We start from the raw sequence: 60,759 nt of genomic DNA on the forward strand, positions 1-60,759 counted from the left end.
CTTCAGGAGTTGTTTAGGAGTTTTGTACAAGTGCGAACAAAGCTATGCATAAAGAATGGACAAAAAGTGTTTAGTAACCTGACTTTTAATAACTTTTAGAAGTAAACATTTATATGTCAAAATTAGGCATTGATGCATGTATTACTAAATAAAACAGGAGATCTAAATCTGATTATTACGCTTCACTGATGCCTCTGGTGCCAACGGGTTTCACATATATTAGGATGCAAGACACATGATGTCTCCCCTCCATAAACATACAAACTACTTCCAATAAAGTCCACACTGGTGGACATCATAACATACTTTTATAGCATGCTGTGTCTCCTGACCTCATTCGCTCAGACAAACACACACACACACACACACACACACACACACACACACACACACACACACACACACACACACACACACACACACACACACACACACACACACACACACACACACACACACACACACACACACACACACCTGTAATAAAACTATCAGACACATTAATCCTCCCTTGCCCTAGGTTGTTGTCTCTGTTTGTTTCAGACTCCTCCTGCTGTGAATGCTGGGAGATGTAATGAGGGCTTTGGTGACATCACCTCCTCCAACTGTGCCTTAGCCTCTTCGGAGGAGGAAAATCCTGTTGCCATGGCGACCGTGTCACTCCATGGTTCTAAAAGCCTCTTTTTCTTAATTCATCAGGTGGAGATAGGAGGCAAAGTTACATTAGATTAATAGAGAGAGGGGAGAATGGTGCTGATAAAGTTAAATAAAGCAGACCCCTTAAAAATAAAAATAAAACATCTCAGCTAAATTAGAAAGAGCTGAGTAATGTGTTGATTAATATGTCGCTGTAATTTAATTTGGCCAAGGCTTAGATTATTGTGTAAAATATTACTTTCAGCACTTTTTTATCACTACAACCACTAAGAATGCAGACATGCACTCCCAACAATTTCCGAACAGGCTGCAATCTGAAATTTTCCCATATTGCTTCACACTCAAACAGTGTGAAGTTAACCCCGTTGGAAGGGAGGAGGTGCACAATGGGCGGGGGTCTCAGTAAACAAGACATGGCATACAAAAGGAATTTGGAAATCCAAGACTGTGGACAAAGTGACAGAATTTAAAACTATAATGACATTGTTTGAATTTATATTCATGTTTTGTATAATTTTATATAATTCCATATTCAACAAGCAAGTGAAAAGAGTATGAAGCTACTTCAGAGCAATGGCATCAGTTTCTCACTTGTTGTGTGTTTTATTAATGTCATCATCCTGACCTACTCACTCGCAGTGAATTTTCCTGAATATATTTTGTGCTGATTTCACACATCGACTCACCTTGACTTCACAAGGAAATGGGGCTGGCTCAAATAATTCCAGGGTGAAAAATTTGCATACACCTATGAAGCTCACCCTGAAAAATGTGTAGTGTGTTAAATGTGTTAAATCCCCACAGGACTACTGAAACTCTGAAATCTAAAATGTGCTGAAGAATTCCAGGACCACTTTCAAGAAGCAGGGGTTTCTCAAAGATCCCTTGAGTACTTCTGAAATGATTGTGGAAAAAAGTCAAAACCAAAAAAAGTAAACAAGAACCTATAAAAGCCTTTAGACCCTGGAAAAGCATCAAGGGGTTCATGAGGGAACCAAAAAAAACCTAATGTAACCTTTAAAACCTTCAGAAATATCCCCCCTCCCATTTCATGTTATTGTGAATCTTTAAAGTGTCTGGAGACCTTTGTTTATTCAGACTCTTTACAGTGAAACAACCCGCTGCTGTAGAGGAGGAGGCTGGTAAGGAGCAGTCTGACCTCTTGTGGTGAAAAAGCGAAACTGCAGCATATCTTAAAGAAGAACACAAGAGGCAAAAGTCAAAACTCTACACATTTCTTCATTTTACAGCAGAATCACAGCCAAGAAGGGAGGACCCAATTGGAATTCAAAGAGATATTGTTCTTATTATGGCAGTATTGGCAAATTTTGGAGGAGCTCAAAAACTCACAAAACTTGGCAAACACATTAAAAGCGGCCAAAGTCTTATATTTCATGGGCCTTGTGAACAACTCTGGAAAAATGGCTCCAAAGCACTCCTACATATTTTAAAAAAATGTGGTCTAAAGGTCAGTTTCAGTTACATCATGTGTGACATTGAGCGTGCACATCAACCATGTCAACACCCACGTAAACATCGTTTTTTTTTCTGGATTGTTTTTGCATTTGATCGATTTTTAAACAGCCACATGGTCAACTCAGGTGGGTCAGTAGGATTACAGAAAAGATCATAGGAAAGGTGTTTCATAAATAATTCAGCCGTGCAGGAGAAAGGCTTCCCTAACCCCCTCAGGGTCTGTCCCGGCCTCTCACCTTGCATGTTGCAGAAAAGTCGAATTCCTTGCCTGTTGGCTGAACACATTTGCTGTCAGATGCACAAAGCCTTGTTGTCCTTGCATGCTCTCCAAACATCTACTGTCTCTCGTCTGTTTGGATTTTCCATTAGACAAAATAAATCTTGAATTTCAGAGGATGAGACTTTTCGGGATTTTGCATAGTAGCTGAAAAGGGAGCTGTAGGAATGTTTGACGTCCACACACACACACATACATACACAGCGATGCTCTTCATTGGGAAGCCACAGACATTCAAGCGACTATCATTTCTGTGGTTTCCTCGAGCCAAAAGACGCACTTAGATGCTTTTCAATGTAGCGTGATTGTCAAATGTAGTAATTTATATGCACAATCATACATGATACTCTGTTTTTATTGTGTAATGCAATACAAGTATGATTGGAGAAATGAGTAATGATTGAGCTTCAGGGGAAATGAAACAAAAAAAGAAAAGAAATGTTGCTGTCTGCTACTGAGGGACTTTCCGCCCTTTATATGTGAAGGGAAAAGAAAACGTACTTGGAGGTATATTTTAAACCTTTTCAGAAGGTCAAGCTGACAGACCACCGTGCTTTTTATAGACCCACCCTGCTTCAAACTCACACAGCTCCACATTTCACAGTTGGAGTTGCCCACTACAATCTGAGAGAAATATCAGCGCCTCAAGGAGAAGCAGATTTTAAATAGAAAAGCAACACGGTTTTGGCTGCAGTAGCTTGAGGTTAGAGGATCACATGCAACAACAGAACCGGCCCTGATGAGGCTCTGATGAAGGCTTGTTTGGCAAAGGGTACAAGTTTCAGACATAAAACGGGAAACTGCTCAGAGAGTTGGTTCTTCTTTGGCTTTTTGCAGAGCCTGTTTTCCTGGTTCATATCCAAAGTGTCCACCTCAATATAGTCATTTAAATCTTGCAATATGTTTAATGCTAACTGTATGCAGAAGGCCACTTTAACCATTTTCAAGTCAAACTCTTCAAGTCAGGTCCTTAAACCAGCTTCTCATACATTAGATACATGACATTAGAATTTCAGATACAAATCCTCCTCAACATTAAACATCCAGACAAACAAAACGATTCTTTCTCTTGTATTTAGAGTCGTAAAGTGCTTTGATCATGACTGGCAGAGCACCACCTGATAACAGAGGTATGAATGATTTCATTCAGGCTCAGTTGGCAATAAACATTCTCACAGCTCAACGTGTCCAAGCAGGAAAAGTGCAGGTGTAATTGATAAGGTTAAAATAGCTTCATTCCTTTCAGCTGAGATAGTCTCCGGTTCCTGTGGTGTTGTGCACGTGAGCTCGCTGTCATGGCTCACCGCAACACTGATGCAACATAACCATCGCTAATGAAATCTGTTCCCCCTGAGCTTCACCTGCTGCATCTGATTTGAGTTTTTTTATCATCATGTTTTTTTTTTTTTTGTGTGTTTTCAGCTTGTGTGTGCCAACCAGTGTAAATGTGTTTCCTTGTTTTTGAAATGGCATATTTGCACATTCAAGTCAAATGCCTTTTGCATGCAAAACGTAAAAAAATAAAGTATTCCTGACATATCCTCAGTGACCTCAGTGATCAAGTTCAAAATGTTCCTCCAAAATTGTAGTCACATTTTAAACCAATAATAACCTAAGGAACAGGGATTTGATTTTTTTTAACTTTCCATACATTTCTAGAAGTTCTCTATCTAGAATATAACAACGTGTGTATAGTTGTTCAGAGTATTGAGGCCGTATTTACAAAGCCTCCTAAATAAGAGTTGTTCCTAGTGACAGAATTCTTTGTGACATTTTGTATTAACACTTTAAGTTTAGACTGGATCCTTGTAAAAATTAAAGTTATTCACAAAGCATTGAGTTTCTCTTCATGTGGTTTCCTCCACAGGTGCATCCAATCACTAATGAAGGCTCTTCATGTTGATATAACTTATGCTGCATTCAAGTGCTCTTCAGGAGGTCCCAGTTTCCCAATTTGGAAGTTTCAACTTCAGTGTGTTCACGTGATTTCAGTTTGGAAAGTCGGAATGCTGTAACAACGACAACAAATATCCTGGATGCTATGAAGAAGAAGAAGATGTGTAAATGCTTCTGTTACGAGTTATGTTTCAGCAAAAAGTTGATGTGCAATACGTGAAGTAATAAAAAGAATCTTAACATTGACAAAACATATTTTGTCCCCCATGTGATGATTATTATGACATCAAGTCAGCAGGTCGGCCTTTTCTTACCTTCTGTTTACTCTAAAATCTCACACTAAGACGACTCAGATTCAGGCGCTTCAATTATTTAGATAAACATTTAAAGTGAAATAAAAGAGGCCAGAGTAATTGAAAGCTCCAGCAAAAGTTCAGTCAGGTTTTGAATAGCTGATTCTGTGTTCACTCCTGACTCATAGATTTAAGTGTCGGAGGGCGTCGATTGAGAAATCGGTTTTTCTCATCAGCTGTCAGTCTGTCCAATAGAAATGCAACACAGCCTCGATGTTAGCCCATCAGGTTACTGCTGTCACAACTTTCCTGCCTGCTAGTTCTCTCTCAGTTAATCATGATGTACACCTCCACCTCCCCATTGGTCCATTATCTGAGGGAACCTACTCAGAGACTACTCCCTATCATAAGACAAATCCAACGCAACTGTTGTGAAGAGCTTTTTCTCTCGTTCAGCTTCAAGTACTATCTCTCAGCCAGGAATTTTATAAACTTCAAATGGATTACAGATTTATGGGGGTGGTGGGAAGGTTTTGGAAGTTTGATTAATCCTGACGTTTGCATAAATCCACTTTTGTACATGTATGTGTGAGCTCTAGGAGCGGGCGGGGAATGTGTAATATATGATGTTTACATATTTCTTATCTCAACATAATGTTTGAGGCCGCGTCCTGTTGGAGCGGGTGGTGTTGAAGTTCTGGTCAAAGCCCTGTTTGGACCTAAAAGTCTTTATCATGATCCTCCACCAGCAGGATCTGAATCCTTTCCTCTTGTGTTTATTCATTCTGGAGACGTCACAATATGGACATTTCACTTCACATGTCCTTCATTACTGAGTGTTTAAAACCTGCTGTATGGAGCTCCTTGTTCTTTTTTGGCGTTTACTTTCTCCTTCTAGTCGTAGTTTGGCGAAATGCATGCCAAGCACAACATGAAGAATGCTGGGAAATATCTCGCAGATTCAACAAGGGACAGAGTGGTCGTCCAACATCTCTTAACCATGAGAGACTCTCTGAGGAAGTGCGAGGGACTTTCTGTGGCCTGCATGCACATGTGGACGCTGACTGGAAATCTCAGTTCCATTTGTCCCCATGTTAGTTTGTACGTATTTCATGCTACGGCCTCTTTCTGCAAGAACTCCCACTGTGTCAGGCAGAATGAAAACATAATATTAGCTCTAGAATCACATGATAGACTGAGCATGCTGAAAACCACTGTCTGCAGACCAGTCCGCCCTCCTTTTCCTGCCACTTCTCTCTTTTTTTTTTTTGCAGCAGCAGCAGCAGCAGAAGCACAAAAAAAAAAACTCTCAGCTGTGCGGCCAACACATTTTGATGACACCACCCTGAATGCTGCTGCAGATAAAGGATGTGAAAATGCGGGGGTCTTTTGTTGGTTAATGGCTCTGGTTACTTAGCCTGCAGCAAAGTTGGCAAGGTCTCTCAAGGCTACACCAACAGGAAATTGCATTAATCCCGAGCTGGGCTGAAGTAATTGACTCCCTTCTTATTTAAGGCGCTGCCAAAGTTTCAGCGGACCACCTCGGCCGTCCTGGTTAGAGAGGAACAGGAGTTGGGAGGCCTCGGGGCTCTGACTGAAGCCTCCCCTCCATGTGCTCCCTAATTGGTTTAATGACCATAATTATCTGCTGGGGTGCATGTTGTGCTCGGGACGATTAATGGCCTCCAAAACATATGCAGACAGGCGGAAACTGAGCAAGGGGGCAGGGGTGTGCTGATACAAAGAATAGCTCTGCTGAAAAAAAAAGAGTCATAAAGTCGCAAAAAGAGACACATCCTGCTGGGTTAGAGAGATAGAATAATGACACAGCGCTTTGGTGCTGTTTTTTTCTTCTTTATGGGTATTTTGTGTTGTTAAAATGTTGCATTAACTTTTGTGGCTTGTTTCTTCTTTTGATGGAATGAAATATTTAATGAGATGTAATCTAAGGTACACATATGGACCTATAGAGGACGTGCCACCCATGTAGTTCAACATGTAAAGGGAACTTTACAATGCTGCAGAAAACCTCCATAAAGAAGCAGATTCCACAGACGCTGAAGGATGAATGATTTAAGCTGTAGTTACACTAATGTCCTCTAGGGGCCTGGCTCCACAAGCTCTCTGACTGTATAACATAACATCTGCCTTTTCTGTCCAAGTTAGGTTCTAGTTGGGAATTTCTCTGTAAATCTGCAACTATTTACTTCAAACAATATTCAACTATTCTACTACTTGTTATTTAATGTAAATACATCATCACATGTTCCATAAAATGTTGGAAAATTATAAAGAATGTCCAACACTGTCTCCTAAAGACCATGGAACTGTTGCCTAATTCAGTGGTTCTGGCACTCTCATATTGGGGGTCGCAAGCTGAAAAGTTTGAGAACCACTGGAACTGTTGGTCTTTGTTCAACCTACATTCAAAAAGTCAGAGTTTTTAAGTTAAGTGAGGTGGGTTTTAAGTCTCTTGATGAACCGTTACATCACACTCACCTGTCCATCATGTCAGCTACACGCCTAACTATGGATAACACGTATCGTTCTCAAAATCAAAATGTTTTAAAACAATTCACCCCCTGTACAGTGTGTGCCAACGAGGAAAATTACTAATCAGGCTTAAAAGAGAGACAACAGGAGCACTTCTGGTATCCCCCAAACCACCGGTGCTTATGGAAGGGAAAACTTTTTTTTTTAAAAGGGGGGAGAAGGACAAAACATTGGTATAAATAATCCAGGTCCAGGCACTCAGGATGGTTGAAAAATATAAAAGGCCTTTAATTCAATGGGCCAACTAATCAGGCCTATTAAGTTTTTTTGTACACATTTATTTATTCTGTAAAAACTGCTTTTTTACCTGTTGCGACTTCCTATGCTTCTGCAGCCAGCCTCTAGTGGACACTCGATGAACTGCAGGATTTTGAACTCCCTCATCAGTTTCATTCTTCAAGACTGGAGGTTGACGCTTGGTACATGTATAAGCACTATTTTGGACATGACATTTCTTTAACATTTAGAAGTAGTTTGAGTCTCCTGGTGAAGATTTGAGAATCAAAGGTACACTGATCTAGAGGTACACTGAGGTAGGTTGGGTTGTACACTCTGTTCATTAATAAATGCATCTACAGACACCTCTGTGGGTAGATCATTGTATGCATATTTATTTTCACCCTATCCCTGCACTGTTTGTATAGCACAGTGTCAGACTACGTGTTTATACAATATACAGTACCAGCTGATCTGTATTTAGTGTATAACATGGAGGAACATAATGCTTGTTTATCTTTGTTTAACATTGTTTCTGTATTTAGCGTCATCACTTATCTGTAACTTTCTGTGTATTTGTTTAAAGTTATAAACAGAGTATATTTATGTCACCATATTTAGCCAGAGGTTGACTCTGATTTTAGCAGTTTTGTCCAATCACAGATGTGTCACCGTGTCAGACTGCTCGCCTCATGTTCACTGCTCTTTAATCAGATGTGGACTTTTGGCTCTGGTAGTTTACAACAATAGCAGTGAGCAGTCAACTCAGACCAAGACTTAAAACATCTCTCTTCACAAACCTATGGTTGAGATCACATACATAACAGATGTGAGTTTGTAAAGTATACATCATTATTCATTTACTGCATCATCAGCTTCTCGACCTTCTACCTTCCCTTCTTTTTCTCTGTTGTAATCATTCTTTCATGTTGGCTGCTCACAAGTTATTTTTGATATTTCTCTTTTGATACACTGAAATTGAAATACACATTCACGCTCTTCATCAGATTCAGATATATTCAGTGACTTGCACCAGAATGTCCTGACTTCTAGTTTGATTACAATATGTTACTTTGTCAAGTTGACACTAAATAACTTTGGGTATTTACATGTAAAACTTAAACTTACATTCTGAATGAATATTTCCATTTGGTTGAACTTGATAATTCTCCTCCACTACATGTCAGATCCAAATATTCATTGCACCTTGTCTGCAAGCTTCCTTTACCTGTTTCTGTACAGTTTCCTTTCCCTTCTGTCCAGTCAAAACCAAGAGAGTCAAATGCACTGATTTAGGATTTTTTTTATCAACCTGAAGGATGACGTTTTTCTCTGTGGATTTAGAAATGTCTCCTTTTTCTTAAACCAAACTAAGCTATCTAAAACCTCTTTGCATTACATGAAAAAATGCCTCATCATGAAGCTCAAAAGTGTATTTTAGAGCTCATGAAATGCTTATTTATGAGATAAATGTTTCTCATGGGACAAAAGTGAAAGATGATGTTATCATGCACTGCTGTACTGTGCAGATTATCTTAAGTAAGAGAGGAGCTTGACCTTAAAGCAACTTACACTTCAGCGCATGCATTCAATAATATGAATCCATCATATTGGATTGTCATAACCTGTTCGGACCATTTCTTCTCTGCAGCACTTAAAGTTTTAATTCCTTTTGCATGAACTTTTATTTGAGTAACGTTTTGAATCCAGGATTTTTAATGATATTATTTTCTCAGTCCATTGTATTTTGTGTTGTCTTGTTCTTTTCTTTGTCAGTCATGTTTAAATACCTCAGCGTTACAAGAAATCCTTTTTTAAACCACAACTTGAACCAATCATGTGTTTATCTCGAAATCATCTGAGACGTTTGTGTTTTTTTAAAGATAAAGGAGAAGACACAGACAGATCGAGAAGAAGACCAAAAGGAAGAATAAAGTTACTGCTGTGTAACTCTTGACTGTTATTACTGCAAAGGGTAACATGATCGTTGAAAAGAGAACCGACCATTTCTAACCAACTGCTGAAATAATAAATAAATGCATCAATTTAAATTTAATGTGCTGTTAAAACAAGCTCTAAGCGATTTGCAGGCCTCAATGGATCATTATCTTTTTCCTCAAAACAAAAGTGAAATCTGAACAGCATGATGTCATGCTGTAGCTCTCACTGCTGTCCAACAGTTTAAGGAGGATTTTAGGTCTGGTTTTATTTTGTGTGTGTATAACTTGTCTCCACTGATCCAGTTTGACGAGTCTCTCCTGAACTAAACTTTCTTGTAAACGGCAGCAGGCACAAAAGCACTCAGAGATGTTTATGAGTTCCTTTAAAGATGGACATGTGAGAATTTTAATGTGTTGAGTGACATCAGGGGTGTCATTAGCTGAAGTATGGATTGAGTTAGGCCGGGGTTTCCAAATATACAGAGAGTCTGCAGACGGACGAGGCTTATGTCAACAGGGGCTTGTGTTTCTGCCCTCCACTCCCCCTCATGTCGCCTTGTGCTGACATCAAACAGATCCGAGCAGCACCGTTTGGGAAATGCAAGATGCTGGTAATAATTATTGCCTCCCTCGGTATCTCTAAACAAGTTATTTACAGCATTTAGTTCCAGCAGCTTAGATTGTTTTTACATGGATTAAACCTCGAGAGGAGCTTTGGCAGCTTTCAGAGTGTAATCTTGGATAAGAACGGAGAAATCTTTTAGACGGGAATGCAGTGAAAATAGGAAAATTGAGGGGAGATTAAGGGAGCAGAATAATCTGAAAGAGCCCTGGAGCGCTGGTGAGAGAAACAGCAGCGGAAAGACGCAGGAAGACCGATATAGACAGAAATTGGAGGATGTGTTTTCTGGTCAGGAACCCGTCCCTAAAATTAGCAGGGATGTAAATTCCTCAGCGTTGCCGCTTAAAAAAAATAAAAATCCATGCATGACAAAGAGAGAGGCCTGTCAGGAGAACATAAAGCAAAATACAGAAATGGAAGAGCCGCAGTGTAGGGAGGGGTCATACATGAACAGAGCCACGGTAATGTTTTCCTTCTTCCTTACTTCTTTTCAAATTGACCTTCGCCCCGAGAACAAAGACATCTAACGAGCCACAAGAAAGAGGGAAAAAAATCTCTGTAAGCGAAAGCCGCGGCCCCCACATACAACAGTCCACAGGGGGAGGCTCGCTCCCTGGACGCCAAGCCCTTCAACACAATCACCACACATGCTATTGTGGCCTGCAGTAAAGCCCTGGTATGGCTCAAATCTCCAGCTAACCCCCCCCTCGGCCCCCACCCTGCTGTTTCTCTGTCTCCCCATGCATCCCTGTCATTTACAGTCCTAATGACAAGACACAAACTTCCACACATTCAGCCCCCGCAGAGCGAGGATAATCACATTACAGCTGACGACAGGGACATAAACCAAACTCCTCCTGCACTCACTTAGGACGCACTCAGACGTGGATTTGCATAAATCCAAACAGTACAGTCAGCAGCTACAGTGTGTGGCTCTGCTTCTCTTTTTCCATCATGGACGAGAGTGAAAAAATAAAGACTCCACAATGTGAAGCACAGAGGGAACGGATGGAAAATTGTGGATGACTGTCGGTTCACAGTGGCCACACAAAGCCAGGACTATTTCTAGGCATCCCAACAGTTTAAAGAAAGTCACTTCCAGCCAGCTGCAAGTCAAGGACAAAGACTCATAAAGGAACTCGTGTCATATCCAACTTTCCATGATTCTTCTGTGCGGTGCTTTCTTTCGCTACTGATTAATTCAAGCCCTCAATATTGGCATTCCTCTTTGTAGTGTATGGCTGTTATCTTGAGAATGCATGCTAGGCTTTGTCGCTTACATCAATCAACCGAAGCTGATAATATTTAAATTCAAGGCGCCGGGGACGCCGGGGACTTTCCTGCAACTACAAGGTCACAGTGAGTGAGATAAGGCAAAGTGGATCCGTCAAGGTGAGGCACTAACCGAGTACGGGGCATGTTCGGACTTGCTGAATTCCCTGGCATGAACATTTTTTATTTCATAGTGTTCTATTTGCATTTTTGTCTTTAGCAGGTGCGAGTGTTACGATCCAATGAGCCAGCTGATGACGCTGACAGCTGCAATCTGTCCAGCCTGTCCACTGAAAGAATTTCTTAAATCAGACACTAAAAGTTCCTAAATACAGCGCTAAACTCTGCTTCAGTGTTAGGAAATAAATACACCAAATATGTACTAAAAGAGAATGCTGCATTACCGGTGAGTCTGTTTACAGCTTTTTTGTGAGTTTTGTAGCTTTAGCTTTTCTGCTAAAGTCCAGTGGAAATCCTTCAGATTAAAAGAATAATTCCAGTTTATTACAACTTGGATTTGATTTGTGTGGTTTCTACCATCACTCACATTTGTTACGATAACACTGTCAGCACTAGTGTAGCCTACTTGATGGGAGAATGTGCTGCAGGACCTCGGCACCAACTACCGACATAAACTCGTTATCGCGGAAAAACAAGAGTGCAGACGGCCTCACAATAAATGCTGCTTCGAGCCACTTTGGCTGGGTAGCCCTGTACAGGATCGACAAATACACAAGAGGTGCAATAAAACTAAAGCAGCTGAATATGACATTTAATCATGCAAAGATGTTGTGACCTATTCACTCTTTATTTTGCCTGCACTGTTGAATGTTATATGGAGGAGGCATTTCAAGAGAACGTCTCGATGGTTACTGTTATTGAAATAAAAAAACAACCCTTGAAATATTTCTGTTAGGAATTTATTGAGAACTGTTTTTCCATTTGATGTGTCAAAATACTTTGCAGCCTAGTTTGGATTTGATTTCAAGTAAACAGAAGAATGACTCTGACGTCCTCTCAAAGCATTTCATTTATCAGGAAATGGAGCGTCATTTTCAATTTCAAATGTGCTCAAGGTTTCTCAAACTGGATCACACAAACCCACAAAGAACTTCCTGTAAAAAGTTTAAAGTAAAGAGTTTACATTCTGGATCTTACAAATGTCCCAGCTGAGGTAGTCCAACGACTTTGTTTCAAGTAACTATGGAAGTATGGAACCAACATTCAGACAGCATGAATCTCCGTGTTCAGTCTTCAGGTCACAGGTGTGGAGAGTGATGTCATCTCTCTTGTTGATAAAAAAGTCTCATCAGACTCTCGTAGCTGAGGAAAGTGACGGCGTTGACCGGGAAGGCCCTGAGGCTGTTTAGAAGGAGCCCTTTGAAAAAGACCCTTAGTCCCTCTTCTCTGACGCTGACTCTCATGCAGTGGAGTACCCCCCTGTACTCACGACCTCCGGCCCCTGACAGCTGGAGCCTGGCTTTCACCACGTCCATGGGGTTGGCGAAGGCCCAGGTCACCACACCCGCAATTCCACCTGCCATCAATATTGCAAACGTACCTATGGAGAGAACAATGTCACGTTAATGCAAAAATAATCTACATAAACCTCCTACCAGATTTTCTTTACATACGTTATTAAACCTCAACAGGAGATTCTGGTTTTACCCTCCTTTGAGAAACATGCTTCACACACATAGGACCAGATCACACACATGTACAAACAGGACCTGTGGACATGCATTAGTGGAGAGGTGTCAGGGTGGGCTGCTGCACAGGGAGTGCAACATAAACTCCTCAAAACTAATTGGTGTTGTATTTTATATCGTTGGAAAGCCTGATTAGTCACCTTTACAACGAGGTATAACATGTAAGGATCATGCATTTGTTGAATGTGCAACACAGCTAAACGTGTGAGTAGAGCCCCAAAAAAATGTGCCAAAATCCCCTGAAATCGTCTTCTGTTGGTATTCACTCCTGTTTTGAGCTTCAAGTCCTGCCAGGTGTGTGCCAGTTACAGGTGTATGACTGGCACCTGATTGGCACCTTATTGACAGCACTTGTGGGATCATCTTGGGTTGGTTGACCTTCAACAACTCCTGGTTGAATAATGGGATGCCATCCCACAGCAGAATGTGACCAGGCTGGTGACCAGCATGAGGAGGAGGGGCCAAGCTGTTGTGGCTGTGTATGGATCTTCCACACTCTACTGAGGTCCCAGACAGTGTAAAATGATTAGTGTAAAAATGGCCAATATGTGTTGTTTTTTTCCTTATTACTGTGGGAGAGTGCAGTCATCAATTCCATCAAGCAACTCAAAACAGGAGTGAATACCAACAGACGAAGATTGCAGGCGATTTTGGCAAAAAAAAATTGACATTTTTTTTCCCACGATCCTTACAAGTTATACCTCGTTGTAAAGGTGACTAATCAGGCTTTCCAACAATATAAAATACAACACCAATTAGTATTATTAAAGGGGCGAAATAAGTGACCGAAATAACGTTTCCAAACTTTTTTTGAGGAGTATAGTTGGGGGTTTGGTGCCTTGCTCAAGGGCCCCCCAGTACTCGTTAAGTGACCTGGCATCTCCAGCAACCAAACCAACTTCTACACTTTGGTTCAAACCAGCATTTGAAAACAGGGTCCAAAGACCCTACAGACTGAGATACTAGCGCCCTAACATAATAACACTACAACAAAACCTCTCGTTAAAAAAAAGCAGGTAAGAATCTGTGCAGGAAAGGCTACACTCATTGATGTTAAAAAAGCACAAAGTCATAACAAAGATGATCTAAATCGTAAAGTACTGTTTTTACTTTTTTGTCTCAGTGTGTCGCTAAGACCACAAACAAACATCACACCAACGACACGCGCTGCTGTGATGTTTCTAGCCAGATGAATTAAAGGCCAATCATATTTTTCAAACCATCCTGAGTGCCTGGACCATTTATAACAATGTTTTTTGGTATTAAGTTTTCCCCCACCTTTTTTTTTTTTAAATTGTTTTTACTTTTTGTCTTCCAAACCGACCTGGCTGTTTTCCGTCCTCAGTCAGAGCCTTTCGAATAACTTCATAAGGCAGAAAATAGAGTCCATAGCAGGGTACGTCTCTCAGAGCGAGGGCCAGCGCTCCTCTGAACAGACCGCGGGGACCCTCCTCCTTCAGAATGACGGCAACACAGTGAAAGGGTCCACGGTATCGCACAACTGTTGCTTGACTCTGTAGACGCACCTTCACCAGGTCGATGGGTGCACAGACCAACACCTGAAAGAAGAAGTTCACATTTTGTAAAAAAAAATAATAATAATTTAAACTGCAGAAGAAAATCCATGAGTACACAAAGAATAAAACACACCTAACCTAAGAAACACTAACTATCAGGGTTGTCACGATACCAGAATGTAAAATGTAGATAACATGCTGGTATAAATCAAACAATATCATTAAGCCTACCTGTTTCAATACCACCACAACAAAAGTAGAAGTCCTGAACCCAATGTTGGGAAATCATTTCCTAATAAAGAAAACTCTGTCACAACATCTAAACTGCACAAATAGGTTTGCAATGTTTTGGGACTGACACGCCCCTCCCACACACCGCTCTTATGAAATATACTGTAATGGCAATAACATGGTAAATGGACTTGAGCTTGTTTAGCTCTTTTCTAGTCTTCTGACAACACTTTTACACTGCAGGTCACACCTACACATTCACACACTGATGGTAGAGTCTGCTGTGTAAGGTGTCCATCAGAATCCATAAATGCACATTTATATACTACCGACAAAGCAGAGGGAGCAACTTGGGGTTAAGTGCCTCGCCTAAGGACACACCGGACATGTGGCTGCAGGAGCTGGGGATCAACCCTTGACCTTCCTGTTGAGAGTCGACGACTCTACCAACTGAGCCACAGCCGCCACCATAGGCAAATAAGTAGTTTTATGCAAAGTACTTTTCTACTGTGTTTTAATACACCTGATCAAGACATAAACACAACTGTAGCATCTTATTCTGTTTCAGGCCTTTCACATAAATATGCAATCGTTAGGCAGAACAAAGGTGGGTCAGAGTTAAAAACTGCTGACACGGCTCAATCCAGACCCGTGTGAGTGAGCCGGTATGACAACTCAAGGTTCTGTTGATCAGGTACAAAGACGGAATGGAGCAGATATCATTAATGCTGCAGCAGTGGGATAGACGACTTTGTAAATGTGAGACAGTGTGGCGCTGACGCTGTACTTTAAACCTCACACCTCTTTTGCTCCTTTGAACCCCTGCGTGCTGGAGGAAATCACAGACTGGGGCAGCAATAAGATAACCTTGTTCATGCAAGTAATGGTTAGTGTCAGAGCTTCTTTACACTTATATCTCAGGATCTATAGAAATAGGTTATTTTATCTCATCAAAGGCCTTTGATTAATGAATGGATGACACACTTTTAAATGGCAACCCCCTCATTTACTTGAAGTAGAGGAAATGCAGAATCAGTTCCAAAATGAAAACAGTAATTATTAGGGCAGAAAAAAATATTAATGAATGCCATAAATTATAAATATCAGTACTCATTACATGCAGATAAAGTCATTTCTGAAGCAGGCAAGCATTAATGCAAGTTTTGGCAGATACTGAAGTTTGATTGTTTGATGTGTGTTCTGCTGCGGTATGTTTACCTTGATTTTTGTCATGACATGCGAGCAGAGCCGGGTCATGACAAACAAAGTATCTCGACAACCTTTAAAAAACATCCCATCACACATCAGGTGCTCGTACCTGCATCAGGCCTGAGAAGCATCCTGCAGTGAAGACGTGTGTCATAGAGGCCGGCGTGCCCTGACTGCGGTCACTGCGCCGAGACTGACTGAGGTAATCTAAGGCATTACTGTAAGAGCCAAACACAACAGAGTTTGTGATGCCTGTTGTCAGCACCGGAAATGCCATGCCTTTGAAGAATCCATGGAGCTGAAACGTTAAAAATATTATCAACAACTTTAGCAACTCTCTGTTGTGTGTGGGTTTGTTTTGGGAGGTTGGCCGTACAAAGTGATATGAAGTGTTAAGTTTAGAAGAAAATGACACCTACCCCTTCATGGGAGTATGTTTTAGCCACACAATGAAAAATGCCTTTATACATAGACTGGGCCTGCAGACGCACCTACAAATAATATAGCAGAGGTAGTAAGAGGCGAGTTTTCATATTTAATCATGTAAATAAACAACGTGCAGTGTGTGTGTGTCCTGCAACCTTCACTGTGTCTAAAGGATGTCCCACTGCCAGTCCCAATGCACCTGAGACACAAAGGAAACTGATTATTCCTCATGAATAGAGAAACGTGTATTGGGTTTAACAAACTCCTGTTTAATCAAAGTTGTATTACCTGAAACGCTTCCAGCTATGAATTCCAAAAAAGGCATGATACCTGAAAACAAGACCGATGTGTTAAACAGTGGGGAGAGAGCAGTAAACACATCAGCGTACTCTGACTTGTTTCTTATGGGGCAAATTAGTTTGTTTCATTTGCTCAGTTAATGTCAGACTGATCAGCCAATAATCACACTTAGCTGTTACTGCTTATTCTACACATACCATATCAGTATTGCTGACATTGTAGCTGAAATCTATCTTAATCATTGTTGTTGTTGTTGTTGTCTCCTGCATCTCCTTAAATCCCTCTTTCCAAGTCCAACAGTCTCAGCAGATGGTTCTGCCTCTTACAGAAAGTTTTTCTTGGCCCTTGACTTTGCTAAATGTTGCTTTGAGCTCATGATGGATTCATGTTGGTATTTACAAAGAGTACCTGCTCTTTCCTAAAATGTCTTGAGGTAACATTTGTTATGAATTGGCTCTGTGCAAATTAAAAACTCATTTAATGTTCTGCCCTCTGTTACAGACCCCCCCCCCCCCCCCCCCCCCCCGTCTCCCCTCCCTCATGGGCATCTTTACAGCAGCTGTAAAGTGAACTGATGGTATGTTAGGACACACAGGATAGTTAATATATGACTGACAGTCAGGTACTAAGGTTTTCACAAAAGATCTTCAACTGTGATAGCAATGGCAAAGTAAACTGATTTAACAAACAAGTCGTCCTGTTAGAAGTTTACCACTCCTCCTCTGTAAAGGATTAAACATTGCATGGTGGGGGTCTCAGTTTGGGTGTATTCTCTACATTCCTACATTTCTTTACCACGTAAACGTGCATCGTTAGCCTAGCGTTAAACTACCTTTAAAAACATGCGTATGGTTATCATTCGGCTATTAGCATTCGTGTAAGTCTACATCGTGCAAACAAAAGTTTGGTCAAGAAGACCACTTTGCCCACCTTCAGTTAACGTCACCACATTGTAAGGAAATCCCAAGATCCTGCTCACTGATGTGTTTCCTGCACGATCACTGAATGAATGTCCTCCTCCTCTGGAGCTGTGTTGCCAGACCTTGCAGGAGAATAAGTAATCAGATCGAGGGAAACCAGCCCAAAATAAAGACGGAGGTAGCCTCGAACAAGCAACTTACATACTGGGATAAAAACATTGCTGCACACTGCATGTATTAAAAAGATTTTTTTATGTGTAATTAAATATTCGTATTTATTTTATTAAACGTTTTATAAATGATTTACCTGAATGCAGGGGTGTTCCTAGGATTTCTGGGCCCCATGGGAAGATATCACATTAGGCCCCTGCCCCACCGCCTCAGTCAAACCTGCAGTGTCGCCATAACAACAGCTCAATTACACAAAGACCCATTAAAAGCTTGAAATAAAGAGCGTCAAATTTGTTCTTCTTCAATCCTTTTTGATGGCAAGTATTTTGAAGGATACATCTCTTTTATTTCCATTATCAACAATATCAAAAAAATACTGAAACTAAATGAAGAAAACATCGGCCATTTTTTCAAGAAAGGTCCATAAGAGGAGAATTAGTTATTTGTATAAAAGAATCGCCGATGTTTCTATACCGAAATGTTGCCAATTAATTGGAACAATTTAGGCAGTGTGCAGGAGATTGCTAACAAGTTTTGGTAATTTAGAACAAAATACATTTACATTGCACTACATTTTCATTGAACGGTCTAAATTGACACGAGCTGAACTTGCAAACGGAAATGTGCAACATATAAATGAAATGTTTAAAATATAAGCTCAAGATTTTTTAAAAGAGAATCCCAGAAACCAATTACCAATATAGGTAACTTTACAGGTACGAGCCAATGGTAGCTTATAATAAGCAAACCTGGCAACCTTGAACAGAAGGAAGAATCAAGGTATCTACCTTTACAGCACAATTTACGCTTCCCCATTGACTTCATATATATACAAGTGATCCACGCAGGGACATGGAGAGGATTTTAGAGGAGCCCTATTTCACAAAAAGGGCATTTTGAAATTAAAATAGATCATTAAATATAGCCTACACCTGGAATAACACATGTTGTAACACATTAAAGGAACATTGAAATGTTTAACCATTTACCACAGAAACGTTTTAATAGTGTAGTTCGAGTGTGACACAACAGAAGAGTTCATGGGAGAAGAAAATCGAATGTCACGCAGAGGTATCATTTCTCAGAGCGAGAGTAATCAAAGAGCAGATGACAGTGTGCTCTCTGTTTGAGAAATACAAACATCAGAGCCCACTGACATGTTTCATGTTTACATTTCTCTCATGGTTTGATTCTGGCTGATCTGATTAGAGAATAAAAATCTAATAAAATGTTCTCTGTTGATGCTGACTGAGAAAGTATGATGTATGTAGTGTGTGTGTGTGTGTGTGTGTGTAAATCAGAGGTCCTCACTCACATGGGTGTAAGTGAAAGTGTTTTCATGTTGGACATCAGTTGTTCTTTTAAAAATTAAAAACACACATTTTAAGTATTGGTCATGAAAATCAAAACATTGATGCTCACTTGGCTGGTATGGCTTGATAGTCATCTGTTGGGATGATGGGAAACCATTGACTGTTTCTTTTGTAGTTGTCTTAGGGTACGCGCAAGCACCAAACTCTGGTGTTAAAAAATAAAGCCAATGCTGAAGTGCAAAAACCTGCAGTTCCTCAAGTGTCCACTTGAGGCTAGCTGCATCGCCCTGAAAGTCACATACACACCCATTCAACAATTTCTGTTTTTACGACAGACATAATGATGTTTACAGCCTGGTTAAAAAAAAAAATGATCTGAAGAGCTCATGTCTTTATCAGCACACTATGTACAGGGGTAGAATCTGTCTTTTACTCGTCTGTTTTTATTTTATGAAGAATATGAGTTATTCATAACAAGATGCGTAGCTGACCTGACTGATAGGCGGACACAGAGTAGCTGTTTTCCAGGAGGCTTCTTGCCTCAGCTCCAGATTTTTGCCTGGTGTAAAGTTGAAAGAAAGTTTGTTTGAGACAGCTGTTCCAATATGGCGACCGCTGTTGATGGGCTTTAAGAGCCCCCCACAAGTCCCAATGGGTGACTTCTATGTTTATTTCCAGTCTACGGTTAAGATACTTGAAAAGCAGAATAGAGAGCCTTGTGTGGCTTAGAAGGCCACGGTTTGTATAAAAGGAATTTGCATTTGTGTGATTAAATTGCACTTATATTACAGTTAGAGATTTGAAAAGTTAAATAGAGGCCCTCACTTGGTGTGTCTATTGAGTCCTCTGTTGGTATTGCATGTGTGTGTGTGTTTCTGTGAATGTTTATGGCTGAACTTTAGTTTCCGCCTGCAGGTAATGAAACATACAATCATGCTTATTACAGGTTCCCCCTCTGGAGTTAAACCATCCAGCAGCATCATAAGGAGATCCAGGTGGAAGTCTAAACATCCTGGAGCTTTTTAAATAAATAAAGCATTCCTCTGCCCTGTTTGACGTCAATGACGTAGCAGTCTTTATAAATTCAATAAAAGACATTATTGCTCCACACATGCAACAGAGGCAATCTCAGAAATGAAACAATCAGATCAGAAAATTTGATATTTTTTTTCTTTATTGAGAATGAGAGAACAACCTTCAATTAAAATCCCAGCTCAGTGTTTATCAGCATAAATAAATAAAAGGTAAAAAATAAATAGGCTATTAAATACAGTATAAAACAACAGGCAATAAGGAAGGAGTCGGCTCTTTGTTGAAGGAGCTCTCACAATGTTTGGAAAGGCAGCAAAAGTAGAAGAATGATGGTAAGTTATAGAAAAATAATCAGTTTGGTTTTATGGTACAAAGTGAAATCACACAAAAAGAAGGCATTGCAACCAGTCAACCAGAGTAATAATGAAAAGAAATCCCTTTTACAAAGATGGATCTATGGACTAAAGAAGAATTGTAGATACATTTGAAAATACAGTAAAAATTCAAGTAAAAGAAGGTGTACATCAGTAACACAAAAAAAATTGCAGTCATCAGTTAAGAGCATTGGAGAAACCGTCCACTATACACTTCCCACTACACTTCTTTAAAAACAGGCTGAAGGGAACTCTCTCTAATGCTCCTCAAACAGGTACTTAAAAATGCCGTTGAATGTCTGGAACGAGTCGAGCTCTAAATTGTCAAAGCGTATAGTTTCATCCCATCCATGTGTTGCTCAAACCCACAGAAATTATAATGGATATTTGTATAACTTTTACCAAACGTAATGAGATATTTAAATCGCAAACCCAACTATTATTAAGTATGAAATCATCTTAACCACAACTCATCATTAAAACCTTTTTTTTGTTTGTTCTTGCAGGGCCGTTTGAACGTCGACAAACTTTACCCTCCTCAGTACGGCAGACCTAAGCGGACATACATCTAAACACTTGATTTAACTTCTTGTTTTCCCGTGATAACGAGTACAGTTATTTTCTCAAGATCGTGGCTTCTTTATGTTGTTATCTCCAAATAACTACAACGATTATTTTGTGATAATGAGACCCTTTTTTAAGATCTCAAAAAAACAACAATGACATTTTCAACTTTTCACATGAAAACCAGCGTTGTTATCCTAAGAATATGAAAAGTCCGGATCTTGAGAAAACAAACAAAATGCAGCCGTTATCATGGAAAAAACGAATTCATCAAATATCGGATGCACGTCCTCTTAGAGAAGTTATTCTTTCTAATTGAAACTGATATCATTCACACATTTTCTCAGTTTAAACATCTTGTTCAGGATTTTGTGTGTGATTTTAAGATGCAATCCAGAGACAAACAAAGACAACAAGATTCTTGATCCAAGTGCTACATTATAAAAAAGAATCACAATGGGTTTTTTTTTTTTTTAAGAATTGCCCAACACACACAAAAAAAACAACAAACAAAAGAAGTGAATCTGTACAAACTGAGTACCGAATATATATGCTCTCTTTTCTCATAAGAATCATTTTTACATGATTATAGCTTAATATCTGCGCGGACCCAGCAGAAGGCCAGAAGCATCACCCAGCCCACCTGTGTTTATACACCTTGGCAAACACAGTCTCTTTAACTTTGGGCCAGCTCAAGCTAATCCCAGCCCTCCAAATTCTCCATCCTCATTGTTCCAACAGGAAGAGGGACCAAAGTGCCAATTAAAGAGAGACGCTGTGACATCAGCAGCAACCACAGCCTGAGCCGGGGCGGGGACTCCTCTGCCTCTATATTATCATGCTGGCTGTGCCTCTCTTGCTCGTTGGATACTGAATGCGACAAAGCTCTGGGTGCAATGTTGTAAAGTTGAAGCCGTTCCCAGAACTGGCTGGATTGTTGATTTTTATAAAGCAGGAATGCGAAATAAAGGGAAAAAAAAAAACGCATGAGCAGTGAATCATATCTGTACAGACGAGATGGGTAATAATAATATCTAAATATACAGAGTCTACTTGATTCTTCTATTGTTGTATATTTTTCTTCTTTTTTTTCCCTGTGTGAATAAGATGAAGAAATCAAAAATGTACAGATGGTTATTATGATTCAGTCTGCCCCAGGATGGCTTAGTTCTGTTGGTCCTGCTGATCCAAAGCCGCCCCGGCAGTACCGCTCCAGCTCTGCTTCGAGTCCAAAGGGCCCCCTGCTTCAGTGCAGTATAAGTTCATTCATCCCATTTATTTTGCGGATCAAACTGCAAACACGCTCAGAGTGCTGGTCTGGTCCTTCAAACCCAAGATGCTGTAGGCGATTCTTTTCAAATGGCCGGGCAGTCTCACCCCAATGTTTTTTATATCCCTGTCAGAGAGAGAGAGAGAGAGAGAGACATGAAGAAATATGAGAGAGCTGCAAGTAAGTTTACACTTTGGCCTCAATCCAACACCTTTATACACATCCTTCCTGTCCCTCAAGCTTTCTACTAATCTGTCACTCATCAAACATGACAAAGTGCCAGCTGACTCCGCACTTGCCAAGCTTGATCGTTTAACCAGTACTTTGGTTGTTCTCCAAGTTATTAATCATCCAGAGGTTTATTTTCCTCAACGTCTTTCTAATTAAAGGATGATACAGAGAGTTCTTCTTCACCAGCCATAATGCAGCCCTGCAACACAGCAGCCAGAATTCTTAATTACAGCTTTAATTACTTAACGAGGATTCTCCCCGTTGACCATGAATCACTCGTCTGGCGAGCAGAGGGTGTGTCGTAAATAACTGCCGTTCTTTTTTTTCTTTACTAAGAGTGCTTCCAGATGCCCTGAGATGGAAACATGGGGCGATGAAATCACACCATTCTGTATGACAAATACTTCAAAAGGGTTGTCTGCCTGAGACTGTACCAATCCTCCCAAATCATGAGACAAGCTGAGATACCGCCGGGGGGAACGGGGTGTCTTTTGGCTGGTCATGCGGTTAGAAAAAGTTCTGGCTCTCGTTAATGCCCCAAAATGACCCTATATTGTGAGCTTCACAGAGCCTTTTTTTCCCCCCTAAAAGGTTCAGTCCATTTCAGCAAATTACCCCCTTCTCACACATGTGAGAAGATCCAATTGCCTTAAACTACCTTTGTGATGAGTTCAGGGGCTACATTGTCAGCGCACCTCTTCAATCTTTCTAGAAGAACAGACATGCCGACGACGGGGCTTCAAATGTCGTCAATCTATTTCAGCTCCTTAATCTCCTTTAGTTGCTCCTGCTCCACAGGAAATTCTCTCCTCTTCCTTCCCTCCTTTAATGTTAAAGAAAGCCACAGCGGGCCTTTGCCCTTAACAGGCATAACTGGTGGTTTTTGTCGGGGCTCCAGCAGAAGTGCAGCTCAGAGCAGCTGGTGTGTACGTGCACGGAGGGATAAGAGACAGAAAGGAGAAGGGGAAGAAGAATAAGGACTGCAGCGACCACAAGCCACCACCACCAGTCTACCACAAATGAGCCCACTCCTTCTCCTTCCCTCCATTACTTTTTCCATCTCTAAACATTTCTCAAGTTGTAACTGAGGTCGAAGATTATATTGTGCGCAAACTATTCTGCCGACAACATTTTTCAGTAAAACAGTCGTAAATTACAAGTGCTGATGTATTCTGGGGCAGACGATGTGCATGATGGATTACTCGTTGGGACTTTTTTTAAATTCATGGCATAATTTGATGAGTAAAAATCCTCTCCCTGCCAAACGCCTTCTTGAAAACTGTTTTGAATTCAACTGCAGTAAGAAATGCCCACTTACTCGTTCTTCATCTGTAAGACCTGGTCCATGGTGACAACCCCTGCACAGGTGAAGTTCTCGCTGTACTGACTCATCTTGATGGACTCCAGCCACTCAGACACCGACCTGAAGGGGGACCCGTCTGAGCCACTGGTGCTTGGCAGGCGGATGGATACGCTGTAAGTAAAGAAAAGTAGATCCAAATGATAAAATTCTGCAGGCTTTCCCACAACAAAGGCGGAAGACTGAGGTCTGTAATTACTGAACAGGAAACCAGTCGGTGATAAAAACCAGTTGGAGCAGTCGGGGCGAAAGCCGATCAAGATACGAGCATGACAGTCTTTTGTCCTTTCTCATCGTTTCTGGCTTTAATGCTTCCTCACAAAAGGAAAAATATGCATTCAGGCACACACTCACATACAACAGAGCTTTCGTATTCCTCTGCCAAGAGTGCACACACATTTCTTTCATTAGCCTGGCAGGCAAGGTGTCAGTGTGTCCTTTAAATGGTTTAAGTAGAACATCTTAAAGCTATTCCCTTTCTTCCCCCAAACAACCCTCCACACCCGGCCTCTTTATAACTTCATTAAAAGGGGAGCTGGTGCCAGAGCTGGTTTTTAAGTGTTCTGAAGCATGTCCCAGTCAAGACTCAAGACTGTTGAGATCGGCAAACGTCGAGTCTCTAATCGTTCAAGACAAGTTTGAGGGAAGGAGATGTTGATGTTTGCACATGGCTTAGAACAAGTCATCTCAGGCCTAATATTTGAAAATGTGCAAGACACACAAGCCATTCCTTTTGCAGAAAAGCATACCACTTTTTTGTTAAGGGCTCTTGGCTCAAGATTTAGAATCTCTTATTATGCAGAACAACTATTAAACATCACTGATGTGTCACAGGGGTATCTTACAAGGTGAGATTCTAAAATCTCACCTAAATGAAGTATCTTAGAGAGGACCATGTGGATTTAAGTGCTTATAATCAAGGGTCCCTGCTAAATAAAGGTACATTTAAACAACTAGTATAGAAAACTGTAAGGGTGCAACAGGAGTTAGACCAAAATGACTCTTCACTGCGTTCACACTGCAAGCCTTGATGCTGAATTTTTGCTCAGACCTGATTTTTTTTGTTTGGCTGTTAACATTGATTTTAAATGTGGCCTGTATCAGACTGATGTGGGAATCCACATATGAAAGTGACCCAAATCTGAAATTGAAAGATCAGATACCGTTTGACTTTTGCTGTTCACACTGTCATGAAAATAATCAGATATGAGTCACATAGGATCAAAAGAAAATCAGATGCCGGTCATTTTTGGCTGCAGTGTGAGCGCAGCCTCATTTGCCAAATTTTTGGTTTGGGGGTTGATTCCAAAGAAATATTTGCTTATAATGGCAACAACTGAAGAGTCAGCCCTGGAAAAATATGCATTTGTAGCCCTTATCTGTTATGCAAATAAATCGTACCGTGGGTCAAAGTCTGCGATGGTCTTCAGGGATTCTGGACTCCTTAGTAACTTGTCCAGCAGGCTGACGATGTCTCCAAAGCGAGGCCTCTTGGAGCGATCCTGGAGCCAGCACTGCAGCATCAGCTGATAAACGGCTGAGGGGCAGTCCATCGGCGCCGGCAGCCTAAAGGCCTCGTTGATAGCCTTCATCACCTGCAACGGCATTACCAGGTGAATAATTAGATCTTCTCTTACTATCAAGAATAACTTAAATGCAATTGATGTAAACACTGCGAAGTACCTCATGGTTACTCATGTCCCAGTACGGCCTTTCACCAAAGGCCATGACCTCCCACATGACGATGCCAAAACTCCACACATCACTCGCTGAGGTGAACTTCCTGTATGCTATAGCCTCTGGAGCAGTCCAGCGAATGGGGATCTTCCCTCCCTGATAAAGATAAAAAAGCTTAATGTTAGAAACAGAACAATAAAAGCAGGACTTGTCGTAAAATAAAACCAACAACATGGCTGTTCCTCGACATCTCGTTCCATTTTGACATTTTTGAACAGATACTCACACTTGTGGTGTAGGTCCCCTCAGGATCGTCCTCCAGCACCCTGGACAGGCCGAAGTCAGACACTTTGCACTCCAGGGTGTTGTTGACGAGGATGTTGCGGGCAGCGAGGTCACGGTGGACGTAGCTCATGTCGGAGAGGTATTTCATACCTGCAGCGATGCCACGCAGCATGCCCACCAACTGGAAGGAGCCGAACTCCCCATCATGGTCCTGGTGGAAGAAAAATAACAACCATTGATCTTCTCATTCTTATATATAACTATCTTTTTTTTTTCCATTGATTATTATCATTATATTTTTTTTGCATTATCTCAAAGTGTTTAAATATTTTACATTTTTCTTCAATTTATAATTCTCTTTTATTATTTTGAGTTTTAATATTTTATTCTACATCTTCTATTTCCTCGATTGGTCAGTTCATGTCATTTATTTTGTGAATGGATTGTGGGTTTGGGTTTATTTGTTTTTTATTAATTTTGTTTTTGACCTCTGCTGTATAACTTTGTTGAATTATGAAAAGTGCAATTTGAATAAAGTCTGATTAATTGATTTGATGATGAATAGCCAATAAATCCATGTTGATAAATACTATATGTTAGATCAGATTCAACAGGAAGAGGAAAGACTGTGTATTTTGCAGACTTACCCTGAGGTACCTGTCCAGTGCACCATTCTCCATGTACTCAGTCACGATCATTGCATGTTTGACTGCACATACAAAAAAAAAAACAAGTTACTTTAATTGCCATGACTGGGCCAGAATATGCATTAAGCAAAGTAAGCAAAGTAAAAAGAGGCCACAGAACTCACAGAAGTCCTTACATTTGGTCACCACCCCCTCCAGACGAATGATGTTCTGGTGGGAGAACTGACCCATGATGGAGGCCTCACTCAGAAAGTCCTGCCTCTGTTTCTCTGTGTACCCCGGCTTCAGCGTCTTGATAGCCACTGCCACCTCTTTCCTTGACGGAGCCTTCAGAATACCTCTGTACACCTCACCAAACTCCCCTGAAGGGAAAAGAATTCAGATCAATGAGACATTCAAAGAGATAGCACATAAATATGTGTTTGATAGAGCTCTCAGGTTTCTAGCTGCAGGGGATTCCTCTGCTTAAGTGTTAGACGAAGGACGTCTCTGCGGCTGTTTTGCCTGAGGCTCACTCACAGAGGTGTGTTCAGGCTGGGTGTTGAGGGAGAGTCTATTTTGTTTAATTAGTGGATGGCCTGTGGTGTGGTAGCATGGGAATCAGCTGTCACATGAGGAGAGAAGGGTAGGGGAGGGGGGTGCACGGTCGTGGGAACTGAGTAGGGGGTGTATGTAGAAAATAGACGGTCAGTTCAAGGGGTAAAGGTGGTCGCACTTGAATAAACCTTTACTGAAAGATCTGGCAAGGTACTGAGAAGGAGCTTTGATATCCTTATAAAAAAACGTCTTCCGCGACACTTTCTCTTTGTGATTGGTTCGTCCTAGAGCCAAAAAAACATGAATCACACAGCCGAGAGTTGCAAAACAAGAAAAATGTCTCGACTTGTTGTGTGAGAACTCAGCCAGATGGATTTAAATCAGACTAAAGTAACCACTGTCAGTCAGCCTTTTGAGGTGGAGAAAACGCACAAAATAAACAGCGAATTTGGGGATTGGAAAAATCTGTCAACATCTCCCGAGTTAAGCCCCTCAGCAGATTGTTTCTGCGGGGTTGTCACTCACCAGCTCCAATGACTTTCTGTTTGGTTATGTGGCTGGGGTGGATTTCAGTGGCAAACTTCATGACAGCTGTGTTGGGGTCCTCGTAGGTGTGCGGATCCACGTAGGTCTTGAGAGGCTTCAATTGCTCTGGGAGAGAAAAAGGGAAGGAACATTTAATTCAACACATTGAAATAGATAGAAAACAGAGGAATAAAGAGATGAAAGAGGTTTTCTTTCTACCTGAGCTGGAGAAGTAGGTGTCCTCTGGTCCTTGCCTGGTGTGAGAGTTTCTTTTCCTGTAGAAAAAGATACAACACATCTGCAAATTAATATCCCATTTTCATTGAACAAATGCACCTTTATCTTTAAATCATTTGCCTGCACTAATATCAATAGCACATAGCAACCTTTGTAGCCATTTTTCAAGATGTTCTGGGGCTTAAAAAGGATCCCAACACTGGTGCAATCAGCCTTTCAAACACAAGCAGGCTTTTTAGAAAAAAGGCTAACCATAGATGATGTTTGCTGAGCCGATTTTAAAGACTGAAAGGGAGACAAGCAGGCAGGAGGGAGGTGGACAGACCGGCTACAGTCTGCCTCAGTGCAGGCACAGGTCACCTCTACAAAGTGCCTGCAGCCTGCTACAGAAAGAAACGAAGCCCCTCTTATCACCAACAATGTACCACCCCGGACCAATTTCCTTTGAAAGGCTCCAACACTTACTAGAAAATAACCACTGAGCAATGACAAGGCTCATTCAACGCAAATTCTTCCCCAGTGAGTGCTGGGACACAGATCCAGATAAAGCGAAAGAGAAAGTTGGCTAAAGGAAGAGAGAAAGAGAGAGGTGAGGAAAGACTGAATGCAAAGGCCATTTGGAGGCCCCACAAAGGAAAGGCAGAAGAATGAGAGAGGAAGCCGGTGAAGCAGGGTCCATTCTGACTGATCAACAGAACCAACCTGACAGACAAACAGGGAGAGCAGCGGAGGGGGAGCGGATACTCACCGTCTGCGGAGGAATAGGACCACAACCACAATGAACAACATGGCTGCTCCTCCGATTGCTGCACTGAAGATAACTGCTGTGTTGTTCTGAGTGAGGCGCTCTGGGGAACGTAAAGAAAATACAATACAGTCACATATCAAAAAAAGTGCATTCATACAAAAAAAAGCTTGTGATGCTCTTGTGATGTGGTTCTTCTCTGTACCTTGAAGCAAGGTCTCAAACTGTTCCTCCATGCTGGAGCCTCCCGGGCTGCCGTCGCTGCCGAGGGCCTGCACCCTGAACAGGTAGGCTGTGCCTGGAGACAGATCATTGATCTTCACCGAATTCTTCTCGAGTATGAGCACAGTGTAGGTCGTCACATCCAGGTTGTCATCCTGGGAGACACAAGAAGGAAAACCAGGGGGAAAAGTTCAGTATCGGAGAGAAGTTGTTCTGTTAAATATATGAAACGTTACAATCTCAGTCAGTGGGAATAATTTATTGATTTATCCTGGCAAGTTTTCTGTCCTGCATTCTGTGCTCTTTCCATCATGGTCAGACCTGTGAATATTTATGATAACGCTTACAGTGATAGTCAGTTTATGAGCTCCCTATCAAACACTCTCACATCGCTTCAGTCTTTGTGCAACTTTTATGCTTTTTGGGTAATAGCTTTAACATTTCTCTCCCTGGATACTTTGAAATTTAGCTCCGTCTTACTTTTTTCCACCGCAAACCCCAGTTTTAAAATTTAACATCATGGAGTAGATCATTTAACGTGTAAACGCAGAAAATTAACCGACTTGAATTGTATTATTTCTACACAGAGAAGGAGAAGGAACAAAAGTGACTGACCTTCTTGCGGTAGGTTAGTTCATAGCGGATGGGTCGCAGTTGGACCCTTGGTCGAGGGGAAACGTCCCAGGAAAGGGACAAGCTGTTGGAGGTCTTCTCAACCAGTCGCATCGTTGTAATCTTTGGGGGATCTAAGGAGAGATGATAGAGAGAAAAAATAAATAAAGTGGAGGTTGAAAACTCACTAAACAAGGCCGCACTTTTGTAATGTGCTGCAGCACGACTGGACATGCAGAGCTGTCCCTGCCTCAAAGATAGCATCTGTCATTACTGTAGCCCAGATAGCATCACTACTTCTCCTCATTTAGGCAGCACTCACCTGTGTAGTGGAGAGATGTTGTCAGGGCGCTGGTGGATGGTGGTTTATTAGCACGAGGCATCGCCTGACTGGCGAACACTGACACGCCGCTATGAGCCTCCACAGTGAACGTGTAGTTGAGGTGAGCGTCCAACTCGCTCACTGAAACCTTGGTGTCAGTCAGGCCTGAGCTGGCCGGCTCGTAGCGGATTTTCTCTCCACAGGGCTGACAAACAGTGCCCTCACAGCGCTGGCATTCAATGCTGTAGGTGATGTCACTGCGTCCTCCGGTGTCTTCAGGCGGGCTCCAGGACAGGAGGAGGTTCCCTGGGGAGAGCTGGGTGGTGGTGGCAATGAGGTCTTGTGGGGCAGAGGGGAAGCCTGATGGACACAGGTTGGGAAAGGATGTAAGTTTAAAACAGGAAAGAAGCGATCAAGGGGAACAAATCATGGGGCATTCCTTTCTGAGCCAATGGGAACCCTTCAAAGTCTAAAAAAAATTGAATTTGAAGGATGTCCAGAAATTCAGGAATAGGATCATTTATATAAATCAAATAAAATGTTTGCAGAGAAATGTGTTTCGTGCTTGCTCATTGATCTGGTGCAAGGGTCTTATTCGAGATCAAGGGTTACCTGAGCAAGGTCCTGTAGGGGGGTCTGTTGGGGCCCGGTAGAAGCCATCCATGCAGGGGCATGACGAGGCCCCTGAGTCAAGCCTCTGGGTGTTTGCAGGACATGGCTCACACTTGTCAGTGGCCGCTTCGGCTTTGAAGAAGCCAGGCTTACATTCTGCAGAGACAAAGAAAATATTTACATGAGCAGGTGAACAAGGACAATAGTGGCCACAGGCAACATGTTGCACAACACACAGCCAGTTTCTCCAGATCATTGGAGCCTGTTTGAAACATCAGTAATGCGCTGAACTTTTAACTTAAGTGCAACCCAGCAAGGCTGAGCTGACACGTTACTATGTCAAGGTTAAAGGTCTAAGTGGATGAGTTACAGAGACACAGCTCTTCCTAGTATTGACTCTACCTTTTAAAACTTTTCCCATAGAAGCTAAGACACTGCTCACATGAGCCCAACCCTGAAAGAACGCAGACTCCTTGCCTCATTGGCACTCCTACTTCTTACTGTTTCAAGCACCAACCCCCCTCTGATTCTGTTTTCATGCAGTGTCTCTCTCAGCAAACACAACCAGTCGCCCCACATTCCACGACACTAAGTCAGTCAGAACTAAAGACAACAAAAATCAGAAAAGGGCCAGGACATACGGAGTGAAGCAGCTCTCAATTGCACAAAAATCATTTTGCACCTAATGGTCTATTATGTTACGTCTTTCAGGGACCAACATGCAGGCCTTTGTAACTGTATCACCTAGATACGATGACACATGATTTCACAGGTCCAGTCCAGGATAAAGAAATGCAGGTAGAAGATCCAGCTGTGCGTAGCGGTGGTGAAACATGAACTTAATGCGGTGTGAAATTTTGGAAAGAGCGCGCCACAAAGGAGAGTGAAAATGAGACGGCCCCCCTTTAACTCTGCAAGAGCATTCCAACGGCTGCTGCTCCATGTCCTCACACCATCACACATTCATCCAACCACACACACACACACATTCAAGTTAATGCATGAACTGCACGCATGCACCCACATCCATTTGTATGCACAAAACACACATACATGTATGCAAAGCACACCCGTGGACACATGGGTAATTCTGACATCAGAAGAGGGATTATGTCCGCTGCCTGTCACCTGTTCATGTCCTTCTGCCAAGTCAATTCAGAAACACAGATACACTCACTCATATATAAACACACACACACATTTGCTTCCGCCCAAGTTGCCTGGAGTGTTTACATAGCTCATGTCATAAGATGTTGACAATGCAAATGAGAGCCAACATGCAGGCCAAGGAAGATAGAAGACAAACATGCAAAAGAGAAAAGACGGGAATGAACTGAAACCAAAGAAGAGAATGGTTTGAGAATGATCAGATAAGGTAGACACAGGGATTGGTTGCCAGTTCAAATGAAGGCAGAGCAATAAAAGTTAAAGGCAAACACACATCTTCTATGTCAGATTCCAACAGAGGTTAGTTGAATAAGAGCCAAGGACAGAGACGATATCAGATTCACTCAGTGATACTGTCTTGGTCTTTCATTGCGGTTCATTTGAGATGAAGTCCATTTGGAAGCAGCAAAAAAACTCACGCAAGACGGAAAGCACAAGGTTCCACTTCCATTTAAGTCATATCAGAGGGATTTACTCGATCGACCATGACTTTCTCTTCAAATCTATTCAGCTTCTTCTATAATTGCGGTTCATTGTTGTTGCCGTATAGAGCGGCTGTGAAGAGGTGTGTTTTAACTGAAGAGCATGACAACAATGGAAGAAAGAAACCCAATCAGCATGAGAAGAATTAGTTTGTTTCTGAAATAGGCTTGCATGTTACTCAATCTTCATTTCAAGAAAGCATCTCTTCTCTCCCTGCCCAGCTGTTCCCCTCACAACCACTGGTACTCATTAACGTGAACGAGGCAGAGGTTAGGGCGAGGCAGAAGAGAGGAGCTGTGGAGGAACAGAAGGTTCGAGAAAGAAAGAGAGAGAGGAATACTGTATCCTGCTGAGGCCTGAAGAAAAGAGGGGAGAAAGAAAAGAGACAGGCCAGGGCGAGCGCCTCCATTGAGAAGGGGCAACAGCTGCTGCCTGCAAACCCCAATTCATACCCCTACCTCTCCTCCTCGTAATCCCTGAATTCCATCCTCCCCTCCTTTCTCTCCTCCCAGTCTTCACTTAAAAAGGCGCCCAGCTAACCCATTAACATTGCTATTCACCACTGACCAACAGGCACAGAGAATGCCATGCCATTCAAGTGCTGAAAGAGAAAACATACACACACACACACACACACACACACACACACACACAGACACACACACACACACACACACAAGCATTGCAGATGGGAATAGCCGAAATGCCACATGGCAACTGAATAGAGGCGGACTAGCCTCTTTTTGGCGCTACAGTGCAGGCTGCAATGCATCGTGGTCAGGACTGTGGAGATGATGGCCTTACACTGTGAGCCGCCTCTATAATCAAGATGCATTCCAGTGCACACCACCCAACAGGAGCCCTGTAGCAGAGTGCCTTTATTGCAGCTCCACTTTCAGCCCAAATCCTCTGTAATAAAGGTGACTGCGTTTGTGTATTAACGAGTCAAAGTGACAGTGAAATGACTAGATGACTCTGTGCTGAGGTATTCAACGAGAGGATTCCTCGACAAAGGAGCAAAGTCCGGTGAAAGGAAATCTCTCGGTTCCACTGGGGAGGTGGAGCGCGGCTGCGGATTGTTGCTGGACACAACAGGAAACAGGAAGTGCGAGGCTGATGCAGCCTTCCTTCCTTCAGCAGCCAATCAAAGCATGGAAACACAGCGGAGCGCGACCAAAGGACGAACCAGTGCTGAGACAACCAGAGTCCTGAGACGGAATAATAACTGTAGAGGAAGCCAAAATGTGTCGACCTGACATGAACGTGGGTCCTAAATGCAAGGTGGGGCTCCTCGCTCTTTTGAGGTGAAACATGACGAACTTAAAACATCCATTTTTCCCTCAGAGTAAGGAACTGTTTGTCATTTGAGAGGCCCTGTGTGCCTTGAGTGGCTCTGTGTTTGTTTATTGAGACTGAGTGCAGAGGCCTGTTATATTCTGGGAGTCCGAGTGGCTCTGGAGTGGGAGCCCCCCCAAGGACCCCCCCCCCCTCTGGGTTTGTCAGCAGAAGTTAAGATGGATGAGATGGCGACAGTGATGAATGCATGGTCGGATAGATGGATGAATGGGGTAACATGGTGGCTTGACAACACAAATCGCCCTCAGGACTGAAGTCAGTAAGTGGTAGGGGGGCCCCCACAATCGAGTCCGGCACTGGGCTTTTAAAAAGGCAGAAAGGTCATGTCTGCCTGGGGGTAGATGTGAGTTAAACTGTGCATGGCTTACAAGGAGTCAGTGGCCAAGTAAAACAAACATATGCTCGCAGTGAGGAGGAGGAGGAGGAGGAGGGGGGAGGAAGAGTTGACCGTGGAAGTTAAAGTCAGAAGTACGGCCTGGAACACGAGACATCTTGAAAAAATAAATCCTTTAGAAATAAATACAATGTCTAAATCTTTATCAGCTACCCAAACAAATCAGGATTCTAGTTAGTCCTGTCATTGGTCGTACCCTTGTCTACCTCACCTTGTCCTCCCCAACCCCTTATTTTCATTCCCCGAGTCAGTCAGAACCCTAATGGCAATATGTCATGTCATTTTGTTTGTATGGAGGGTGACAACATGTCATTAGCATTTTTGGGGGGAGTTGAGTTGTGGTGGAACAATGGGGCTCTCTGATGGGGGAGGTGAACCGGTAACATGAGCCAGAGGTCACTGAGGTAGAGGACTGGAAGGGGGGGGCAGGGGGGCAGGGGGGCAGTAAAGGTGTAGGGGCTGTTAGAAGTGTGTGCATGTGTGTGAAGGGGGACATTAGTCAAAAGGATTAGCTGGCCAATGGAGCAGCTGTAAGGGCATTACATCTGTTTTACAATTGCACTCAGGCTTTCATCTGGGGTTGTTAACAAACACAATAAATTCCCTGATCCCCTTTCTCCCCTCACTCCCTCTGTCCGCTCAGGCTCAACGATACAGGGAGTGATACAGAGGTTGAAAAAAAAAGGAGTCAAAGAGGCTAAAAAACTCATTTAACATGGTCTAAAATAAACCTCTTCTACTCATGCACTGCACTCGGAAAAGTTCTGGACATTATCCACATGGGCTGCATGTGTGAACGCAAACGGCCACAGTTTTCACCCTGACTTTTTGCCAACTGTTCTTGCAAATCTCATTGTTACATTTCTGCCTTGTTTGCTTGTAGGAGAGTTTCGCTTTTACTATTTACTGCTCACCTGTTTGTCTTGTGGAAACGTCCTAAGGCTGTAGAAAAAGAAACCATAAGTAAAGAACCGCCCCTCCCCCACAAAACCAAATATTTTAGTATTTTGAGATGTGAGAGTGCGATACAGATTATCCTCCACTATGAGATGAGGTAAAGAAGATGTTTTAAACCATCCTGGCTGCCATGAAGGTCACAGCTTTCAGACGCCTCAGTTGGTCAGTCATTTAGTTGTTTGACTGCATGTAACTGGTTGAACCCAGACAGCCAGGTGGCAAACACAACACCATTCACTACACAACTGTGAGGCCGACTTGTCACACACTGCATGCCGACAGCCGTCTGCTTCCTGGACAGGGGAAGAGGCAAAAATGGGACCAAATGCAGCCATAAACAAAAAGACTTATCAGGCAGGACAACAAAATGGAAAGTGGCTGAGCGAGGTCGCTCGGCATGGAGTGACAATGGAAAGCCCTGAGCCAACCGGTCGGGGAGTCAACCAGGGATTAGGTGACCTCCGGTTTCCGCTGCGGACTCGTCATGCTAGCCGTGAAGGGTGGGTGGGTGCTGTGTGGTGATGGGAGAAGGGGGGGGGGGGGGCTTGACTGACTGACAGGGGGGAAGTAAAGTGCTGACCTCACACACCAGAAGTACAATACAATGTGCCTCACATTTCTCTGGACTCCCCCAACACAACACACACATATACTCACAGCCTCGAGGCTCTGGAATGTCACAAAGAGGAAAAATGTCCCAACTTCCTGACCACAACCAAAACACACTCAAAACAGCCAAGAAATGCTGAGGCTCGGTTATTTAACTAATTGCAGAGATTGAGATACTACATTTGCAGACTGCATTCAAACACAGTTCCAAAGTGGATTTAAACAGGTTACATGTGCTTCAAATTTGACAGAAACGACACCAAATGGAGCTCTACTCAATAGCTTTTCTTTGTCGACATATCTTCTTTTTCTTTCGATTTAAAGGGCCCATATTATTCTTTTTCTGGTTTTATATGCCCTTTAGTGTGTTTTCCAAGTGTCCTGTGCATGTTTAGGCACATCTATGTGCAAAAAATTCAAAGTCCAAAAAGGGCATAATATGGGCTCTTTAAGTTCAAAGTTAAGCTTTTCATTACACAAACTCCATGCTTCAACACCGGCAGCAGCTTATTAAACAAAATCTGAAGTTCCAGATATTTTACAATTTTAAATTTGTGTTGGGATAACAGCTGAAAGAGGCATGAATATTGGACCACCAATCATCCAATAAAGAGCAAAATAAATCTTAAATGAATGCATATTTTGCTCAATGTCCGCTGGGCCTGAAAAGTAGCTAACATTGTCTGGCCATAAGAACATTACTACATGTCAGTCATATACAAGATAAATGAATAAATCAACTAAAGCAGCCTAAACTACGTTCATGATACAATATACAGTCACAGCATAATACAATTATTAGAGTCAGCACAGATTAGACTTAAAGAAAACCCTATCTGATCTAAAAACTCATACTGAGTGTGTTCCAGATATTCTAACACCTCAGAGGATGCAGCATCACACTGATCACACTCTTAAACCACAAGAATACAATTTGCTCTAATCCACATTTAATAGTTGTAGGGCCACCAGATCTCCTCTTTGCTACATTTCCTGTCATCTTGCTCGCAGTAATTACCAGTGTACTGTTCTCTGCACATGTTGCCCAACAAGACGGTGCATGACACCACTTGAAAGTTTCTCCAGAGTCCCCCCATTATCTAACCAACTCCCTTAAATCCAGCCCCGCGAGGCAGACGATACCTTGGCACGACATCTAAGGGAACCATAAATTCAAAGTAATCAGGGCGGCTTTTGAGTTAAAGAGAGGATATATCCAGACTGTGCAGCTACATGAGCAGCGTTTTTCCGATACGTTTAAGTGACTTACAGCTTCTCCTTTTTTTCTGGAGACGAGCTACAGGGATCAACATTGGAGGATGTTAGGTAGAGCAGATAATGTCAGTGTAAGGATTATCCTGCAGGAGTGAGGCGATTTCATCACGTGAAATCCAGCGTAAGCCAACTAAATCAGAACACTGTCAAACTGAGGTGTGGTGCTGTGTTCACATCTCTCAGTATATTAAACGTCAGCTGGGCTGAAATTGCACAAGACTGGTTTTAAAAAGTTTACAAAGCAGAATGCTGTGCGTACAAACTAATTGACGGACTGAAGCCTTGTCATATTCAACATGTAGCTTACTGCAGAATGTATCTCCAAATCCAAATCCTAACTTCCAATATAAAGACAAAAAATAAACTCACCGCTAAAGTTTACATTTCACCTTTACTAAATGTTTATTCGCCTTAACTACTATGCGAACCAGGCCATTTGTTTTTCTCTGTCTGTCCACTTTAACTCTCCATCTGGCAGCATTGTTCAAATTTAGCCTCTATTTATCTTCACGAGTCAGTCTTGGACAAATGTATTTACCATCGAGAGAGAGGAGAACGCAGCACAGTCTAAATACTCCCATCAGGGCCGTGTGAAACGGGATGTTTAAACTCTACTGGTGTCATATTCATGACCTGCACAGCAGCCAGAGAAAACAGTATCAATGTGACTTCATGCACAACAAGAAAACAACGCACGAAGGAAAAACTGCTTGTTTGTCCGTTTGTTGTACTTGGAAAGCTTGCACAGCGGGGTACATTTCTTGAGGTGATTGCGTAAAGAATGATGTTTAGAATAATGTGTTGGGATTAGAAACTATCAAATAAATAAAAGATGAGAGGCAGAAAACTGGGGATAAAATAGAAAGAGTCTTCAGGGACAGGCGGGATGAGGGGGAGAGAGAGAGAGAGAGAGAGAGAGAGAGAGGAGGGCAAAAGAGACGACACAAAGGCGAAAAAAAGTATGCACAACCTGTAGTTACTTCACTTAAAAAGCACAAACACACCCAAGTCAATTACTACCTATACAAATGACTCGCCGCAGCATACAGTCATGCAGCTACAACTTAGTCACCGACTGTTACATCAGCTGAGGATGAGGACGGAGACACGGACACAGAGGGAAGGAGGGGAGAGAGAAAAGAGTTTACTGGAACTTCTTTTAGCGAGAGGAAAAATATCTTTACTGGAACTTCTGAGTGGACAGTCGTTCCATCAAGACACAAAAAGTGCCTTCAGTGCTTCGTATATATGCCACATTGTGTCTCCCTTTTCAAACACAGGCCTGTGCAAACCATGATTTGGGATTAAGCCGTATTTGTTGAAGAATTAGAGCGGCTGGTGAGGTGTGGACCTGGACCGTTGAACACAAACCCAAGGACCAGCCAGGGCAGCCCCTGGTCCTTTGTGGGCTGACACATGGTATGCCGTTCTATTGTGCCGGGGAGGATTATGGGTAAGGAAGGGCGTGATTGGGAACGGAGTAAAAACTGTGTCAGTGTCAACAGTGAGTCACAAGTGGAAACCCACAGTGTTGTTGTCCTTGCAAAGCCAATTGCTTAGCTGCACAAAAGTTGAGATTTTTTTTCCAGAATTTAAAAATAAGAATGTTTATTTTCTCGCTGGAGAGATTAAAGGCGCACAATCCTGGAAGAAAGCAGACGCTGAGTGAAATAATTTATAGAACACACACTGAGAGCTGCCTCCACCTTGTTTTTCGATTATTGTTATTTACTGAATCTGTTTTTACACAACCAATGTGAAGTCATGGAAAATGATTTCAATACCTAAGTGCTGTGCATAAGTTTAATTTAAAAGGGGATTGTACTTTATATGTTATGTTGCTTTGCAATCAAACATAGCAACCTGCTAACTGTATTAATTTGTAAAAATATTGTCTTTAATATGAAACCAATATTGATAGAAAAGCTACTCTACCTAAACTAACTAGAAAATGCTGATTTTATATTCATTGAGAGAAATACAGTAATGTGATATAATTTATGTTGTTAAAACTTGTTCAGGATTATGAACAAGATGTCTTTAGATACTTTGATTTACTGATGAACTTCTGTTTTTCACAAGGTTATATTCTGAATGCACAACTTTAACAAGTATTAGCTGTTTTCACATGAGCACTCCTGAAAATTCAAAGTACATTTCATGCAGGCTGCCCCGGAATTCTTCCTGAGTTGTTCCTGAGCTGCATGTTCACACATGCACCTCACAGCAGGAGACGTTCAGGGGGCGTTGTCCCTGCACTACCTGCAAGGAGAACGCACTAGTCCTGCACTGGTCGCCGTAAATGAATGTCATCATCCTCGTCCCACTTGCTCACTTGTGGTGAAATTTCCTGAATAACTTCAAGCAGAAAATTTGCCAGGGGGCTTGCAGGACACATTCTGGGTAAAGTCAGGGCAAAAAATGAAACCTTTAAAATGTTCAGAACCTTTTCAGGTGTTTTGTGCATGTGTGAAAACACTGTTTGACATTCTGCTTGAACAATTTGAATATTTTTCCTACTAGGACATATTTATTTTATTGGTGCATTTCTATCCATATCAAAAGAGTTTAAGTTCTGAATTAGCTGTAGAGCAGTGGAAAATATACACAGCTTGCATATATTATAAACAAGAAAGTAATTAATGTGACAGATTTCCTCAGGCCTTCTTCATGTGCTGACTGCAGTAATAAACATAAACTTTATGAGCAGCTTGAACTCTGCTTAAACTGGTTCCAGAGCATTTTGCATTTGAGGTTGATGTATTTTGAGAGCTAAGATAATTCTCTTTTATTGTAGTCTGTGTTGCTTCCATGAAAAACAAAAGCCCGTTCTGCTCCTCGCCACAGCTGACTGATATGATTTACAACCGCTTCATAAAAGCTTTTACATTTGCCGCACTGTGGTAGGTGGCTGCAGGCTCAGGAAGTGATGCGTTTTATCTTTAGCGTTTGTTTGTGAAAAAGATGGACTCTCATGTTAAAATGAGCGATGACGGTCACGGGGAGAAAATGCACCATACGCCGCCTACATTAACCTCAGCTCGGGAGTTTAAACAGAAAAAGCTCCTGGAAATAAAGTCTGACGTATGAATGGTCTCTGAGACTGATGAGGAGACACTGACAAAAACCAGATCGTCGCAGATTTCTACTTTAACAGGTCTCACTGGGCAGAGGAGTCATAAAACTGAGTGAACACATCAGTGAACATGGAAACTCTCAACCTAAGTAAGAAAAAACACCGCAGTTGAAGTCTTGTGGTTTTCTCCATGGACAGACACGCAGTTCAGGAAAAGAAGTGGGGAGAATGATTAACTGTGTGTCTGCATGAGATTCCTCTTTAAGCCCGTCCAACCATTCATCTTGGCCCTGCACTGCTGCGACCCTGTGATTCATTTCCACCTTCATCAACAACTGCCCTCATGCGTCTCCCGACCTCTCATTTGACTTCATCTCAGTGGTTTTTCTGGCTGCTTTGTTTAGTCATTTTTATGTGAGGGCCTGACCCGGAGCTGCTCTTCCCCCCTCGGGGAATTCCTCAGGTCTGGAGTAATGTAGGGAGGCTCCTCCTCAGCAAACTGATCAGGAATGTACCAACCAAGAGGGAAGAGGAGGTGAAGGTGGAGATGGAGGTGGGCTCCTCCAGCCTCACCGGGGGGAAACACAGTGCTTCATTGTTCTCTTACCTTTACATTCCATTCCTCACCTCTTTCTGTTTTAAAATCACACCCCTCCGCTAAACACAACCCTCTCTCTCACTTTTGTATGACTCCTCTTTCATTCCTCCCGCCTAATCATCTTACCTGGCAGCTGTAAAATGATGTACTGACAGAAAACGTCAGCGCTTTTATCGCTTCGTTACCAATGGGAGGAAAAACTAAGTGGGAAAGCAATCTATTATAGAGAATGCTTCATGTGGATTTACAACTCTACTCCAAGTTCTGTTTAAAGGTGTGATGAAAGTCTCCGGAAATATGGCTTAACATGGAAAAATACATGTATGACATCAAGCTGACATCTGCATGTGACTGAATGTTGAGTTGCAAAATGTTTTGCTAGACATGCAATTAGCATTTAGCATACATTTTCTTCGTTAGCTCAGATGTTATGAATGCAATGCTTTGTGGTGGCTTCATAGCCTGTGTCTACCTGCCGAAAGTAATCAACACAGTCATCCTCAATTTGCTCGAAAATGCATATGATGCCAATGCTGGGTGTAAACAGCCAAATATCTTCCGTATGATTGGACGATTGGATTGCGGACTTAATTAGGTGATAAAAAAAACGAGCGAAACCTAGCAGAAACTCGTGACGTTTTCTAATGTGCGTTCAGTGCATGTGTGAAAACAGGGAATAAACTTCACCACACGAGAATTCACCTCGAGTGGATGGGAGAGGTCCCACCCACTCGAGGTGAATTCTCCTGATTATATCCTGCTGCTGCTCACATCAGCTCACTAGAACTGAATGCTGAAAGAGTACTATAGGGGCCTGGCAGGAGAAACTCCGGATGAAATCTGAGTGAAACATTCGGCTGTTAGCGTTCACACAAGCAGCTCACCCAGAAACCGTCAGTAGTTTTTTACAAGTGTGAAAAAGGCTTTGAACGACAATACTTTGAATTTCAACTGGACACAACAGCCTCTTCATCACACAGTTATAAGGCTATTGTGGATTTGGGTTTCAAGTGGCTTTAAAGGTATAAATACCAACTGTGTGTCCAAAAGAGAGTTTTAGAAAAAGCAGTCAATGTGGAGTTCTTGAGTCTAATGGGAGTCTGAGATGTTTTGTCATGGAGCAGATTTCAACAGGCCCTTACATGTTGGCTTGTGTTGTGTGTTCACACACACAGCTGGGGCGACACGGTACACCCCCAAAGCCGAGGATCAGGTAGTTCAGAAACACAGGGGTAAGAGGGAGAGATGGATGCACAGACAGACAGGGGAACATGTATCCAGCATGCCCACGCTCAACAGGAGGGCCTCTTTTTTCTCTGATGCTTGAGATGAACAAAGTCAACGAGCTCCCCCCCCCTCCCCGCCTCCAGCACCCCAGCAGCCTTGAAGATGCTAATCCATCACAGTACAGTAGTAGCCCTCTAGCTTCTTTGATCACTTGCAGTCTCTGTGACAGCCCTTCCCACAACAATAGAAACTCTCTTTACTGAACTTAAAACAAAACTTCTTTGCAGCTACAAAGTCAAAGGCCTGAGTTATAGTTGGATATCAGAGCCAGATCAAGATAAGAAAGCAGATGAGGGTTCAGGAAATCACCTGATGCAACAGGCTGAAAGTCATAAACTAAAGCGATACTTTATGTGAAATGTTATCAAAGGTGTTTAGGAGGGATGTCAACATGTACATTCATTCACTCAACAATCTAAATATTAACTTATTTAAATAAGTTATAGCCAGTCATGAGTGTGATTAAAACGCAAAACACTGAAATGATGAAGTGTAAATAAAGTGGTTTAAAGCATTTTACAAATATAGACTAAAGACTGTTCACACTTCCCATCTTTAACCTTTTCAAACACAAAGGTTGTATCATTTTAAAACACTAAGTTGATGTTCAAAGTCCATTCAAACGTCTCTACAAAACTACACAATGTTGAATCACGGCTGAAACTCAACAGCACATTTCCTAATTTTATAGGTTTCGCTCCAAGGTCAGGGATGATGCCGGGACTTGTACAAGAAGGTCTCAGCATTCCTTCCATTGCAGAGGAGTCATTTTAGCCAAGGGGAGAATTCCTCTGAACAATGATAATAACACCCATTATAACTATCTGCAGTCTGCCATATGGACTTGTTTTACAACCTAAGGTAATTGAAACAGAGGTAAATGGTGAGTAATGCCAAATGGTCCGTTTAAAATCAGACACTCATGGGAACTGAGTTTACACTCAAACAAAGCAGAAAAATCCAGGGAGCAGAAAGACCTTTAGAAATACCAAAGATTCAACAGCATGGCCTTACCTTGACACGTGTCTTTGACATCTTCATAGCCTGGTTTGCACTGGCACTGACCAACTGGTACCACCCATTCTCCATCCACGGTGCAGTAGATGCGGGGCAAGTCCTCAATGACGGCGTTCTCCACGCACACCCCGCTAACTTCCCTCAGCGCCTGGTTCTCTCCTCCTGCCACAGTCTCAGGGAACGATGCAAGGCTCTTCACTGTGGCTGGGCAAGTTTTGTAGTAGACCCTCAGAGAGAGAAGAGCCACGCAGGCTCCAATGTCTTGAAAAGCCAAGTAAAAACCTTTTCTTGACAGGTTTTCCACCACTCGTGTCTCAGTGTTAATGCGTAGCTCATTCTTGCTGGTGATCTCATCAGGTGCGATGGTGGCCACCTTCTTGAACTGGCCTTTGCGAAAGGTGGTGCCCACATCCGCATCCGACTCAGACGTGAAAAGGTTGAAGGTTTCCTTGCAGGTCAGCGAGGTTGCATCGAAAGAGTTGCAGTCACGGACGATGAACTGGAGTTCAACAAAAACCCGTGAAGCCGCTGGACGTCGCTGGATGAAGGTGGTACGGAGCCAGTTGTCCTGCTCACGTTCTGCGACATTGCAGACAGAGTAGGTGTAGAACTGAGAGCCATTCAGGGTCCTCTGGACGACCTCCCACTGAAACAAAACCACACAAACCAACAGGGTTAGAGGTACTAGCATGGACCCCTGGGGAGCCCCGGGGCATACCGGGCTGAACCAAGGCAATAAGGGGGAGCAAAAACAAAAGGGCCCCGGCTCTTCATATGAGGGTTAAACCCATGTAATCAGAACCTGGCAACAAAAACACTGTGTGTGTATGTGTGTGTGTGTAGGGGAAGCCATGGCTCTACATACTGCTAATTACTTCCCCTTAATATTTTAACCATCCTTCAAAGCTTTTACTCATTTCTACAACATGAAGAACTCCAATCCCTGAGCCAGAGAAACATTACAGGAATCCTCAAGGACTTTGTATGTGGAGGAATTTCTAACTTTTCACAGATACAAAATTATTTCAAATGCAGTCTTTCACGGACTGTTGCTTCTCCTGTCATCTCTCCCAACCATTTATTTTAGCTTGAATACTAAATGTGGCCACAAATATTTTTCAAAAAAAATGGACAGCGTGTTTTAACACTAGCTCTTGAGAACCAACCGGCCCCCACAGGGGCAGAGCCTGTGGTTTGTTCTCTGCATGTAGCCACTGTGCTATTAATTAAAGGAATGTGCTTTGTTGGCTAAGTGTGTGGCTCTGTGTGTAAACTTGATGTCTAACAGCAGAAACGACACCTCTATTAAACAGCTGGTGAACATTTTTTTCAAGTGGCCTTTAAAACTTAGAATAATTATTATTATTCTGATGGTAGTTTCATGAGAAAGTGGGCACAATAAAAACCATGTTTCCATAGAAAAAGAAACTACACCTGATGCTTATTAGAGGAAAAAAAGTGAAAATAGTGTGTTAATTTAAGAAGTGAAACTTGGAAAATGTTGGGTGAGCTACTGTGAACAGCATGCCTGCACATGCCTTTGAGTCATCAGCACATGAAATGTGGCTATTTACAGAGAATTTGCATGAGCACTCCTGGTGAATTACTTTGAAACCTCTTTGTAGAAGAAGGCACATATTCCTCCTGTAGGCTGGAAAAGGGAAATTGCAGCATTTGGCTGCAATAATGAAACTCTCTTCTGGACACATCTCTTAAAGTGGATATTTAATTCTGCCTTAAGGAAAAAGGTAGCTCTGAGTGATTGGCTCTGTCTGAAACCCCTCCCCCTCTAAAAAGAGGTACCACATGCTGCAAACTTCACTAAAAGTTAATTGCTCTCTAACATACAATTCTGGAGCTGAAGCCTTGAAACCGCAAAAAGCCACAAGTATTCCCAGTTGAGAGCTAGGAGCTATTCTGTCTGCCTACGCTTTGGTGTAGCTCAGACATGCTCTGCAGGCAACTCCTAATATGACTCCTTTTCAGATCCATAATGGAGCAACCATTAGGCTTTACTGCCAGATTTGATAGAAACCTGACATATACAAATACAGAGGAGCTAACCACACAAGTCGAATGGTCAAATATTTCTTTGCACAGGAGGCTCTAAGTTCAGCAAGAGCCCCTTCCTGTGCATTCTCCGCATGAAGATTTATCCTTAAGGCAAATTCCAAGCAGCAACGTGGGAGCTGGAGGAACGATACTCACCCCAGGCTTGTCTCCCTGGTCTAAGGGCCATGTCAACCAGCCCAGTTCACCTCCTGTTGCCTTCATATCCAAAAGCACCTCTGTGAAGACATGAGAGCAGTGTAAATATACCAGAATACACTAAACTCGCCAGGAAAGTTTCATTTAGACTATAACAGAAATCCTCTGATATTCTTCAGAAAAATAGAAATAAATGTATTTTCAAAATAAAGTGAGTTTTACCCCAAAGCTGAAAAGTTTTGATTCCAAACTACAAACATCATACAATTAAAATAATGGTGGTTTAAAACTCTAGTTCCTTGAGTTAGATAAAACATATGGGTATGTTGTCCATTACATGCACAATTATGAAGGCGTGAGTAATCTGTGTTAGAGAAAAAAAAAGTCTTTTTAAATATCAGAGATAAATTGCTCTCCAGAATTCACCTGCTGGAGTTATAAAGTTTAAATCATGGGCGCACATGCAGAGGAAAAACTTTTGACTCAATTGATTGTCAATAAAGCACATATAACTGTAACAACTACAAAAATATTTACAATATTAAAATCCAACTTTAGGCTGTCACAGACTTAAGAAAGTGTGTTTCCTGGTTTAAAGATTCTTAAAGGAGGCTCCCCGCATGGCATGCGTGCTTCACCTCAACTTTAGCAGAATCAAGGAAACTTTTTGGAAATAAATTAACAATTGCACTCACCTTCTTTAGTCTGCAGTGTAATAAGAATACCATTAATAAGAACATATGAAAACAATAAAGGTCTAACTCCTGTGAAGATATCCATTTTGCAAACTTTTCCTTTCTCTCTCTTTCTCTCTCTCTCTCTCTCTCTCTCCCTCTCTGTGCTCCTGAGCTCTGCCGGGACCCTGCTCTGCTCTGAGGTGAGCTCCACTCTGCGCTGCTCATTCACAAACGGCCCCACGTCACTGACTCCGCCTACAGGAATGTGTGTGTGTGTGTGTGTGTGTGTGCGCGCGCGCGTGTGTGTGTGTGTGTGTGTGCGTGTGCATGCGGGGGTGGAGAGACGAGGGTAGCGCATGAGAAACTTTTGCAGCCTTCAGGGACTGTTGGAAATTTTAGAATTTGTCGCACTTTGGGAACATGGCACATGAACAAGTCGTAAAAGTTGAAATTCCAGAAACCACTGTTGCAAGTCTATTGAGCAAGTCTTTATTTTTCTTTGAAACAATGGCAACCAGCTCTGTAACCTGTTCAAACACGTTTCTATCTGCCGATCTTCCAGGGACAAAGTGAAACAACAGCTGCCTGCAGGATAATATCATTAAGAATATGTTACAGTGTGAATCATTAACTGGTTCTCTATAAGTACTCCTGTCATTATCTTGTCCTTTGCTCCTTATTGTTTCGATAGAAACTACATGTTGCTATGTGACTTCACTTAAGATAACTATAAAAAAAATCAATAGTGGGTTGAGATCTTGTTATAAGGAACTAAAAGTCCCAATATGCCCACAACCAAAAGGTAATGTTCAGCACAAGATATTCACTTTTGAACGCAAGTTAGATGATATCTTGTCCACACAAGATATTTAAGTTTAGTTTTTGGGATTTCTTGGGCTCCATACAATAGGCTACTAAAATGTGCTCAAAGTATAAATTGCCAAAAGACTTATTGTGCAATAGAAACTGTTCCTTTCACTGTTGTAAGTCACTTTGGATAAAAGCGTCTGCTATATGAATTAGGCTATATATAATATAGACTATTTATCAATAACATGTTATCACTGCAGAGCTGCCTTGAACTCTGATATATTTAGATAATGTCTTAGATTTAATCTGCTGAACATTAAGTAAATAAGTAAGTTTTGACACAAATGTAGAGAGTAAAAGGTAAAATATCCTCCTTTGAGATATAGTAGAGTGGCATAAAATCAAAAATATCCAATTACAGTACCTTGAAATGGTATTTTCTCCCATATTTATTAAATGTAAGAGGTTACTAAAAAGTTATTAACTTATCCTCTCTTTCATATTCTTAGCACAAAAAGAAAAGACACTGAGATACTGCAAGAAAGGAATATTGTAATAGATAATCTTAATAAATAAAAAGCATTCAGTGTCTTGTTTTTCTTCAAATTCTTCAAAAAAGAATTTTATTCAGCAAAATTGCAAAAGAAAAAATATTAGTTTCCCCAAATTATGTTTAGACTGACTGAGAGTAAAGGTGATGCCACCCTAATTTTTTGTCAAACTTTTACATTTTTAAGTGCAAACTCATGGCAATCCTCAAGAAGTATCATTTACAGGGAGCATTTGAAGGCATCGCGGTGCTGCTTACAGTTCTGCCTGTACCTGGCTCTGCAGCAGCCTGCAGTGTAACGGCATCATTTGCATGGAGATATTGATTTAGAATTGTTTGCCACGCTGAACGAACCAGAGGAGGGAAAAGTAGCGGGAGCCGCTTTACTTGACGTCTCTTTGTTCTGAGCATCCCCACATACAGAGGTGGAATCGTTGTGACAGGCGGGGAGAGATGTATTCATATCAGCATAATAGCAACCCTGAATACCAGAATGCTAAAGTACAGCTGGCCCACTGATAGGCCGTCATAATTTATGGGAAATATCCCAAAAATGTTGCACCCTGCCAACACTGTAGATACACAGTGGTAAAGTTATGAACAAAACACAGTTTAATCTGTTTTTTCAGTCTCAGGGGGGGCATGTGGGAGTGGGAGTGAGGGAGTCCAGTATGAATATGGGGAATTAAGAAAAGTCCTTTACCTAGCAACTGGTGCAGAGAGGAATCCAGTGTCCAGCTTTATCTGAATTTCTGTTTTGTTGTGTTATTATGGCAAAATGTTGCCGTGGAAACATTAAGGAGGTGTTGAGTTTTATATCTTTCTTTTCAGTCTCTTTCCCAAACACTTGAATGCCGCTCTGCAGCCAGAGGGTTGTAACTTACTCCTAACTGTATATTCCCCAACGGTGTTTACCTTTAAGCACAGCCTTGTCCTCACAGTACTTGATTACAATACAGTGTGTCATTGATTGGACACGGCTCTCACCCTCAAACATGCATTGTCGTTCACACACCTGTGACGCTGACACTGCGAGAAAGAAAGCTGCTGGCCGGTGGCTGTGGGTCCCCGACCCCCTGCACCCACCCGTTCCCTCCCCTCACAGCCCCCAAGCCCTGTGTTTTCAGGGGACTCCAGTTTCACAAAGGCCACGCCAAACCACAGAAGAACGCCACGACCCTCTGTAAAAAAAAAAGAAAAAAAGAAGCTTTAAAATCCAACAACTCACACTCCCACACTCTGGCTGCCTTTAACACTTTCTCTGCTCACACCTCGTCCTCTGTTATGGGTTCAGGTGAGGATGAGATTAAAGGAGAGTGGGGGAGGGGGGCAGGTTCATTTTCAATATGAAATTACAAGAAATGCCGGAGGGGGCCACATGTGCACATTATCCGACCTTGTAAGCCTGTTGAATATGCATTGTTCTGAGAAGAGCGGCAGTAAACGCTAATGCAGGATGTAAGCTGAGAACTAAAGTGGATTGGGGTGTGTGGTTGATGGGAGAAGGGTGGAAGGATGGTGGTTAGATTGGGGTTATGTGTGTGTGTGTGTGTGTGTGTGTGTGTGTGTGTGTGTTAGAGAGGGGGTGGGAGGGCTGCAGAGCACAGGTGTAAGGCTTCTACAGCAGCAGTGGTGGACGGGCAAACAGCAGGTCCATTGTTCCCACCTACGCACACAAACACACAGCGCAACAAGTGTGGCCTGGGCCGGCATATGTGAGAACAGGATATTGGCTCATCTGTTTGTCTGATTAGCCATAAAATGCGGCACTTCCAATCTCCTGCAAATAACAACTCCCCGAAAAACAACACCTGATCCTGTTGATCCTGCTGTGATCATGAGAAAGTAGTTTCATGTGTCTGTCAGATTTACTGCAACCTGATAGGAGATACAGTGAGGGTTAATTAAGGAGTGAGTTCACGCTACATCGGACTCTTTGTGTGGATGAGTTTGTCTGTGCGTTTAAGAGTTTAAGAAAAAATTAGATCCCTTTGATTTTCATGTCAAACAACCCATATTCCATAACAGCCAGAAACCACAGTGTTAATGCTTCTCATCAGTCACTGTAAGAGCCCCACACACACACACACACACACACACACACACACACACACACACACACACACTCACACACACACACACACACACACACACACACACACACACACACACACACACACATGGCAGCAGGATTTTCACATATCAACATACAAGGCTGACATCTGTAAGTTGTATATATTATGCATATAAATGTGTGTATGTGGCAATGAGTAAATGTTGGTGGTAATGTGGCCCTGCTGTGTGTGTGTTGAGGTGAGAGGCTGGCAGGCTCAGGGGCATGTGTGACCTATGTGTTGAGCTGTAATGTAAACCGACCATGTGTGGTGGGCTGCAATGTGGTCATTTGTATTTCAAACAGCTAAAAGAGGCCGGAGCTGAAGGAAAACACTCAGAGACAGCTGATGCTCCGATTAATCTCCTGTAAACTTTCAAAGTTGAGCCTGCAGAGCCAACTTCTCACATTCTGTTAGTCGTCTCAAAACCGTTTCATCAGTCATCGTCATGCTTCAGAAGTTTCTATTAACAATACTGTTTGGTGGAGGGGCTGTTGGCCTAGCGGTTAGGTAGCGCCCCATGTACAGAGGCTGCAGTCCCTGCGGCTTCTTGACTTCATGTTATCCCCCCCCCCCCTCTCTCTCGCTCTCTCTCTCTCGCTCTCTCGTGATTTCCTACACTATCCACTGTCCTGTCTTATTAAAGAAAAAAGAGATCTTTAAAAAAAAATTCTATTTTTGTGCTTTTTCAAGGACAATAATTACATAATTTTTGCAACAAGCTTCCTTTAAGCTGCCCAACTGCAATGTAACATTATCTAAAGTTCTACTGACTGTCTGGGCCAAAAGAAGCATCTATTCAGATTTAAAAGGTGGGTCAAAGTCGTTACACCTCTGATCTGCCATTGGAGTAGTAACACAGAGGTGTAATGGTGGAAAAAGAGTGGCAATGTGAAAGGTTGGAGCTCGTCTTGCTGGTACTTCAAAGTCTTAAACGTGGAATCTGCTACTTAAAATAACTGTTTCATGTTTGTGTTATAATTTGACTGACATTAATGAAGCTCACTGTGGCCATTTTGGTTTTTTAATCATCTCAAAACGTTTACTTAATGAATGTAAAGTCTAATGTATTGTCTGACCAAAAGGACACAAATAAACTGTCTTTAAACAGAGACAATGTTTTAGTCCTTGGAGTTGACACCGGTTGGATGTTCATCCTTAAAACAACATGTTCGAGTTGAATCTCATGAGATGACCGCAAAAACTGCTTTTTTTCCTGTAACCCTCAGATTCAATCGTTATCCTTTATCTCTAAAGGAAATTGCAAGACTAAACTCTAACTAAAGGTTTTATCAGTGTTTCCATTATGTATAATTCATTTGAGCTCTCCCTCATTTATTCAAACTCAAACACTTCCCCTGATCAAAGCAGCTTCCACCTGATTAAGAAGCTTATCTAACTCTGAGCTAAATATGACCCAACATCTATTTCTCAAAATCTTTTCTTCCTCCTCTCCCTCCACTTCCTCCTCTCCCCTCCTCCCCGTCTTATTAGAGCTAAAAGTAGTGATCCACCCTGCGGGGGAACAAGGTAGCAGATACACCGTACCATTCATTCAGCTCCTTATCACAACATTATCTCAGCATACCGATGCCCTGAGCTGGAACGTACTCATATTCTCAGACGACGCCTCCCTTGTTTTGTTTTTTATTAGAGACGTGGGTCATACTGGAGTGGCAGATGTTCCCATTTGCTCACCCAAGCAGAATGACCTGCTCCTCCAGGCGCCTCCTTCCTCTCCTCCTTCCATATCGAGTGTCTGTGGCCATTGTGAACGTGTAAGGAAGCGCAGAGGAAAGAGCAGAAGGAGACAGGGAATAAAGCTGCGATAGGTTCCTGGAGCGACTGCGGAGGAGGGACGCTGGGCTCCAACACGGGGCCCTTGGGCTTCTGAGAGTCTCCATTAAAAGCAACCTGTGGATTCAGTTCCAGGTGACCTGGTACTGGGCTCAGTGATATGGAGCAGTGTGTTTGGGTGAGGAGTGGAGTGTGTTAAAATTTGCTTGAACGTCCAAGTATTGAACCATGCAAACTCAAATGATTCTGGGGTCCAAAAATTCAATAAAAGTGACGGGCCAAAACTTAAGAAAAGCCTTTTCAAACATGCCCTCTGAAACATGGGGGGGGGGGGGGGGCGGGGGTGTCTATTGAGGCAGTACATGATCTTAAAATGACAAAATGGAAATATGAGATGACTCACCAGCATCTGACGTTATGATGACAGCTTTTTGACTTTATATCAATACTCATTGAAAATAATCACAGTATCAATATGAAGGATAAAGAACATACTGGCGAGCAGGAAAGTGTTCAAACATTGGCTGGCAAGAAAAAAGTCAGAGTAAAGTCAACCATAATTCACCATCTCTGTTTGGCATGATAGCATGCTAACTTCAACTAACAAGAACTCAACACAAATTATGGCAAAAAAAATCAACTCAAGCTTTATGATTATACAACAGCATAGTGGAATAACAACTGGTAAATATCTGAACTAAAGGATGGATGGATGGATGGATGGATGGATGGAAGGATGGATGGATGGCTGGATGGATGGATGGATGGATGGATGAACGGAAGGATGGATGGATGGATGAACGGATGGATGGATGGATGGATGGACAGATGGATGGATGGATAAATGGACAGATGGATGGATGGACGGTTGGACAGATGGGTGGATGGATGGATGGACGGATGGACGGACGGACGGACGGATGAACGGAAGGATGGATGGATGGATGGATGGATGGATGGATAAATGGATGGATGGATGGATGGATGGATAAATGGATGGATGGATGGATGGGTGGATGGATGAACAGATGGATGGATGGATGGATGGACTGACGGATGAATGGAAGGATGGATGGATGGATGGATGGATGGATGGATAAATGGATGGATGGATGGATGGATGGGTGGATGGATGAACAGATGGATGGACGGACGGACGGACGGATGAACGGAAGGATGGATGGATGGATGGATGGATAGATAAATGGATGGATGGATGGGTGGATGGATGAACGGATGGATGGATGATGGATGGACGGACGGACTGACGGATGAACGGAAGGATGGATGAACGGAAGGATGGATGGATGGACGGGTGGATGGATGGATGGATGGATGGATGGATGGATGAATGGATGGAAGGATGGAAAAATATCAGCTGTCATAATTAAAAACACCGGTCTCCTCAGTTAGAGTCAAAACTAAAAAAAAATAGAGATCAATGAGAAATGACATCTAACTGCAAGAAAACAACAAACAACAGTTTGATGCTTGGTCTCCATTCCTCTGATGGTTTTTACTAAAGTTTGCCTGAAACAGATTTAACATCCCTGCAGCATGTTCTGGTTCGCTCACAGTTTCATGTGTCATGTTGACTCCAGAGGGAACCATCCAGGTGGTCTGCTAATCAATGGCCCAAACCACCTTTAATGGTGCCTATGATTTTTCTTCCAAACACCCTTTGGCTCTGTGAGATCCTCGCCCTCCTCGTTCAGACACCCTGGGAAGAAATCTTTTTTTGTTGTCTGTAGACTTCCAGAGAAGCCCAGACAACCCTGATGTGTTCATAGTCTGTGTGAGCACACTCTCAGCTGTAAAAACACCACCCAACAGCTCACTGACTGAGTCTTAAAGTGTTCCTCTGGGTCCAGCTGACTAAGTATAATCTGCAGTTGACGTGAGGAACTGGCCTAAAAAAGGCGTCTCGGATGTGAAAGCTGTGGTAGGTAAGTTTAAAGATCAACAGTTAGATAAACACTTGTAGTTTCCGTTCCCCTCCTCCCTCTGCCCGCCCTGCCAGTGGCAATTAGCAACAGGGGATTGACAACGCAGAACACTGCTTTCATGCTTCACTGTTGATCCTACTTGGTCAGATGCCCGAGCTGCACAATTACTTTGAAAGCAAACAGAGGACTGTCGACTCTGCCAAGATTCTGACATATAAAAGCACTTATTTATGTTCACACAAACACAGAAATCACTTCTGCTGGGCTCACACTAAATATCAGCTTGTGAAAGTTGCCCGCAAGAACTTTAACTCTTCAGCTAAAAGCCTCAGGCTGCTCTCTGCTTATTCAAACACTTCAACTGCCATGAATGACTAACCAATGTGTTTAGACCATGTGTTGAGGATCATTCATGCATCATTTCATTAAAATTGTGTTTTACTCATAAATCTGTGTCATAGCTATGGCCTAAAGCCTAAAGAGGCTACAGCAGTGCTATTGTGTGTCACACTTTTTATTATTATATCCCCATTATCTGACAGATGGAGCCGTCATCGCTGCTCGGTCCAGAATGTGTGTGAGATTTTTTGAGCAGCCCCCCATCTCACAGTAGGCTGTGATGTCATATCAGCAGCACCTTTTCCTGGTGGTCGGAGCCCACCTCCCCTCTGTGGTTTGTGGTTTGCGGATGTAGGCATGTCAGGCATCTCCTCTCCTGACTCGGAGCTGCTCCTTGCCAATGAAAGTGTTGGAACAGCTGTCTCTGCGACTCAAAAAAGGCTCAACAAGAATTGAAGAGGTTTTTAATCTGCTCCATGTCTCAGTGATTATTTTAAAGCTACAAAAGGTAATTTATTATAGAGGCATTTCAGTTATGTATGTTGATTATTTTTCATCGCTACAGTAGAATATTCTGGTATCTGAGGCTGTTGCAGGTCCTAATTGTGTTTGTCATGTATGATCCTTGTTCAGTTATTTTTTTGGTTTAAGAGTTCAGTCATCATGTCCAGTTTCTTTTTGTTATTCCCCTTCCCTTTGTATCTGAATTGATTACACCCTTATTGTTTCCACCTGTGCTTCCTTGTGAGGATGTATTTTTTCAAAAGGTAGTTTTCCTCCACCGTTTGAAAAGATAATCCCGTCCACACATGCTCAGTACTGAAAAACATCTTCATCCACATGAAAACACCAAACCACACTGTTACAGCAGTCATGAGCATGCTAAGTCAACAAAGATGGTCATAATAATATATTAGAATGTTCCCCTCATTCCTCTGCAATGACCTTTTCATTTTCATAGTTGTCTCACCACCCGTAGTTCCTCTGGGTCTTGTTCAAAACCGCTGACGTTGGCAGGGAGGGATTTGTGTCGTCTGAGTGTTGTATGAATCAGCAGTGACCTCCATAGTCCATTTAGGCGTTAAAAGGAGGAGAAACATGCGCACAGTGTGACGTTACGAGCCCAAAATTCTGCTTTTGCCCTCACATATGAACACGTTACAACACCACGTTTTTCAGTGACATTAAATGCAGTTTGTGTGTTTATGAAAGGCCAAAATGCCCGCCTACGTGTGGACTAGGCCGCAAACTGTGTTTTCACTTGTTTTCATTGCATTTCCTGGGTAGGGTGGACACTGTCAGCCTATTCTTTAAATATTCGTCTCTCACCTGCAGACCTTTTGTTTTTCATTTTTGTTGCAATAAATCCCTCTTTTTTTTTTGCATAAATACCCTACTGTCCAATCATAATACAACACACTGACCTGTCTGTCTACTTACTTACCTCTTTATCACTCCCAACATGTAAACTAGTGAGGTAGGCACACTAGAATGGCAGAGAAAGTTAGTTTCATACTGTTTATTGTGACAACCATCGATGCACTTCATTCCTATTACTGCTCTTGTGGACTCACCTTGGACTTAACCCGTCACTACTCACAGGGCATGGAGCTCAGATAAATACATTGACCTTTATGCAAATTCATAATATCTGTTGCTGCATTTAAAAAAAATCTATATTCATGCATGCATGCTTTTAGGATTCATTTATTCTTTTTCATATTGTTCGTGTGAAACTGTAAATCACAGCCTGTCAGCAACATGCAACAGTGCGTCAAACAGGCGCGGAGCCTATGGCTCATTGCAGAGGGGGCGGGGACCAATAGTGGGCCCTTAAACTGTCTATAGGCTATATAGCATATGCTGTAGCCTATATAGTAATATAGTATAGCATTTATGGTATAATATCGACTGTATGGAGATACAAGACGGGGCGGGACGAAGAGAAATGCCGCTGCGGATTACAAAGGGTGCTATTACAGTGACAGGGACTTATCAGTGAGTGACCTGCTGATGATTAAGCAGAACAAGTGCTGATATGTCTGTTCGCATATTCCACCGATTAAACAAATAAAGCAGACTTCATTAGCCGGACGGGAAACCAAAGATAGAAGGCAACTACAGTTTGACATTCAGTGAAGTTGGACGCTCATCCAGCCACACAGACAATACAATAAAACCCACATTATCAACCCACGCACGACAACAAACTTTGTAAACAGTGTGACAGCAACGGCCTGCCATTCATACAGTACGATAACCAAGCAGACACAGCGGTCTACAACACATACACCCACAAACAAAAGACCAGCATCTAAACGTAATCTCAAATAATGATGAAACAATTTACCAATGAAGTTTTCATCAACACTGTTGCTTTCCTGCAGCTAGCTGGGTGCTCCTCTCTAACATGTTTATTTGCTTGGCTAGTAGCGTTTACGTTAGTGGAGCTAGAACGGGAGGAGACTTGTCAGGTTGAGTTGTTGAGGGTTGAGTTGTCAATGAGAAAACATTTTTTATTTGTTTTTTACACTTTTAATGTTACGAAAAACAGCGAGGTAAACAGAAATAAAGCAGACAGACGACTAGGTTTTTAAAACTCCAGACAGCAGCGGGGGCCCAGCAAAGGGGGTGCTAAGAGGTGGAATCAATGACATTACAAACAGGCCACAGCACCCCGCTGGTGCTGTTTGCTGCCGAAGTTGAGAACCCCCTTGGCAGTGGAGGGGGGCCCCTCTCTGCTCTACAAAATACATTGTGTGTCTTGATTGCGGCAAAAGAAAAGAGAGACTCAGACCTAGTCAAACTAACTTTATTAGAAAATTCAACTAAATAACAAAATGCATGTTAAATTTGGCTCAAAGTGGGCCCCTTGAGACAACAGTGGGCCCGGGGCAGCCGCACGTTCTGCCCCAACACTCGCTCCGCTACTGGCATCAAAGGAACAATGGGAAGGTATAAAAATAAAGACCTGGTCGAGAAATGTCAACTATTCACCAAAATAACTGCAGTGAGGCAGAGAGATGTCACTCATGACAAAACCAGTTTTTATGAGCTGTTGGCTGAAAAACATTTTAATTTTATTTTTACTTTCATGCTGCGGAGGCCTCATGACTCCTACGACGTGAAGGATCCCTGACAGGTGACTTAAGGAGACATCTTGAAAGCTTCTGGCTCCTCACCTTATAAAGTGAACGTATGTCAGTATGTTGTTTATTTGTTGTTTTGTGTCAAAGGTTGTGTACATACTTCTGAACGCTCTCTTGAGTCACTTCCTGATTAATTTAAATAAAGTTGTCAGACTCAGTTCAGTGTAGTCTGGATTTACAGCTGCTGTTGTGTGATGTGTCATTAATAAGGATCGTGTTTGATCTTCTGTAACTGCTGGACAGAGTCCAAGAGAAGTTTCCCTTCGGGAACATTAAAGTAATCCTTATCTCATCTTATCTTATGTACATATGGTTTAATACAAGCAGATGTAACAGCTGCACCATATAGAGTTGTAGGACTATCAGGGGTAGTTGTAATAGTATCATTGTAATAGTGGCCTCTGTTCTGTTTAATCTTTCTTTTGTTCTGTTTTTAAGAGTAAAGCTCGAATTTTTATAAATCTTTAGCAGGCCCGCCTACATAAATGTCTGAGCCACTGAAAGACCCAGCTGGTGGACCCTCCCAGGATATGAAAGAAACCAACGTATGCACATTCGATCAGTAGTGTTAGCGCTAGCCTCCTGGCTAACATTAGCTCCCTTAAGGCCCGCTTACATTGGTAACCTTATTTTTTTTCAAAAGATAATATAATTACAAGAAGAGGAGGTTCACATTTTGAAACTGGCAACATTTTACTGAAGCAAAAACAAATACAATGTGTGTTTTTCTTGCTTTAAGAGGTAAGGCTCATTGTTGCTTTAAATTAGGAGCGACCAAGTTTTTGCTAACCTCCATGAGCCCTTCCAATGCTACTAAAGCCCTCCCCTTTATCCCCTTATGGGCGGCCTTGATCTTTAGAAAAAATAACTAATTTCAACAATATGTATAGCTGCTTATTTGTTGTACTTGAAGCAGAAACAGCAAACATTGGAACATAGATTAAAGCTTCTTAAATGTTAGAATTCCTTGCATTTTCTTTGTCATGTATGGTAGCCAGTGAAGAAAGAATTAGTCTTGAACTTGTCGCTTGTCTGAAAATGAAGTTTCAGGATTTCAGAAGTTTCAGGGCTCTGGGACATTAACCTTCTTTATTCTAATTTGTAGACAAAATGATTCATTTTGGTGATGGGAAAATTCACACACGTGCTGTTTCAGCTTCCACTATGCAAATACAAATTCTGTGGTCACCATACAAATATGTTTTTTCAGTTTAAAATGTGTTATAAATGGATTTTTAAAAAATGTTTAAACGGGAAAAAACTTGGAGAGTAATTTAGGATCCATGTCTGAATCCTCACAAGCTGCTCCACCTGTGTGTGCCAACGTGGATGACACAATTGTTTTGGCTTCCAATCAGGTGATAAGATGATGGTGATATGATAAGCAGGGCGAGGCAGGCTTGTGTGTGGGCAGATTGAAGATGCCAGCATGAGATGATATCACGCTACTTCCTTATTAACAGAAACAGTCCGGTGGAGACATGTCACGGCTGCTGCTGCTCTAACCAAGACTTTTAACCTTCCTCCACCATAAACACGACTAAACTCACCTTCCAGATGGCAAATTGCTTTAAACACACACGTCCACTTTCACTTGCAGCGCTGTCAGTCGAGGTCTGCCGTGTGTTTGGACAGCCTGCCCACAGCTGTCACATCCAAAGATTCAAGTGTGGGAATGCAGGGAGTGTGTGCATGCCTGTGTGTGCGTGTGTGAGCACGTACAGTATACAGGCCGTGCATTCATGTACCTGCTCGCTTCTCTGCCATGTCGGAGTCACTGGACACGAGTGCAGAGGGAGCTGCTGCTGCTGGCGATTGTGGTGTAGCTGGTTCAGCGGATCACAGCTGTTTGTGGAATGGCAGCTCATTTCAATGCCCGTCTGTCATGACGGCTCTCAGAGAGCCTGTTCTTGCTTGTTGATGTCTGTCAACAAACAGCAAATATCACAGCGAGGTTTTTTCTGCGCCTTTGAGGAAGATGAGGTTTGAGAGCATGTGGGTGTGAGGGGGTCGGGGGAGCTTACAAATCAAGCTTTGTAATGTGATTTTTTTAATGCGTTCATCGTAACTATTAAAAAAAAAAGAGATTTCATCACAAGAGAACAATAATTGCTTTAAAGATACATAGTAAGAATGGCATTTTGAAGGTTAGGGAGGCTGAGAGAAGGATTAAGTGTCCTCAAATAGAGGATGGATGCAGTATGTGATGCCAAAGCATAATTTAACGAGATCCCTCTGATCCTTTCTCTAACCTGATTTCCCCTGTGCAGGTAAACGTGTGGACTGAAGAGTCTTCTTATTTCTCCAGTAGACTGAAGGAACACGACTTATAGCCACACTCGTTGTATGTTTTGTTTACCTCTGTCATCATACTGGTTTGGCATGTTAGACATTAGCAAGAAGGCAAACTTGCTGTTGGAGAAAATTCATTGGGAAAATGTTATTTTTTCCAGGAACCTTGAATATTTGCACTAACACCATGTCAATCCATCAAATATGTGCCAACACATTTCAGTGAAAACTACAAAAATACAAAAAAGGGAGCGGTACGAGGTCAACAAACGAACGAAAATTCACTGGGTGTCGTGGTTTGTTCTTTAATTTGTTGACACGTTGTCATGGTTATGGAGGATCAATTTCTGTATTTAAAGCGAGCAAATTAACCTGCTGCTTACGGTGCTAGCTAGATTTGCTAAAGTTGCCGTTCAAGATGCCGTGCAGCCCTGCATTAGGTTTTCAACACTCAAAAGTCCTGCTCTTGTTTCAGTGTTTTGATATTATTTCTTGTTTCAGTGTGACGTGAGGGTTCAATGTGTGGTGGATGGACCATGATAGGAAACAGCAGGTTGGAGATGGATAACTTTCCCAGCAGCACTTTACTGTCAGCCACATTGATTCTGCTACACAACAACAACACTTCCTTGTTACTCATCACATGTCCCGCCGTTAGCCAATCAGAGGCTAGGATGATTAAACTCTCTAGGCAAACATTATGACAACCACAGAGGTAGAGTCAATATAATTTGGTTACAGTTACTACTGTAGGTGCTTCTGAAAATATTAAAACATGTAAATATATCAATACTGATTTTGTAAACTCAAATATGTTACTCTTACATCAGTATCATTGTGTCTCTCACTCCCTGATTGTCTGCTCATATTTTAATATTCCCAGAATTAGGTTTTAGCGTTTTCTGTCTCCCCTTGTGTGAATTTGTAAAATGTCCAAGTTTCATCTTTACTGTCTCTTGTTTTATCTTTCAGTTCTTGCCCAAGTTTTTCATGTCTAGTTTTGCCTCCTGTCTTTGTGGGGTTTCCCCTCCTTTGGGATTGTGTGCCTCCTTCTATGTCAGCTCATAAACCTTCTCTGAGTTAATGTGATCTCCAAGTGTCGACTTCTCTTTGTGCTCTTCCTGTGTTTTTTCTCCCTGTGTTTTCTTTTTGTGTTTGCTTTGGATTTTTTGACACTTAAAGAAGTAAGCGTTCGTTTTAGCCTTTAGATCTTTTGTTTTAATAAATCATTTTTGTTTTCTGCACGGTGGTCCTCCTCTTTGTTTAATTTACAAACTGTGACACTGAGTTTGATCTTGTTTTTGAAAATTAAATATCTATACAAACGCCACTAATATAAAAACAAGACTATAAATTAGATTGAAAGAGCTTAGATGTTCTTTATTGTCAGCAGGGGGGGAATTGGCCCTGGGCAAAAGTGTAGAAAAACACATTGCTCTGTACAAATGCGTGCCCCATGTGCGGGGGCAATAGTACTCAGTGCAGTGGCCGTGGGTTAGAATCCTACCTCAACCCTTTGCTGCATGTCATCCCCCACTATCTGCACCCAATGTTTCCTGTCTCTCTTCAGCTGTCCTGTCTAATAAAGGCAAAACATGACACATGACAGGACAACCATAGAAAACACATTAAGTAATACATAACAGAGAATAAAATAGATTTGCACATGTTAAATGTAAAAAAAAAAGGATCAAAAGACTTAAGGCTAAAATTATTCTAAAATATATTAAACAAGTTAAATAATGGACTGGTTCAGCAGAGGTCGAGTTTTGGCTGTTAACTTGTTCAACAGTGTGACTGATGTTAGAAATAAAGAAATCTTAAAACGATTACTCTCGAACTGAAAGGCTCTTTTACGTCTGCCTGAAGGTAACATTTCATATTCAGGGAACAGAACATGTGCGGGGTCACTTGTGATTTTCTGCACTTGTCAAACAACCGATCCTTCATAAACAGCCTGGAGGGTCGGCTGTTCCTTCCTTCAAATCCCATCCATTTTTTTCACATTTAACAATGTGGTAAAAACAGGAATGAAGGTATGGAGCCTCACTGATGTCCTGCATTCGGTTCTCAAAATAACTTTAAAATATGAGTTGACTCAAACCAGCAGGACATGTCATCACATCACCCTGATGTTGTGTAGTCATGCAGACTTCAGTCTTATCTCTCTTTTGATAACTTTATCTCCATGATTTCTGCCAGCAGAAAAATAAGTGAGCTAAATTAAATCCCATTCAGGGTGATAGAAGCATTGAGAAGTGCAATATGATCAAATCTGCAGCAACATGGGTTTGCTTGGGAACAAATAGTGAACAAATCACGTGAGCTGAAGTCGGTGTCCAGATGTCCATGACATCTGTTGACTGGAACACAAGTCAGTTGATACAGCCACTATTTACAACAACCAT

At 42.1% G+C, this 60,759-nt stretch overlaps 2 protein-coding genes across 3 annotated transcripts; both read right to left on the reverse strand.

Annotated features, from left to right (window-relative positions):
• Positions 1 to 12,106: 12,106 nt before the first annotated feature.
• Positions 12,107 to 17,642, reverse strand: LOC109985069 (solute carrier family 25 member 45). The gene is made up of 7 exons (XM_020635298.3): positions 17,525 to 17,642; positions 16,583 to 16,624; positions 16,450 to 16,493; positions 16,288 to 16,359; positions 15,978 to 16,166; positions 14,236 to 14,470; positions 12,107 to 12,763 (listed from the first exon to the last, which is right to left on the reverse strand). Exons 2-7 carry the CDS (start codon positions 16,617 to 16,619, stop codon positions 12,483 to 12,485), a joined length of 858 nt encoding a protein of 285 aa, XP_020490954.1. The 5' UTR covers positions 16,620 to 16,624; positions 17,525 to 17,642; the 3' UTR covers positions 12,107 to 12,482.
• Positions 17,643 to 20,154: 2,512 nt separating this feature from the next.
• Positions 20,155 to 45,553, reverse strand: epha2b (eph receptor A2 b). Of its 2 annotated transcripts, none has more exons than XM_020635346.3 (17): positions 45,373 to 45,553; positions 44,678 to 44,757; positions 42,467 to 43,115; positions 30,251 to 30,406; positions 29,639 to 29,998; positions 29,320 to 29,450; positions 28,688 to 28,859; positions 28,486 to 28,585; positions 27,720 to 27,775; positions 27,501 to 27,626; positions 26,615 to 26,800; positions 26,439 to 26,500; positions 25,793 to 26,002; positions 25,513 to 25,662; positions 25,231 to 25,424; positions 23,788 to 23,943; positions 20,155 to 22,364 (listed from the first exon to the last, which is right to left on the reverse strand). In XM_020635346.3, the coding sequence occupies exons 1-17, from the start codon at positions 45,455 to 45,457 to the stop codon at positions 22,256 to 22,258; spliced, it is 2,982 nt and encodes a 993-aa protein (XP_020491002.1). In that variant the 5' UTR covers positions 45,458 to 45,553; the 3' UTR covers positions 20,155 to 22,255. The 2 variants fall into 2 exon arrangements, with proteins under 2 accessions (XP_020491002.1, XP_020491001.1); XM_020635345.3 differs by having other exon boundaries at positions 26,603 to 26,800.
• Positions 45,554 to 60,759: the final 15,206 nt, after the last annotated feature.

This window comes from Labrus bergylta, chromosome 12 (genome assembly GCF_963930695.1).
Source record: "Labrus bergylta chromosome 12, fLabBer1.1, whole genome shotgun sequence".
Lineage (NCBI taxonomy): Eukaryota > Metazoa > Chordata > Actinopteri > Labriformes > Labridae > Labrus > Labrus bergylta.

Excerpts from the sequence above, each read along its gene's own strand:
- LOC109985069 (XM_020635298.3), bottom strand. The coding sequence starts at position 16,619 with ATGCCTTTTTTGGAATTCATAGCTGGAAGCGTTTCAG. Across the intron at positions 16,360-16,449 it reads ATCCTTTAGACACAGTGAAG|GTGCGTCTGCAGGCCCAGTC; the intron begins GTTGCAGGACAC and ends TATTATTTGTAG. Across the intron at positions 14,471-15,977 it reads GCTTCTCAGGCCTGATGCAG|GTGTTGGTCTGTGCACCCAT; the intron begins GTACGAGCACCT and ends TTCTTCTTTCAG.
- epha2b (XM_020635345.3), bottom strand. The coding sequence starts at position 45,457 with ATGGATATCTTCACAGGAGTTAGACCTTTATTGTTTTCATATGTTCTT. Across the intron at positions 29,451-29,638 it reads AACATCTCTCCACTACACAG|ATCCCCCAAAGATTACAACG; the intron begins GTGAGTGCTGCC and ends ATCTCTCCTTAG. Across the intron at positions 26,501-26,602 it reads GACCAAATGTAAGGACTTCT|TCAAACATGCAATGATCGTG; the intron begins GTGAGTTCTGTG and ends TTGTATGTGCAG.